The following is a 71,604-nucleotide window of genomic DNA, read 5'->3' as shown; positions in this document are numbered from 1 at the left end:
GTCCAGTTAACATGAGATGAAATGTTTCCACTCCACTGATTATCCTATTTACTCTCCCAGTGCAGAGGCATGGTCATAAAAGGCATCAGCTTTGCACAAAATCAAACAGGCTGCCATATTTACGGCAAGACAGTGAAGTTATATTCCATGGAAGAATCCTGATCATGAGTGTAATTGACATGTGTATAGTTACAGTGCCATGAACTGTATGGTATGTGCTGTATGGGCTTCCATACTCTTTACAGATGGTAAGAGTGCTGTGTTGGCACAGGGAATAGTATCCATATTACTGCCACATGCCAAAGCAAGAAAAAAAAGAATCATGCTAAAGCATGGGTCATGGATTACTGATGAAATGGAATGCAGCTAGCGTCAGGCTTTGTCAAAAATCACTATAGCGGCACTGAATTCAGGCGGTCCATTTTTGATGTTCAGACATGATTAATACACAGTCAAACAAGTAACACCAGAGATTATGACAATAATCAAGACTGACACATGAATAGGATATTTTTTTATGTTCTTTCAGACTGATACACTTTATATTGATTTAAAAGATGATCGTTTGAATGATTTACTATTTACCATAGTCTAAAATAACACACAAAAGCATTCTTGTGTACTCTCAGCATTGCCTCTGCAGCACACTCGACTTTGTATAATGGTTTTCACAAACATGACTCAGTTTCAAGAGAACTTGGTCTGTTCACAAACATGGATTGCATAAACACCATTACCCTCAATGATCTAGCACTTAAAACCAAGACAGTACTAGCAGTACATCAGCACGAGAACAAACACCACAATGACAGCTACAGCAACGGCATAAATTCTGTTTTCGACAAGTTGACAAATTGCACATCTTCAAGCTGACAAGTTGGTTTTCAACTCCTTCTGCTAAGTCTCTGGAAGTTTCCACTCAAACAAGCCAAACAATTCAGTATTGCCCGGTGTCTTCAGGTTGTACTCTGTGATTTGGGTACTTGGCAAGGGCCTGTGCAGATATTAGCCTGTGATTCTATAACTGTTGTGATGACACATAAAATGTTACAGATAAGCTTGACATGATCATGTCTCAGTTCATCAGATTCCATAAAATGTCAGACAAAGGGAAAGAGGAACATTATTAAGTCCAGTGAAGTGCCCACACTGGAGAGAATCTCTTTCCCCACTTTTCCCATGAAAATACATGAGGTGAATTTGGTTGTTAAACAAAGTGCAGCTCTAAAAATATTTTGGAGTCTTTTCCTGTCCATCTCTCTGTTTTTAATACAAACAGCTGACATTATTAGTTGTAGATCCAAAACAGACGCCTGGTTTGAGTCAAGACCTCATAAAAAGCCAAAATCATTATAATGTACTCTTCCTGCATTCCTGATCTATGGTTACCGAAGCAGGATATTGTGGTGCAATGCAGACATTGTCCAGGATTAAGGTCTAAAATGAGAGATTCAGGCTGACTCCGGATAGACTCTGACAGGCAGCAGAGAGTTATCTGTCCCCTTTTCTCAGGTTATCAAAAGCCCGGGAACCAGACAGACAACTTTGTATGAAGACTTTTGAAGAGAAAGGGGAGACAGGTACATCAAAGACATGCTGAAAACCTCAAACTCGTCATTAAAATGTTGTGCATTTAGAGGTTTTTACAATGTATAATTATCTGCTCAACTGTCCCAAAGCCAGCCCCACTCAATTACCTCTTAAAAAAATTATGACTGGGAGGGATTTTTTTTTTTTTTTGGCCTGATCCAACTCATTATGTCAGGCTGTAAACAAAGCTATTTCCCACATTTCTCTGAGATGACCCTCTTAAACAGGAGCTGTGTCATTTACCCAGAATACCTTATTTTAGACTTGCATTTTATTAATAGTTTGGAAACATTTGGAATGTCAAAAGAATATCTGTAATGGGGAGTTATCCCTCTTTTTGCACAGGTTGGTACTTTTTAGGTAGTAATAAACATCAAGAGGAAAAAATGCCTTTAATAACATTTCTTCTTTATGACAGACAGATCATAGCAATCCATTTATGACCCCTCCTCATACAACTGTAATCTAAGTGTGTTTATCTTAGCCCTAGGCCATTGAAAACTAGGACGAGGGAAGAAAGGTTAATGAGGAGCAGTCAGCTATGAGATGAGGAATTCTGAATTTTCATAAATTCTTCAGGGAGATAGACTTTAATGTCTTATTGTTCAGGGACGCACAAATTGGCCGTCAAGCTTTGTCCAAATGGTTTTTGATGACTTTTTTATTCTTAATAGAAAAGCATGCAGGCTTCGTTCTTAGTTAAATGACAGCATGCTAACATTACAAGCATCTGTAAACCTTTACAACTCTCACAGTGATGCTAATGACACGCAGGTTAGGTGAACTGGAGACACTAAATTGACCCTGGGTATGAATGTGTGTGTGAGTGTGTTTGTCTGTGTGTCTGCCCTGCAATGGACTGGCAACCTGTCCAGGGTGTTTCCCTGCCTTTCGCCCTATGAGCGCTGGGATAGGCTCCAGCACCCCCCGCAACCCTAATCAGGATAAGCACCTTAGATAATGAATGAGTGAGTGAGTGTTATAGGTAGTTGAACTGTCCCACACACTTTACCACCTCTCAGACCTTATTCCTGGATGTATCCTAATGCTGTGTTGGGATTACTTGTCTATTTAACTTGGCTGTTGACTGTTTGTCATCCTAAAAATAACAGGTGTGTTCTGTAGAATGTTTTGGTGTGCAAATACTTCCCAGAATGTTAGAGTTATTGCTTTTTTTTTTTTGTCCCTACTGCACTGTTTCCGTATTCTTGGCAGAAAAAGGGAGGCCAGAGTTCATTTGTGCAGTTAAATCAAACACAGATGAAACAGAGCTGAGAGGCAGTTTTGAACCTCTTACTCTTATTTTCATTGATAGATATTTCCGTGAAACTTGAAGAAGCTGCCAAAGCATTTTATGTGTTTGGCTGCTGGAAGCTCACTGTTTCAGCAGTAATGCATAGAGAGGGAGTGTTGCATTGGAAGATGAGCTTTTGCTTGACTTAACAGAGAATTCTGTTTCAATTCACTGGAATTTCAATTCCCAGCTTTCCGTCTGTCAAATTCATGCTTCAATTCACTTGAATATCATATTAAGCTACACATATTAAATTACACATTTCAGAAACTGTCCTCATGAAACATCTCACTTCACCAAAACCACCAAATATTGTTGAATCTACAGCAAGAACATTTTATAGTATTGGTTATAACAGTATGTATCCAGTTCAATTATTTTCAGGTTTATTAATACTCACTCAAAGCATTACAGTCTGATAAACACATTCAGATTGCATGTTCACTTTACCCATTTCCGTTTTACTTTCAAATGGGATTATTTTTAATAGTGAGTACAACATGTCGCATATTTCAACAACACTTGCTCACGTGCATGTAAAGTGAGGCTCTTGTTTACCGATATATGCACAAACACACCAACACACCGTGTTCATTCAACAAATTAACTTGACAAAGATAAGACAGTCTGAAGTCATTACGACTTGCACCAAGACAATTTACAGGAATACGTGTTGATCGGAGGTTCGCACAGGACGTACACCAACATGCACATATTATCATATCACCCAGAGCATCCTGCAAACATCCAACAAACATCCTGTTTCTCTGAATATGAACAAGGACAGGGAAATCTGTTTTCCTTCCTTTGAATCTGTCTGGGAGTCCTTCTTATATACAGTGCATCTCTGTCCACGCATACGCAAACAAACACACACGCGAACCCGCCCGCACACATGCAACATTATTCTTTTATACTCTAGTCTCATGATAAAGACACTATATTGATGGCAAATACTGATACTGACAATCATATGTTACATCACTAAGACACTGAGAAATATCACTGTCACTCTAACTCTCACGTTAACCATCATCAGCTGTTTTTTCTTTTCACCTTGCATGTACCATTTTGACGCCAAGTCACATTGATTGGATTAAATTCAAACTGAAAACGACATGTGAGAAAGGAAAGATTATGGTCTCCAGTGGACACAGTAAAGAATTGCAATCCAGTGAACACAGTTTGGAAGTGTAATGTAGTCAGATCACCTCTTTGATATCTGTATTAGAAAACAAAGCATTCTTTTGGCTCGTTTTTTCGATGTGAAAGATGTGACATGGGAATGACTAAGGATGCGCACCTTTCCTTCTGAGACCGTTACGATAAGCATTCGTAGTCAACAGTCGGATGCATGAGATATACGCTTAAAACAACCAACGACTCTATACGATGCGATGCGATGCAATGCGATTCAGTATAGTGTAAACAACTGTGTATAGTGCGATTTTAATTCTACAATATTTTGACTCTGGTTGCAACAAATCTAGGTGGCATAAATCAACAGAACCCAGTTATGAGAGAGAGAGAGAGGGAGAGAGGGAGAGAGAGAGAGAGAGAGGGAGAGGGAGAGAGGGAGAGAGAGAGAGAGGGAGAGAGGGAGAGAGAGGGAGAGGGAGCGAGAGAGAGAGAGCGCTACATTAGAACGGGCCCCTTCATGTTTTTATGACCATCCTGTTTGGAATCTCATTTGTTACAATTTTTGTTTAAGATCGTAAAAATCCGTCAGCTTAAAATAATACTTTCAAACAAGCCTTCTTTTATTAGTGAGTTACAGTAATGTTTACGGAATTTTTCCGGTGCACGGTAAATCTGTTCTCCGTCGCTCATCATTTGACCTGACTTTCTCGGTTTGACAAGTTCAACAATAGGGAAGGGAAGTATTTTCCCTTAGGAGTGGGAAGCTACGCCTTTCTCACGGTGACTGACAGGCAGAAAGAAACATAGTTGGGAAGACCAGAGGTGCGAACGAGAGAGAGAGGCGCACAATACTAAATGGAATCAATCTGATAATATTTCTTTTAAAAAATGATAATTAAAACAGAGGCCATAGTCGCATCAGACTCCGATTCAGTCGAGATTCTAAGACACGCTGTCTGAATCGAAAAAGAGGGTGCAGTTTTAACCAAGCTAAGCCTTAAGTGACAGCTTAATGCACTGTTGTGTTCACAATTCAACTTCAGATGCACTAGTGTCCTCACAAACACATAGTTTCAATCCTAATGTTTTGCATGTTTCCATGGAAATCTTAAATAAACATTATTGCATTTCCCTCTCATGTTTACCTGCATTGTTCTCTTAATTCAGGTCACATACATGTTGATGGTTCCATCATTCCATTTGCTTTGCAACCAGTGTTCAAGAGCTTTGTCCTCCTCTGGACACTAAACACTGGTTTATTTCTACTTTGCACAGGTCACTGACATGATGCATGCCCCAGTTTACTCTCAGTACACTGAAACAGATAACTGACATACAGGCATTCCATTACCTCTAATTTAGTTGCTGTACTCAAATTTCTCCGAATACAAATGTTAACTCAGGACAGATTTTCCAGAACTTCAGGTAGACGCGGTTTTAGCTGAACTATATCATCACCACTGACACAGCGATTCCAGAGATCCAGCAAGCTGTTATCTCTTTGCCTTCTTCTTGTTTTTTTTTTTTTTTTATTTCTTTCTTAAACCCTAGATTGCTGTGTTCCTTACAGCACTTATTTTAACTTAGCTACTGCCAAATCTCCTCTAAGCCATCAGAAAACTCACAAATATGTCAGATTTTACTGTGTGATGATAATGCTCTCCTTCCCTCCATCTCCTGGACTTTTTATCTTCCCTCGTACCATGTAACACACACACACACACACACACACACACACACACACACACACACACACACACACACACACATACATACAAACAAACACATAAAGCTGTCTGTGAGGAAAGTGAAAACTATGGAGTCCCTTTGAAATTCGAGCAAAAGTATTTGAGAGAGTGCTGTAGCAGTTGACTGACCACAGCAGACAGTCTACTGCTACAGTATCTCAGGAGAGTTGGGTCTGGGAAGATTGGGAGGCTATTGTCTGGTCCTGTTTGTTTGTATTTCCTGTTTTGTGTGTTTTTCCCATGAACATCTGTGTGAGAGGAGTGTGACATAGGAGACTCATGCTTAGGCCACTGATAACCTGAAAGGAACCCCTTCCTGTACAGCTGTGCACCTCAACAGGACACTAACATTCAAGAGGACACACACACACACACACACACACAAAACATTCACAGATTTTCTCATAGGTTTCCAACTCTCAGAAGCTCTCTCTCTCTCTCTCTCTCTCTCTCTCACACACACACACACACACACACACACACACACACAGAACACAAACACTTAGGGACTCCTGGACACATATACTTTGCAGAGGTCTTCAGCACTCAGAGACGAATATGCACATTTCTACCGCTGCACTTCTCATGAATCATGTCCACACACACATCATCACACAGCAACAAATAATCACAACATTCACTGGGAATGCATGTTTCACTTACATTCAAGTCCAGACCCGCAGAGACATTCAGTATTAAAACAATCACAAACACACTGCTATTCAAACTCACACACATCAGCCTTCTCGTTTTATATGTCTCTCCATTCACTCGTTTCTACGGAAGGAAGAAACAGAGTTGAAGTTACCATGAGTGATGGAAGAGAAAAAAAAAACATCCTGAGTTTATCTCTAGACCCCCCCCCCCTCCTAAATCTGATACCATAACTGGCATTACTCATCATCCACTGACATCATTATTAAATGGAGTTTCCAGCCAGGCTACATCACTTGGTCTTATCTCATTACGCAGGTCTGGGCTCCCAGCTCCAGCTGAACCAGCAAACATAAAAAGTCAACACATCCTGTCCAGCACAGCATACTGTGTGCTGTCCGGAGAGTAATCATTGTTAAATGCATAATTGCTTTGGAGTAATGAGGGAATTCCAGAGATCCCAGCTGCAGATAAAGAAGTTGTTTTTTTTTTCATGGCAATCAGCTTGAATGGTTCATTCATCAGAGTCTTTATTTATTGTTGTGGATTTTGGCAAGTGTGAGTCGTCCACATCAGCATTTCTTCAGAATGCCTTTCTGCATCACTGAAAAAGCAACTGGTGCGACACGTTGTTTCATAACCCCACATCACTTCTTCATGCAGTAATCACAAAAAGAGAGTACAAAATGACAGGTAGCAAATGTCCTCATTCCGGTAGCTTCTACTGAGGGAGCCCTGAAAAACATTTATTTAACTCACAATGTCAACAAAGATCTGTTGGGAAATTTCTAGTAGGCTCAGCGAAACATCAGACTCTTGCCTCTGTACTGTATATAAATCCCTTTGCTCTACCTGAGCATCTCTAAAATCTCGCTTTGACCAGTCTCATTCTTTACAATCTTTTTTTTTTTTTTTCCAACCAAGCATCTATGATTCTGAGGTTTAGGACCTTTATGATTCACTGACAACACATATGAGACTAAAGAGCTTTGAACAGACAAATGTGAAATATGTGTATGAAGTACACATGAAATAATTATAGCATACGGCAAATGATTGAAAGAAATCTCTTTCCTTTGCACAAGGCTGAACAGAAGTCACTCAGGCAGAACCTTTTCCCACATATATGTGTTTTCACAATGTAAATTAAGGCAAAGTAATATTTTTTTCAATGTGATGTGTTTCCCCGATAGTTTTTTTTTCCTACTGCATGTACATTGTGTTTTCGTGGTGTTATGGACAGATCTCTTTGACAGTTATGTCCTCACCTTAATGGACCGTTGTGTAAATTCATAAATCATGATGAACGTATTTGGTTTTTCAAGCCATCGACTCGCATCCATCCATTCATTAATTTCTTCAATCTGCATGGAATGTTTGTGGTTTGGTTTTCATATATAATTCAGTTATAGTTTGATGTATGTACCATTCTTTTCAGTGTAATCACATTCTTTTGAAATTATTTGAAATACATCCCTCACTTTCATTTGATTCTTTAATAATCCTGTCTGGCAATTAGGATATTGTTTTCTCTCGATTCTCCTGCAGCCTTTCTCCCTGTTTAATTATCTCATTTGACCAATATCTTTTGATGATTATGATGATTTTTCATAATTACCAGACCATTGCTTCATGCATCTGACAAATGGTGGATAAATATGGATCTTCTTCTGTACTCTTTTAAACTGAGTGGACAGATTGTGATGCAAAGACAGCTTGAGTATACACATTTTTCTCCCTGTTTTTTTTTCTGTATTTGTTTGGTTTGGACTTTTAATTGGTAACAGTGGTCTTCTTTTTCTGAAAATGAAGTAAAAGGTACTCTAACAAAAAATCTTTTTTTTTTTAAATCTTTTACAGGAGATACAACAGCATCTCACGTGCCTCACAGGCCAAAACAACATCTTCTGCAAATGCCCTTTATTCTCTTAGGTATATACAGTATTCACATAAAGGAAGAGCAAAGGGAAAGAATTTGAAGCATATCCATGTTGATTTTTCTTGCTCATGAGCCGTAGTTTCAAGTTGAAAGAGATACCACATTGATTTATCTCGTCCTGAGCCATAGTTTCATGTTGAAAGAGATGCCACATTGATTTATCTCGTCCGTGAGCCGTAGTTTCATGTTGAAAGAGATACCACATTGATTTATCTCATCCGTGAGCCATAGTTTCATGTTGAAAGAGATACCACATTGATTTATCTCATCCGTGAGCCGTAGTTTCATGTTGAAAGAGATACCTGTTTTTGGTTCTATGCTGTCTCTGTGAGAGGGACTGAGACAGTGACTGACCTACTGACATGGACAGAAATGCAGACCTCAGAGTCATGACACATCTGATTGTTTCGCTTCCCCTTTAAGGCACTTGAGTGAGAGATCAGAACTGACCAGTTCATTTGAGTGTGAAAAAAATAGAAGGCACTCTTCCAAAAGCAAGAGCGTTGATTCTGAAGAAGACTCAAGAGGACATTTCTAATTTTCAGCACACTATGCTACCCAAAATAACAGAAACATTTCCCTGCTTTATTGGGGCATGTTTCTGAAATACTCATGTTTTTTTCATGGTAAGAGTTCTGATTAAGTTTATCAGTAAAATGTGATCACAGTAATGTACCTGGGTACTGTAATGTATGGTGCATACTCTTAGATCACTACTATATTTAATAGTGACTGAGATTAGACCTAAACTGAAAAGAAAATTGTCATCCATCGCTCCCCTTAGATGAATCTCTTCTCTTTAAAATAATAGATAAAACTGTTCCAAAGCAAAGACCCATGTGAACAATCAGACTACTGTGCCCCCTACAGACTGTCACTTGCAGTACACCTTACATGCAGACAGACATATGATTTTACCTATAAAAGAGTTTAAAGAACTGCATGTGGTCTGAATGTAGACTGTCTTACGTTTAGCCTTGTAATTTACTGTATGTGCAGACTCCTCTCCATTCCAACCCTGTCGCATAATTTACTTCAGACATGTCCTTAGCTCAGTTCAGATCAGTTTGCCTGCAGGACATTTCTGTCCTCATACAAATATTCACTTCATAACACAAGTATGCACGGTTTCATTCTCTGGGCAATATGACCACCGCAGTCTTTGCATATCTGAAATGGTGCATCCATAATATATAGCATATGCATAAACTGTTATTCATTTAGTCCTATTGACACAACAACACCAAATTATATGTGTATAGTCTTGTTTTGATTAAAGAGGTACTCTTTTATAAAAATAAATCAAAATAAATCCTTCATTGAATTTCCAAGCAAGCGTGCCCTTCCTCAGTCAATTACTTCTGTGCGACGTGTGAATTTCATGTCCTTGCCAATACCACTGCACCACTAAAAATACATAACCATTCAACATTCCAACCACAAATATGGCATTGTGTCTAGCATACAGCACTGTGAAACTGTATGCAGCGGTGGAGACGAAGTGTTTTTGTGGAGGTGAGCTCAGCTCAGCTAAGACACATCTGTGTGAATCACGCACCCAGCAGGCGGAGGCTTGACAGGGCAGATAGGCCATTCTTACCTCAGGGTGGAGATGTTTTTCAGGGACAGAGTGTTTCTTGGTTAAGGGTCCATGTGAATGATCTAGAAAAGCATTTTCCTGTTTGCTTGTTTGTTTGTTTGTTTGTTTGTTGTTTTTAATCCTTGCCTCTGCAGAAATGCATAACAATGTCAGTGAAATCTCACAAAGGATTCATCAGATTAAGCTTCAAGCAGACTTGAATTTTTTGCAGCCCTTTTTGTGCTTTCCATGTTGGTCCTGTGGAGCAATTGGTTATTATGAAAAGTAAATTTTCAGTCTCCAAAACCTAAACGTTATTACAAAAATGTGTAACATTGTATCCTTATATATTCTGATTTTTTTCTAAACGTAAGACTAAGTTGGTTAAAAAAATGCAACATTTGATGAATACTGAAACATGTTTTTCAACATGTAATAAATCGGGGCCATGTCTCCGGTTTTAAATAAATGTGTGAGAAATTTTCAAGGTTTATTAAATTTGTGACATTCTCCATGTATGAAACTTATTTAGCATTCATCAAATGTTAGAACACTTAATTAGAGTATTGTGTACACTTGTTTTCCATATTAAATAGATTTTCAAAAGGTGTCTCATGTAACACAGAAAAGTGTCCACACATGTCTCAAACATTGGTGTAAATTTTATAATAAGTAATGCCCATATTAAATGTCCAAATAAATGCAGCAGTTATTAAATATTGTGTTTCCATTTAACTTATTTACTTGTTATATATAGCTTGCTTAAATTATGATGTATTAAGAAAATTTTGATCGGTATAAATGTAAGAATACAAAACCATTTTCTAATATAAATGTAGAATATGTTTGTCACAAAGCATGCACCACATTGAACTGGACTGAACATAACTGATAATTATTAATAATGATTATTAGTTCATATTTTGGCACCCTTTTCTCTTCCTAACTTTCATAACTTTATCATAACTGGCAGGCTCTCTATAGTGTGTGTTGCCACGCTGTGCTTACCAGTTTTCTTTCTTTCTTTCTTTCTTTCTTTCTTTCTTTCTTTCTTTTATTCTTTTTGTCTCTTACAAAATATCAAATTACATCCAATGTCAGTGAGCAAATTTTTCTGAATGCTTCAATGAGAAATGCATATGATGGTATTTTGATATTTCGATGATTGTGGTGTCTGTTTTGTTCAGTGATATAAATCATGAAGCTTATCTTGATGGCATTAAAATGGTATGTGTGCGTGTGGCCTCAGGCTGTAGTGCTTTGAGGCTTTCTGAATAATGTGACGGCAGAGACAATATCAGTCCAGAATCTCAGAGTCTTTAAAGTAATATGTCTATGTGACATGACAGCAGCAGTCACAGATGTAATGTGACTTAATATGCAGACACGCACACACACACAAACACACACACACACACACACGTACGCAGACACAAGCAAAACATTACCTAAGTTCCATTTTAAAATCAGATTACATGTCATCTTGTCATAAACCTGCCTTGCTTCCTCATAAAGGCCATCTTCAAGTGAAGTAAAAAATAAAAATAAAAATTAGCCCATGACAAAGTCAGTCACGCCCTCGTTGGCAACACAGGACTTTATAAAGTAATCACTCTCGCTCTGCTGTTGAGCAACAGACAAAGACAAGGGTAATGAATTATAACAGCATAACTATTGACAGCTAGTCTGCTGAGACTGATTAGTTTCAAATGGTGCATTGTAATCAAACTCTGGTGCTTGTTATCAAACATGTGTCGAGCAATCAGCCTAAAGCCTCCTGATATAAATTAATTTCATGCTGTTAGAAATATTTGATGACGTCTTTCAGGAAAACCCTCCTCAATTCAATTTATCATCGCATCTATGCCGCTCCAATGCTGTGTTCACTGCGTTGCCAGTGGAATATTTTTAGTGTGTGTTATACTTGCTAACACTAGATGGAGATGCTGGGTCGGTTTACAATGCTAACACAACCAATTGACTTGTTTATCGAAGGAGATTTGTGACTGGACTGAAAGATTTTAACTGACAGTTAGCTGAAGTGATGTTGATATTACTTATCTGAACTGGTCTCGGTCACTTAATTATATTACCTGTGGGTGCTAAACTTTTTTTCATTAAATTATACCAACAGAGACAGAGAGAGAGAGAGAGAGCATATACACACCAGCTTACACACATACCTGGAATATCTGGAATGGACAGTTCCCTCAGGTAATTGGGATACACCTGTTTGCAGATGCCCCTGTTCACACGCTATCATTTCTTCACCTCCAAATTAAATTAAACTATTAATGCCTGGCAGCTCAATTAAAAGCCTAAAACCAAGACTACCATGTCAGCACTCCATATACAAATTTTTAAAATAGTCTTCTCATTACTTGGCTGCTCTAGCTATCCATAAGAAAGTTATCTAGACTGATTTCCAACTTCAGGGCTTTTAACCATGTATGAATTTATGACCAGGTGTTCAATGGAGCTAGTTTCTCAGACTAAGAATGCTGATCTAAGATCAGGTTACGCTTCCCATAATACTAATAAATACAGCTATATAGACAAAAGAGAACTAATCTGAGATCAGTACACATATTCTCTACTGATATTGGTGAGCCTTGTTGTTTTCAGCTTTGGCTCTTTGATCCTCTCTACCTCTCTGGCATGCAGTAATCGACAGACTGCTGTTTCGAGGACTGGGGAATCGGAGAATAGGTGATCATTAGAGTGGTAATTTATGTGCTACTCTGACTTTGTTTTGTGACAGAATAAAGAGAACTGTTCTTGACAGATATAACTACACTGATGTTTATGTAGATGACTGCACATAGAACTGGCAGAAATGTGTCTATCAAACTGATTAACAGGCATTCACCAGGGCTGAGTTAAAACAAAGTAACATGTGGAAGTGCAAGACTGATCATCTCCATTATTATAGGTTTGATCTAGATTTAACTTGGCTACTTAGCATGCAGAACATGAAAACAACTATGTGAATAACATTTGAGTCGTGGTAACTTCTACGGTGGGAGGAGTCTCTGCGAGAGAGATTGATTTGACTGGTCAATTTGTTTTGACTGACAGGGAAACTGGATTATGAGGGATGTGATGAGGAGGTAAAAGTCTATAGAAGTCAAATCAGCATGTTGCAACATTCTCTCTGTGGTTTTGTGTTACAGACAACAATGTTACATTTCAACTATTTTTAGCCAAGAGTACAGTCAAGGAAACAAACTTCTCTCAACCTGCAAGACATTTCCTACCCAACACTATAATTAACAACGGCCAGGATCTTGATTAGGGACAAATATTTGGCCTGTTCACTCACATGCAAACACACGCAAACACACACACACACACACACACGTGTATGCCGCACACACACGTATTTCACCACTGTGTCAAAGCGGGTCTTCTGATGTTTGTCTGTGCTCTTTCTGTTTTTAGCGCTCTGTAGCGCTCTGTGATGATATGTCTGTGTACATGCAATCATATTATCTGCTTTGCTTTGATGTTGCAAACTCTTGTGTGATCGTGGACAGCAGTAAACCGCAGGTTAATGTAAGCTTTGCTTCACGCAGCAGGTTTTGGCTCTGGGGGAGCAAAAAAAGCCTTTAAAACAAAATAAACACTGGAAAGAGGATTAAAACATGCAAACAAACAAACAATGACCGGGGACGATGGAGGATGGAACAAAGGAGAACAGTTATTCTATCGTTTAATTGGAAGTAATGAAATGAATTTCTATAAAACTAAAGAAATAAAAACAACACAGAACAGAGAACTTATTCCAGAAGTTTCACGGTTTGTATTTTGTGACAGCGGCATCCAAAATGACCTACTTTCAGTGACTCGTGGGACAATATGAACAAACAACCTTAGAAATACCCAACCTCCACTTGTGTACACACAGCTCCCATCCTGGACCGGCCTTCATGCTATTCTGGGTGTCTATGCTGAGTTGAACACGCCTAAGAAAACACCCAAGGCTAGGAGTACATTGTTTCCTCTGAGCTGACGCATTAAAACACACACGCACGCTCACACGCGCACACACACACACACACACGTGAACACACATACACATGCACACACACACACACACACGTACACACACACGTACGCACATGCACAGAGAGAGTGGGGAAGAGACTCAGAGAGAGTGAATTTGGCAAATATGTAAGGTTAGGATCGTCTCAAGGTCACTCAGTCACAGACACAGGATGAGAGAGATCTGAAAACATGGGTGTGAGTGCATGTATGTATACACATATAAACAGACTCAGATACAGATCACATTTTTAAAACGTTAACAAATGATTGAGTGCTTTCAGTTTTTCCGGTTTGAAAGAATGAAATTTTCGAACACCAGCAAATTTTGAGGATCAGTATTTCATGTATCAGCATGTATGTTTATTTTATAAAACTAGATACATTTATTACAAGTAAATAATAACATCAATAATAATAGTACAACATTGATTTTTCTTTCTGTCATGGACTAGACTAGTTCACATATTAAACTGTACAACCAAAATGCCAATCACAGACAATGAAATGACATTACAAAAGCTAAAGAAAGCAAAAAAAAAAAAAAAAAAAATTATAATAATAAATAAAAAAGACAAAAAAAGAAAAGGAATCCAGAAAAAGATAAAAGTGAAAGTTGAAAGCTTAAAAATCCTTATTTTCATCCAGTTCAAAAAGACTGTCTCAATGAAAGACAACTGCAAGACTGCAAGGATAAAGACAGAAAAAAAAGTAAAAAAAAAGAAAAGAAAAAAGAAAGAAAGAAAACATTTGCTCACTCAATTGTCTTACATTCCAGCGGCTATTTCCTTTGATGCAGGAAGTGGGCGTGTTATTACCAAGGAAGTGGGAGTGGCCTCGCAAAGAGGCTTCTCTTTGCTCCCCAGCCTCTGTGTAAACATGATTAAATTTTCAAAATTCTTGCAAAAATTGACCTTTACAAAAACAGTCAAAAATCTTATCTGTTCCCACACAATACAATACATCTATTTCTAAAACAATGGGGAAAAATGTCATCTTAGTTTTCATCATTTTTTGAGTCAGTTAGTGGCTCATTTACAACTGTAGAATTATCTGACACGCGAAACCACAGGGCCCTAAAATTAAATGCGATATTCTGGGTGATAATATCATGCCAGGTCTGAGTAAACTGTATTTTGATAAAAGTGGTACGAGAGAGACCTTTTTTTTTTTTTGAGGGGGAATACAATGAAAAATGAGGTTACAAATTGGTACTGCCATCTTTTGCTTTGTTTCTAGAGTTGGGTCTTTGAGAAGATGAGAATAAAACAAAGGTAAGGCAGAAACAATAAAATGAATGATTGAAATTGATATAAAATGGAAGTAGCCCTTTTCTAAAAACTTCAGGAGGGAAAAAAAAATCATTTCTTTATGGTTGAGACATGTGGTGTTAAATGTTTAACACAGAGTGCAGTGTGTGAACTACAGTACAGTAACACAGTGAAAACTACAAGAAGATGGAAGTCTACGATATCTGATGCTAAACAGGAGGTGTGCTATAGCGGACCTCCATGTTATATTTGTCATCTCTTTTGGGTAGTGGTGGTCTGCTTAGAATATCTCTCTTCAGGATCATCTCCTCATTAGCATAAACAGGGGTATCCGTGTCATCTGAGTGGTAGCCTGACTGGTAGCCGCTCGTCTGATTGGACGATTCGGAGGCCAGGGATTCCTTACTTTTACAGCGCAGAATGGGGCTGGGAAAATGAATGAATTAAAATTGATTAATGACATTTATTTATTCACAATGCTGAATTATTCGACAAAGCAAAACATGGGATGGACATAATAAATAAATAAATAAATAAATGCTGTACAATAAAATGGGATATATTTCACCAACACCTTTTCTCAGACTGACCAGTACAACGATATTCAATGTGAAAACACAATATCGGTGAACGGAAATGAAATCTCAACGCCAAATCAGAAAAATCATTAAAGAGACTTTAATCCTTTCAGTTCATTAGTCAAGTGCAGTGCAGCAACACTGAGACCACAGCATAATAATAAAAAGTTTTCTCATGTACATCTGTACATCACTGAAAAGCTGGGCTGAGACACTGAGTGAGAAGTCAGTGTGGTGATCGGTATTCATGGGTGACTCTCACCTGAAGGCAGGTGTCCGCTGCCCCGGATGATCCAGGCCTTTCATGACCTGCCCTGACAAGCCCATCCCACTGTCCATATGGCCCTTCTGTGTGTGACAAATATCAGCACGCTCTTCAATGACCCACGCAATTGTAAAATTTACGGTTAAAAATATATATACTTTACACTGCAGGTGTATGGGGAACACTTCATGAAAACACCTCAGATGTATGGGGAACTGTGTTTTGAATGGAATTACTTAAACCATGGTAAATGAGAGTGTCTCTGGGAGTTGACCGAAAGAGGACTCACCATGACAGCACTGTTTTCAAGAGGAATGTCCTCAAAAGTCCTAAGACTCACTGAATGATTACACCTGTCATTCTGCTGAGAGTACCTGAAAGTACACAGACACAGCAAGCCAGGACGTGTGTGATTACACTTCCTAAATAATACAAAACAGGTATTTAAGTGTGTGTGTGTGTGTGTGTGTGTGTGTGTGTGTGTGTGTGTGTATGTGTATATGTGTGTGTATGTGTGTATGTTTGTGTCTGGTTTCTTACCCTAACGGTGGCGCATTGTCATAGTGAAGCTGAACCACAGTGTTCTCCTCCTCTGAGGGTTCAGTGACTGTGGCTCGGTGATGTGGAGCCCCTGACCCCCCCTCCACCTGCTCCACCGTCAGGGGTATATAATCCTTTCCATCCTACAGCGCGTACAAAATAAGACACCCCCCGTTTACATCCGCGTGAACATGACCGAAATACGAACAAATAGCCACATTAAAACATGTACAAGTTATTGACATACAAATTGCTCTTGTACAAATTCATACAAAGAAAGCACTATACACAAAACACAGTCACAAACAGACATGCCTTACCATTTGAACACTGGCTTGGAGCAGGTTTCCCAAATGCTCCACCAGCTCAGTGAACGTTGGTCTGTCTGTGGGTCGATCCAGCCAGCAGTCCAGCATAGTCTGATATCTGGAAAATATTTTGTCTGTTAATAAATAATACAACCGATTACAAAGAAAAAGCGAAATAGCTAACAGAATCATGCACAGTACATTGTTATAGCACAGTAATAACACAGTAACATGCTGTAACAACACATAGCTATGTATAGCAATAATATCATCTGGTTGTAAATGATAGTCGTGTCATCACAATGTGTAAAGATTTGATAAAATGCTTTGGGAACTTTGTATTTACATCTCAGGGGTGGCGTAGTCAGGAGCCCTCATCCTGGTTCCTTCCTTCAGTCTTCGACAAAACGATTCATCGATGCTCACACCGGGATAAGGAGAAGCCCCTGCATCCGAGACGGAGAGAAAAAGGCGAGGGAAAGGGATTGGTCAAAGCGTGGTCGTGAAGTGGTCAGCGCTGCAACATTGTGGTGTGATAGTGACTCACCCAAAGAGAAGATCTCCCAGAGTAACACCCCAAAAGACCACACATCACTCTGAGTGGTGTAGACACGGTCAAAGATGGTCTCAGGAGCCATCCACTTGAGAGGCAGACGTGCCTGTGGCGGTTAGAGGGGGGGTTGTCACTGTTAGGATTTACATACACTCCCATAGGCATCGATTAGTGTTAGATTCCTATAGCTGAGCAGGAGGAATGTTTTTGTTTTCTGCTGATCCTGTTTGCTACTCACATCGCCTTTGCGGACATAGTCGGGGTCTTTGTAGACGTCTCTGGCCAATCCAAAGTCACATATCTTCACTACATTATTTTCAGAGAGTAGGATGTTCCTGGCTGCCAAGTCCCGGTGAATACACTGCCATATACACACACAAGAGACATATGACACGTGACCATACAGGTAAGTTTATACATATAACCCCAACACTCACAATACAGGAAACACAAACACTGTAGGAAGCAACTGAGTTTAAGTATAGTTTGCTCTGTGTTTTGTGGTAACGCTATGATGAATTCTGTCCAGTTGGGGGTTAGGATAAGAAAGCTTGGGGGAGATATGCTGGTTGGCTTTAAGGCCAGGTGAACTGAGATAAGCTGTGTCAGAAGGTACCGCTCCTCAGTGAAATAATAAAAAAAATGCAACACAAGTGCATATATTGATCAACACTCAAACTCTTTGTATTTGTTAAAATAATTAACCATTACAAATAGATATGTCATAGCAGTTCCACTTGCTTTAAGTAACTGCAGCACATATACAGTCACACTTCAAGACACACACACACACACACACACACACACTTCTCACCTTTCTAGAGGCAAGGAATTCCATGCCTCTGGCCACTTGGAAACTGTAGCTGATCAGATCCTCCATTGTAAGAGGATTCCAGTCAGAAGACTCTGTTTGAAACATATATTCACAATCAGATCATTTGTTTACAGGTTTAAATAAGCTAATTTTAATGAAACAATTAAATTAAATTGTCCTTACACACATATTAGTCCATATTCCCACGTGCTCCGAGAGCACCTGCTCTCCTAACAACTAACACCTCTAACCCCCAAACACGCCTTACTCAAACCTAAGGTGCTCCTCTATACCTGCTCTCCTCCCTCTATCTTGAAGGAAACTCACACACTTACTACTTATTGCACGCACTTAGTGCCCACTCTCAGGTCTCTCGCTGTCCTGGAGCTTGAATAGTTTTTCCCACTTGTAAGTTGCTTTCGATAAAAGCGTCAGCCAAATAAATGTAATGTAATGTAATGTAATATTCTGAATGTTAAAATTTAAACTTTTTATCAGCCTCGAGCTGACAGACACAGGACCAAACAGTCAGTGTTGACATCAGACAGCCCCTCTTTGGTATGCTACTCAGGTACATATTGAGATGGCTACATTAAGTCAAAAGAGCTCATGTTCCTCAAAGTCACTGTACAGACGAGGTGTAGACAAGTTTCCTGTACTGTACGCACAGCCCAAGAGCTTTCCACCATCGCTATGCAAAAACACCTAATTAAGCTAATCAAGCCTCTGAATATTAGATTCCAGTGTAGCAAATTAGGGTTAATCAGTGGTGCTGTTTTAGAAGAGTAAGACTGAAAAATCCCTTATGCTCCGTGCAGTACAGCACACACTCCAGACTGACCACAGTACCTTCTTCTTCATCCAGGTGGCTGACTGACCACTCCTCTCTGACTTTGGAGCAGACAGCAGTCCCAGTACAGATGTCGAGTTGAGCGACGGTGCCCAAACCCAGATCTCCTTCAGTCAGGTCCTCTCTTATTAGAGCCTTGTCTGACAGTTTCGGGCTACGTTTCTGAACACAGGAGGTTCAAAATGAGAGTTAGCACTGGAGGACTCTGACTGACATTTTTCTACAGGCCATAGATCTATGTGTTTTTCTATGTTTAACTAACCACTGTCTATGTTTAACTGACCACTATTTCCATCGTTATAGAATTCACAGATGTACTCAAGTGACCCAGTTATTTTTAGGCAAAATAAATGAGTAAAAAACAATTGCCCTTGTGTGACATAACACTGTAATGAAGTACCAGCAGTGCATTGTAAAACTTTGCCAAAAGCACACTAAACCTGTGCCAGTACCATTATCTGATTGGTTATGACTACATCAACAAAGCCCGTAAAAATTATTACCGTATGTTTACCTAATTCTGTGTAATCTAAATTAATCAAATCCAACACAACTGGCAATGAACAACTGTGATATAACCTCATGCTGACTTATCTTACCAAAAGATTGTCGTTCAAGTATATGCACTGCTACTTGTCTGCATCAAACAGCAGTTAGGGCGACGATGCTGTTAGAAACGGACTGAAAAGTGCTGCCTTTATTCAGATCCTGACATTCATAAAAGAGTAAATACCAGGACATTCTGTTCTGTCAAAAAGTCCCTTGGCTGTTGCCTAAGCTTTGTTGTGGTAATCAGTAGGACCACATCAGAGCATCTTACTGCATAGTTCAATAATGAAACCAGTGATGGCTACATCTGAGAGTTTTACAGGCCTCTAATGGGATGTGGTTCATTTACCTTGTAGGGACAGTACTCTCCACGTTTACTCTTCAAGTAACTAGAGAGATTTCCATGCTTACAGTACTCCACAATTACCATCAGTGGTCCTAAGAAGGAAAGAAAGACAGAAAGAAAGAAAGAAAGAAAGAAAGAAAGAAAGAAAGAAAGAAAGAAAGAAAGAAAGAAAGAAAGAAAGAAAGAAAGAAAGAAAGAACATAACACTTCATTTCTCAACGTGCACAATGTGCCAAGTTAGACAGATAATTCTGATGACTGTAAAAAAAAAAGACGGGGGAAGGGGGAGGAGGGGGGCTGGGGCATCTGCACTTTTGTGCCAGTAAAATGTATGAGTCTGATGTTTACAAGGACCCAAATGCTTTTGAGGTTTATAATTCACCTCCTGGTTTGGTACAGGCTCCAAGCAGGTTGACCACATTCAGATGGTGGCCAATGTGGATGAGAATCTTCAGCTCTGACATGAGGGCTCTGTATTCACTGGAGGTTGCACCCTCTACGGATATGAAAAAGCATTCTTATTAGATTTTACTCAAAGCTTAGTCCACAGCAATTACCACAAAGGCACTTTCTGGTCCGACACATCACAAAACCTTGACCAACTAGCAAAAGATGATTACATATCAATTATGAGGAATGACTTTGTGTCAGGCTCTTCAACCAGGATTGATGGATGATGAAGCGCTATCAAAGAGAATATGTAAGGAGCAGGAGTGAATATGAAGGACACACCCTTCAGCATCTTCACAGCCACGGTGGTGCAGGTCGTGGCTTTCTCAATGCCAAACGCGGCAGCTTCGACCACCTGACCGAACGCTCCTCGTCCCAGAGGTTCCCCTGTTTAACAGAACAAAGCCGTTTCATTTTAAACAGTGTCTCACCGGATAACTATTGTTCAGTTCTGTGACCTTACACGTGTACTCATTTTAACACAAAGCAAGTGGATGGAAAGCCTTTTCCTTTTTTCCTTTTTCTTCTTTCTTTCTTCCTTCGTTTCTTTCTTTCTCCCTTTCTTTCTTTATGCTGTTGAGCTTTGTGTATGGTGTTGAGATGCCTTCTCAGTGTCTCATTTCTTTGATGGCTTTGAGAAGTGGTAATTCCGGGAAAATAAAGATTCCTTTCTCTCGGCCGAGACTCAGATTCCGTTAGAAATTTCGGCCTCACCTAGCTTGAGCCTGTCCCGTGGGAATTCCCACTTATTTGCATCGTAGGTCAGTCTTTCACAGTGCTCGTCCATTGGCATATCTTCAGAGTCTAAGATGATTGACAGGTAGCCAGTCTTCAGTTCTCCGTCACTTGGCTGAAGAGATCAGAGGAGGGGAAATGGGGTCAGGGAAAAAGAACGGATTATAATAAAGATTGAGACAGGAGCAGAGCAGAGACACAATAATGGGTACACGTTAATCAGGGAGAGAGAGGGAGAGAGTGAAGTCCCAGTTATGAGTGTGGTGGACATCATGATTCTGGGGACAGCATCCACAGATTCAAAGAAAGCCCCTGACCTCTGCCCTTTACACGCACGACTGGCTTACGACTGAGCCATCTTTGCAGATGGAGGAATTCTGGAACACACACATAACCACCCATCACCCACTCAGTCCCCCCAGATAAGGGCTGCTAAGAGCTTGCATCCACTGAAAACCAGTGGGATAACGCTGAGGCTATTAGTCCTACGTCATCAGGCTAGAAGAATGAGGTCTCCGGTTCCAGGAAAACATGAATGACTGTGTGGAAGCCAAGTGTTGCCACTCATTTCTGATGTATTAGACGTAAGCAGTGTGTGTCATCGTGTTTGTGTATGTGCACATGTGTACACGTTTTACCCGTTTTCGACTGCGGATGACAAAGACAATGAGGAGCCAGAAGAACATTGCGATGACCACAGAACCAATAGGTACGATCAGCTCCACATTCATCTTCTCCTCTGCCCCTGTGCCAGAAATCAGTGACCACAATCAGTCCTTTCATTAGTTCCACTCTGCACTTTAAATGTACACAATAACATGCTTATGTTTACAGTAACACATTTCATAAAGGCAGATTAAGGCTGCTCTGACCATGATTACATGCTCCACTACAATTTGTCGCAGTAATAACACGTCTAATCACACAAATAAAGCAAGGTCAAAAGCAATCACTGAAATATTGTTTCAGTCTGAAAATGCGGCAAATATTTCTATTAGTCTGGAATGCAGAGAATTCATCTGCTGTTTTTGGTAAATGGCAGCACGTACTACATGCAGGAAGTGAGTTTCAGGAAATGCTTGCTTCTGGTTTAGGCATTTATCATAGCTGCCTTAGAACAGTTTAGGAATACAAGCTGAGATCAGATATAAATTTTAGGTTTAATAATCAAAATAAGCATCCAAAGGTCACAACAACAGCTGGGGTTGTCCTTGAGGAACTGACTCAAAGTATGTGAAAAGTGCTTAATTTCAGTGTTGAAAGTAGACCTCACCACATGCCAAAGAAAGTTCCAGTAGGTGCAGAGGATGCAGCTGAAGCTGCTATGCTCTTGCTCTCTCTCTCTCTCTCTCTCTCTCTCTCTCTCTCTCTCTCTCTCTCGTTAAAATAATGTTGCACTTTTAATTTTTCTCCTTGTCTCTAAGTCTTATCTTTTCCATTTTCCTGTCTCTGTCTCTTTCTGTATGTCTGCAACTCTCCCACACTGTCTTTTCTGTCTTCCTCTCCTGACCCTCACCTCGTGGGAACAGCGGACTCTCGTTAGCGAGAGTGTGTCTTCTGTACGCTCGTTAGCAAATGGCTCTGGCATCCGAGGGATGTCGCAGTAGTGACGGGGACAGAGCGTTATGGCGAGAGTTGAGTCACGTAGACGCAGCCTGCCGTTAGCAACTCCACTAGCCCTGTTTGTTTTTATACTCGCTCTCTTTCTCTCTCTCTCTCTTTGTCTCTTTGTCTCTCTCTCTCTTTGTCTCTTTGTCTCTCTGTCTCTGTCTCTCTGTCCCCCCCCCCTTTCTCTCTCTCTCTCTCTCTCTCAAGGTTTCCAGAAACTTTCGCATAGTTTCCAGTTAACCTATCTTCCACAAAGAGAGAGAGAGAGAGAGAGAGAGAGAGAAGAGAGCGAGAGAGTGAGAAACAGGGTGGCCCCACTCTACGTTTGAGCTCTGTTTTCCTAACGGGGACCACTTCCTGCTTGACAAAAAGGACAGCTATTTTTACCCAGGACTTCAATTAAAACAAATGCCATTCTGAAACAGGACTTGAATAAGATATTGTTTGTATCGAAACTTATGACAGTGTCCAAGACATTTTCTCTTTGTAACTGTGATTTCAAATGCTCTCACAAAGACTTACAAACAGATAAAAAAAGAGGCACTATGTCATTTATTACTACATGTCCACCACACAGCAAATCATGATATTTGTGCTAATACCACTGTTCCGTGATGATCAGCATTCAACAGAGGACAGTTTCCGTAGATGACAGTTACCAACCTTCCACGGTAAGATAGGTCCGACTGGCATTACAGCCCACTCGGTTACAGGCTGTGCAGGTGTACAGACCGCAGTCGTCCTTTTTCACTCGCTGGATCATCAAAATATGGTTTGATTGGCTCAAAATCACACCTGAAAAAAATCACATTTAATCCAAGGTGACCACAATATCAATTTCCATAAGCATTTCACTTTGGGTTAGTTATCACACTGAAACTGTGAAGCAGCTAAGATTAAAGGATTAAGAAAAAAAAAGATTATAGCAGAGGTTGTTGTAGTATCATTGTTCTGGACATGGTCAAGGTAGGAAACAGGATGAATGTTACAGCAAGCTTTGGAACTCTAAAGCCGGACAAATGCATACTGGTAAATCCAAATAGAGAAGTGCTGGACATGTTTTTTTCTCACCAGAACCCTCTATGACTGTTTTGTTATCTTTGGTCCACGTTACAGTTGGGTTTGGAGTTCCGCTCACTTCACACGTCAGTGTAATCGTGTTACTAACATTTACTTTCAGGTCAGCCATGTTGGTCAGGATCTTTGGAGCCTCCAGAGCTAAAAACAAATGGAGGGCTCAAATAAGGCAGATACAAACACGATACCAGCACCATCAACCAGAGCTTGCAATCTGTGTCTTAGGTCAGTTCCCCATGAGCAAATGCTCTTAGGCAATTTCTAAGCACAATGTGCTGCTTTCTGTCAACAGCTGTGGTTGATATGTGTTTAGATCAGCACAAAGAAACTGAAATTTGCTTGTTCAAGTCAAAAAGCACAGCCCCGAAATGAAATATGGTGCGTTTTTAAATGAAGCCAATCGGTTCTTTCCAAATTGCAAAACTCTGACAAAAAATACAAAATGCTTTAGTTGCATTTCCAGACCTTTGAGTGTGAGGTTGTGGAGCAGGCAAGTTCTCTCTCTGGTGGCCACATTCTCCACCTGACAGACATAGAGGCCCTCGTCCTGGGGCAAGGCATTTTCCAGAAACAGTTCCAGTGTAGCATTGGCACCCTGATGGACTAATGATTGAGCTTTGAGTAGGGGAACAGAGGGCAGTTGGAGGATACGACATGGCACAGCGAGGGGAAAGGCCTCGGTTTTGGAAACGTTTAGCTTGTACCAGGTGAGGTTTCTGTACTGCAGCTGATCTGCAATACACCTCAGAACAACATTGTCCTCTTCAATGGGCTCCTTAGAGGGCAACACATTCAGGTCCAGACCACCTAAAGACACCAATGGACATTGAGATTTCAAAACATATGTTTTACATTAGTACAACACACGTATTTTATTATGTGTTTTTGTTATTTAACACTATTATCAATGCATCTTATTTCATTATTCTGTTCAACTGCGTACATGTATAAACTCACCCCTTGTATGTACGAGAAACACTGTCACATCAAAAAGTTAGATTTAACTCTCCAACCAGTTCAGCTGAGTAAAACTGAACTGGACTGGATCAAACTAAGCTGACTTGGAATTAATCGCTAATCACAAAAAAACAGATCAAATATCAAAACAAACAAATGAATATAGATCAGAGCTGAATAGAGGCGTATATGAACTGAGGTGAGAATGGTGACGTGCTGTAGATTCAGTCTCATGGTGTGGAGACACTCACGTGTCACTTGGAAAACGACGACTCGCTCATCTTGACCAATTTTGTTGGAGGCAATGCATTTAAAGAGAGCATGCTCTGCAGCCTTCTTGATCTTCAGTGTGCTAACAGTCTACAAGCAAACAGAGAAGCAATCAGGTATCTGCTTCTAAACATTATCTAATAAAGGATATTCAGGACTATACGCCTGAGACAAAAGACTTATGAAAATGTGTTTTCAAAGTAGGTATGTTTAACTCTTAGCTATGGCATCTCACAGTCCTTACAGACATCATTTTTGACTCATGTGGTTCTAAGAGCCTTGGGCTGTGATGATGAGGTAAAGACACAACTTCTGACACTGTGCAGCAAACAGCTACTTTGCCTGAGTGAGACTGACTCAAGAGAGAATGGACTATGTGATTCCAGTATGATTAAGCTAAATTATAGTGAATTATTATAAGACCAGATGGTCATGACATCCTCATGGTGAGTTCTCATGGTCATACATGTCATATTTAATCAGACTAGTTAAAGTTATGAGGGACTTAGAGTATCAATGTAAAATAAATTAATTAAGAATATATATTCCAAAAAACACAAATATATCATTAAAAGAATATAGAAAATAATAAAAACAGTTCAAAATGAGTCAAAAAGTGAATTAATAAATAAATATACATAGATTTATTAATAATTCTTGGGGGGGGGGATAAAAAAAATAAATTAATTAATTAATAGGAAAAACAGCACAGGGATGGAACTTCTCTAAAGTTGAAGGACAGAACCTGCCAATTAGGCATCGGCCATCACTGGAAATGGATCCTTTTGACCCTTTTTTAACCCTGTCATATATTTACTTTGGTGTTCTCAGTACTGTAAGAGGACTACCATTACTCAGTGGTGAGAGACAGTAGTCTGAATGAATCTGAAGGATTATATTTCGGTGACAGTTATTGTGGGTGGTCATTTTTCAGTCAAAGTGGGTGCAGTGCTTTAGGTTCAGACCTTGGGCATGCGGTCGTTAAATGAGATGGTGTATTCGCCTGTGTAATTGGAAATGTCCTGCCATTTTTTACAGTCCTTGTAAAACTGTCCTGACCTGGGCACACCATGCCTGCAACACACACACACACACAAAAACCCATATACAGAATGAATTAGCCACACACAGTATACACACACATTACAGCAGGTACGTTTCCCCAAACACACATACGCAGTGACACTTACAAGTCCAATCAGTGTTCACAGCCTAATATTTTCATTATAAACACATTTCAATGCACCACAGGTACAATTATACAAAGAGATACACACGCGCACACACACACACACACACACATGCGCGCGTGTGCAGCACTATTTGTGAAACACACTCATTTCAGAGTGCCCTCAGACACATTCACTGTGCTTCAAACTTATCTCTATTCTGTCTTAGAATTTACAAGTAAATGTGAGTAATGTACAAGAAATATGAACACACATGATGTAGGGGCCGCAGTTACGTCAAGCTGAAATATTTGTTATATTTTTGCATTGTTTACTTTAAGTTAATAAAACATAGTTTTGAAGATTTCCATGATTCTGTTTTTAGATAAATTGTTTTTGCTTGTTACAAATGTTCCTCCACCTCCGCTAATGTCTAGCGGAACAATTAGAAAGAAAAGTCACAACAAGGGTCAATTATTGGTGTCTGAATCATGGGGAAAGAAATCAAAATAATGACATGTAGTAGCATTAGGCAGAGATGAGAAGGAAGAAAGGGCTCAAGAAAAGAATCAAGAGGAAGAGACGAAACGCAAAAACAACATGAAATCAAGGTCAGTTGATGGGGGGGGGGGGAAGAGTGTTTCTATGAGAGGCAAAGAAATCCTACAGGAAGAGATGATCTGAGGGAGTCCAGTTTTAGAACAACAGGACGTACTGATCAGGAGGGAGAGGAAGTTGTCAAAGGTGCAGTCTGAAGATAAGGCTTGCGTGATGCTCAAGGCTAAGGAACTCTTATTCAATCACCACATTCCTGTAGTAGCAATACAACACTCATAGTATTTTAATCAAAACCTCCTGTCCAATCAAAGCTCAGCAACACAAGAGAAACCCCAGTCATAGTGGGCCAACCACAACAGTGATGGAGATGAGTCACATCAAGTTTTAATACAACTTTAAAACGCTTTGCAGTGAATTGTATCCTATCCTCAATGCTTCATTGTTTTAGCAGTCCTGTAAGGATAGCATTTTGCTATACTAAAAGCTGAATTCATCTGAAAAGAACAGTAATGTGAAACATAGCTGCACTGTGCTTAAGCTTGAATTCAGCTTTCTGTACTTCTTTACCCTAAAACAGCCTTTCTTCGATATTTCCTTTGTTAACAGCCCAATAAGAGGCTCAGTCAAATAAATATCATAAAAAAGTGCACTACATTGTTAAAACACAATTACATTAAACATTCGCTTTTCTTTTTCTTTCTGTCACACCCATACTCACACACGCACACACACACTCACACACACACACACACACACACACACACACACACACACAAGATGCTTGTACAAATGAGTTGTTTTCAACTTTACTGTGTTCAACTTGAATCATGTCCTCTTATCTGCTGTAGGTTAAAGATCACACTCATTGTCTTTGAGCATGTTTTTCATCAAAACATATTGTACTGTAGCTCAACGTCAACAGCCCTCAAACAATGAACGGGCCGGTTCCTCATGCGTGACTACAGCAAAAGACCTAAATGTGAGACTCAGAACACACAGAGTCACTATGACAGAGTACTGAATAGCTCATGAAATGTGACTTACCGAAACATATTTGGACAGTCTTCTTTAGACATCCACTGCCACTGGATACTGGGCCCCCCACGGGATGTGCACCTGAGGATGGGACTGCTGCCATACATATGGACATCTGTATCCAATGCCATCTCCCTCTCAAAGATCTTAGGGTGCACTGCATGCATAAACACACACAGATAAACAGTGAGAGGAGAGGAGAGGAGAGGAGAGGAGAGGAGAGGAGAGGAGAGGAGAGGAGAGGAGAGGAGAGGAGAGGAGAGGAGAGGAGAGGAGAGGAGAGGAGAGGAGAGGAGAGAATTATTACCATTAACCACGAGTTGAAACGATTGGCTACACTCCTCTTTGGTTTGTTTATTTGTCATGACCACCGTATAATTCCCAGCATCCTTTTCTGTTACTCCCAAAATGATTAGCGAGTCTTTAGCTGGCTTCAGTCTGTACTCATCTTTCCTCGATATCAGCACACCATCCTTATACCTGAGAACAGAAAAGTCCACATGCACAGTCAACTCCTTAAAAAGAAATACAAACACACATATAATTTTGGTTTCATCCACAGAGAGAAACATCCATGCACAGGCACACGCACACATGCACACACACAGACACAGACATACGTAGGCACACAAACACACACATGCACGCACGCGTGCACACATGCGCACACACTCACACAAAGAGGATGCCAAGCACACACTCACCATTTCACAGAAGGTTCCGGATAGGCATCGTATTTAACATGTATTTTAATCTCCTGCTGTCCAGCAATCACCTCCACAGTCTGAACTGGATTATCTTTCAGTTGTATAAAAGGCTTTTCTGAGGATGACACAGGACAAAAATAAAAATGTCACACCACCACAATGATCAGTTTCTATGAGTGAAATGTGTACAATAGTAACATTACCATTTAACTGAAATGAGCTGGAGAATCTAGCACATAAATCCTCTAAACTATACAATACATTACAACTACTGACCATCTTACTCGAAAGTCATGAAATAATAAATTAACATAGTGTTCACATTTGATTCCCCATAAAGACATTTATTAGGTACATAATGAGGAGAGAGTAAATAATTGGAAATTGTCCTTTCCCAAAACAAACAAACAAACAACATCCACAGAGTATCTTAATTAAAGAGAACTGAATAAGTGCTTCGGTCCGTACCATAGACTATCACATAGGCCCTGCTAGTCTTGATCATCTGACCACTGGAGGCTGTGCATGTGTACTCTCCCGTGTCATTCACAGTCACGTTTTCCACAATCAGAGCATTAGACAGTTCTAGAGAGTTCCACAGCTTCTTCTTATAAGATCTCTCAGAGTGTGATCGGGAACCATTAACCATCCGCTGAGAGAAAGAAAAAAAAAAGAAGAAGAAGAAGATGAGGGAGAACAGGGGCTGCATTTGAAACTGTGATGACAGATAGTACGATGATGTAATAACTATGACATATCTCTCAATATGAAAATTCCTTCTGTTTCTGGATGTGTCAAACCGTTCTGCTCTTTTTTTTGTTGTTAATATAAGTGATTGTAACATAATTAGACCGAAGTGAAACAAGGTCGTGTACCATCAGAGCCAGGGTCCAGACACTGACCTTGTCATGAGGAAAAGTCCACTTGAAATCAATGCCAACATTGAGCTCAGTATGGGCTGTGCAGTTGAGTACCAACCGCTCTCCCACAGAAAGCCTTTCGTCGTGAGGATTCAGAGTTAGGTCATAGATCTTGTATCCTGCGGAAGTGGGAGGGGGTGAGAGAACGGGTGGGGGTTGGGGGCAGGGAGGGGGGGGGGGTGTACTGTTCTCCTGAGACCACAACAGCTTCTCTCACAGACATCCAAACACATAAAGAGCTACACACACAGTTTATAACTCACAGAGCCAACACATAACCGTCTAATATTTCCATCAACGAAAATGGAAAGATTTGTTCCAAAATTAGGCTTTTGTTCGTTCTGTGCAACACTTTGTTCCAACACACTTTGAAACGATGCTCTCATACTTGATGCATGACCAAACATGTTATACAACGCAAAAGTATGCATCATAGATGTGTCTTAAATTTCATTTATATGGCAGACAACCACACAATTATTCTGATTTGCCACGAAAAAAGAGTCAAAACAAACACAGCAGTCTCATTTTCAAAATTACAGTAACAAGCTTGTATTCCTCCTTACCAACAACAGCAACAATGTAGAGAGAGGAGACGAAGGTTTCATTTTGTAAACGGGTTTGACAATATACCACTCCAGCATAACTGATCACATGACTGGGCAAGATGAAACCTCTCCTGCTGTCCCAAAAGATCTCCTTGTCATCAGGAACAAGTTCCTTTACAGGATATTTCTAATCACACAACACGCACACACACACACACACACACACACACACACACACACACACACATACACACACACACACACACATACACACACACACGCAGATACACACATTAATTATGGCATTATAATAAATTCATCTCTGACTTGGTCCATAACCAAACTAAATCAGAAATATTGGAATGTCGGGAATAATCAAGAGGACACTAATTTTAAGCATTTTGTGTGTGTTAGAATTTAATCCACAATACAGTTACAGATCCCTACACATTTATAGTGATGCACTATTAAAAGGACCTCTAAGAACAATACCAAGCCAAAATTAAGAAATGACAAAACTGAGGACAAAGGTAGGCAACATCATAGCCATGGAAAAAAAAGATGGTTAACAGAACCATGAAACTCAGCATGAAACTAAACAGCACTGTGGGACAGGAAAGAAAATTTTGACTCAACATTTTCCATTTCAGAGTAAAGTATTTGTGACAAAAACAAAGAGAAGAAATGCCATGCAGAAGGATGGCAAGAAATATTAACTGGAAAAAATTATGTGTCTCTCCCACAGAGAGAGAGAGAGAGAGAGAGGGAGAGAGTTACCAGTTAGCACTTTATTAAACTTGACTATAGCGGGTTAATCAAAGAGAACAAGAGAGTAAACACCTTAAAACAAAACAAAACACAACACATACTGACATGTGGGTTATATGACAGCTCTCACCGTGTGAAGTGTAACACTGAGATCTTCCATGGAGCCCAGACACGGAATAACAACCTGCTCTCCCTCCCGGATAAATACTACATCATAGTCCTGAGCAGAACGCACGAACGGCATCTTGTAGTCTGGAATAAGAAGCACCTTCATATCAGATTTTACACTTTAAACAGCCAAAAGAACAAAGGGGTTCCCCTTCTATGTCAGCTTTATGTTTCCTAAAGCAGGGACTTTTTCATTGCTATCGTCACTTTGGTCTGCCCTTTGACAGTTGTGGCATTTCCATTAAGGTGATATTTTGTGAAAATACTTACTTTAAAAAGTTTACTATACATTTTTTTAGGGACTTTTAAACATGAACACCTGTCAACTTGCTGACCAATTTAGCAATAACCCCCAGGACTGCAAATAACTGTGCAATTTTTCAAAACTGACTGACACCACAATTTTTTGTCATGTGTAACCTGTGTATGTGTAATTAAACCCCTACATTTACAAACTTGGTCAGTAAAAATTGTCTGGGCTGAGACTGGCCTCAGCTGTGTTCAGAAGAATCTGACGTGGTAAGGGCCTGAGTTTACCAAACCAGTTTTTACCGCCCAGGAAAGTCAGTTTAGGCTTCGGAGACCTGATCATTAAATTTCATCTACCTGTGAGTGATTGCATGTGTGTGCTACTATATTTTAGATGTTCAAACATACACTAGATTCTTTGGACTGGTGTATTTCTCATAAGCACATATGGAGTTGACATGATAATTATGTATGAAGAAATCACGTTGGAAAATTACACCAGAAGGGTAAAGAGGATATTTCTCTTTCTCTCTCTCTCCTTTTGCTCTTTCTGTCTCTAAACTCTACAGTTTACAAACAGTTCCTTTATTCTCTGTGATCCTTGAATCCCTGAGGTCATATACTGTACTAATGAAAACATTTGCTTCCTAGTTGTGCAAATGCCATTAAAATGTTACATGCTATTGTCTTCATGCTAGTCCAGTGCACGTTCCCCACTCAGGTGAGATGGACTCACCTTGTACAAAAACATAAACAGCCACAGACGTCTTCTCGTCCTCTTTCGGCATGTTTATGTAGGAACACCGATATTCTCCTGTTTCATTGGCAGTCGCTGCAGTTAAGATTAGAGATGTACAGAAGAACCCGTCCCCGCTACAGTCAGCAGTGGTGACCCGATTATCTGTGTTTGTGCGGTTGTGTGGAGTAGTCCACTTCAGATACTGACGACCCCTGAAATAAAAGTTACCAAAGGAGGGCTTAAGGATGGATGGATGGATGGATGGTTGGATTGTATCCATTTCGTGGAAGGAAAAGTCCTCCAGTAAAATATCAGAGAGGAGAGTAGAATCTTACCGACAGGTGAGCTCTAGTGTGTCTGAAGCATTCATTTTATAAACCTTGTCTGGGATGCTGAGTGTTGGAGGGTCAGGCATAAACCTGTGTTCAATAGCTGAGAAAAGAAAAAACAAACAAACACCAGAGGTATTAATCCTTTAAGCATGGAAAACAAGGAGGGAAAAAAAATTAAACCTTTTCTTTCACTTGATTTATTTGTGCTCTGCCCCTTCACAAGTGTGGTGCTAACTTGAACTATTACTAGATATTACCTTCACTGGCAGATATGAAACACCAACAGCACGCCTCCTCAAACACGCAAACATGCAGATATATACATATACACATGGGTCGGCCTTGATAAGTAACGGAACTGAAATTGGAAAGTGTGTGATATTATTTCAAATGGTTATGACTGATCTCCTTTCCATAATAACTTCCAAATTAAAACTTCAGCTACTTTAGATACATGCTGAGATATAAAACATATGAGCATATGAAAACATAATACATGAAGTCATGTTTTGAATACGTAATGGCTCCCTTCAGCCCAGTTCCACTTTTATGAACACCTGTCTCACAATTCCAGTCATCCTATTTTCCCTCCTGGTCATAAAGACACAAATCTCATGAATCAGTCATCAAACTAACAAAAACTTCAGTCTTCATGTCTGTCCAGCAATGTAGCTAAGTGGAAAGTGGGGAGTGCTGGGTCTCCCTGGTGTGACTGGAACTCTGGGCTATTTTTCCGCTGGATCCGCGGCAGCGAGTGGCCACACTGTGTCAAAACAGGAAGCCAGGGCAGATGGGCCGGGGCTGGGCTCAATGGCCCCGTGATTGGAGCACTGAGGTGGGGTTCCTGCTCCAGAGGAACCAGGGCAGAGGACAAAGCACTACAGCAAAGATTCCATTGAAACCCATTACACATTCACTCATATCTGAGACTGCACTAATGATCAATATCTCATTTTGGAACCAACCAATAAATTAAAACAAGTATAACAGATGTGTAAAGGGTGTGTTTTGACTCCAGCATATTTTCAGGTGAATGAAACTATGATTAACTATGACAGGCCATAAATATTAGATATTTTCAGAAGGTAATTTGGAAACTTTATGACTAAAACGTGTTTGAAGAGATTGATCAAGTTTAAAAAGAAATTTTAAAAAGTTTACTGGAGGGAAACACTGTGCTTCATGAGGGCTCATTTTGACTTGTCTTGTGTTGGCAATGGTGATCCATGTACAATGAAATATTCCTTGATTCTGTAATATTCCTGACCTTGTTCTGTGAATAATCTTAGCATGACTCAAACTTTATCAGTGCTGACTTTAATGAAAATATTATAGCTAATATGAAGATCTGAAACCTTGAACAACATTGTACAAGACTCACACTCCTACTTTATGCTATCAGAACAACAGGAAAAGAGCTGAAGGTCGACAATGTCCTACTTCACTCAAGGCGTTTTATCTTTTACGTATGTATTTAGGAGTATTCACGCATTCGTTAACGCGTGATGAAAGGGACAAGAGATGATAGTGGACAACAGTACGAGGAATATTTAAGCACTGTCAGTCATAGTGAAGACTGGTGACTGGTGATGGAAATTAAACCTGATAACAGCCTAATTGTGGTCATTTTTGATGTCTTACCTGTCACCCTGCTGACCGCAAAAATGATGCCGACGAGAGAGACGACAGAAAATGTATTTGCCATCGTCCAACAAATGAGATGGAGTGTTCACGCATGAACACGCAATTCAGAAGTTTGGGGTGAAGAAAAACCCTCAGGAGCGCATCCCTTCTCACCCGTGTCGTGACAAATATAGCAAATAGTCCTCAAACCGCTGCACAGGGGCGAGAATGTAAAAAAATAAAAAAATAAAAAAACACCTTTTAAAAAAATAAATAAATAAATAACTGACTGCGTGTATAATCCAGCGCGATGCGAAGGATGGTAAACTTTTTTGCACTCGCTCTCCAGCATCCGATAAGTTACAACTGATTGTTAGGGGACAGACTGGAAACTCACGTCTGGCGTAAGGCTCTGGGGAAGCGAAACCGAGGGAGGAGCGCCAAAGTTTTCGGACACCTCTCAAATTATCATCTGGGTCCAGTCTTTCGGTTCGGAGTTCAAACAACGAGTAGGGATTGGTAAACACTGTTTAGTGTTAGTGTTGAAGTGAAACGATAACAATTATCAGTCTCCAATCGCAGAAGCCCTTTATTTTTTACAAAAGTCAGCAAGCACCTGAGATAAACTTAACACTTTGCATAGCACTCTTACTGATTACATTTAAATACGAAGGTGCACTATTTGCACCTTCTGATCTTGTTAATTATATGCTTGAAATTCAACTTTTAAAACGTTGAAAATGCTAAAATCATCTGATCATTTTGTGACTCAGGAAGAACAGCCGGGAAAACGCAGTGATCCGTGTTAAACGGCGAATATAAGTTCTTTTTCTGTTGTGATTTCTGTGGACCCAGAAGAAGAATGAGAGTAATTTGATGAGAATGTGTCATCTCATTTCCACCGTGCCCAAAACAATGTTATGTTCTTTCCATCTCTGTAACTGACCCACTGGAAGTAAAAATCTTGCCTGGCAACGACGTTACATATTATTAAATAAATAAATAAAACCTTCAGAGCTGAAACTTCAGACGTGAGAAGTAAGACTCTCACCTTGAGTCATGACATAGGGCATAAGATATAATATTAACCCCTTATATTTATTTCTTCTTCATAAATATTCACACCAATCATTTGTGACTTCACCTGTCCTTTCATGATTTCAACCAAGATGGAAGCTGTTTGCCATGATTGTCTTGCATATTAATTATACTGTACATATTTACAACTGAAGCATCTTGGAACCAACCGAAAGATTGATCCTGCGATTGAGTCAATCTTGTGATTGAATCACTCACAAGATTTCATTTTGAAAGTGTTTAAAAAAAATTTTCAGCACAAAGAGGCAAAGTGCATACAACCCGGCTGCCAGTGAATATTTAGTGTTGCTCCATTAATTAACTGTCATGGCCTATTCACTGAACATTCAGCATTATAATGTTAAATTACTTGCTTTTCACACACAACAGTACAACAACAACAACAATAATAATTATTCATAATAACTATAATCTTCGGCATCATCATCATCCCCTCACTGACAATCCCAAGCAGCAGCCTTTGAAAGACTCTCCTGTACATCCCCTTTGCCTTCACATTATCTAACTGTCTGTGAGTAGTGGTGTGGCAGCTGACCCCTTGACCATTCCAAAGTCTGTTTACAGCCTGTCAGGGCCATGCCTCCCTAGCTGAGAGGACAACATCAATAACATGGTTTTCCTTTCATCTCTCTTCCCCTTTCAGGAAAAAAGACAGAGCAAACCGTGACAGCCTGTCTTGTTTTTCCACTGAGTCGGGACAAACTAACCCAGAGAAACTGTCATTTTGGCATGGGTGGATGGGGAGAGGAGAGGAACAAAGGCAGCAGGGGGTTATGGGAGGATGGTGGGTTTGAGGCAGTTGAGCGGACTTGAGTCTGCTGAATAGCAGAACGATTTTGGGAGGTGGTATGAAAACAAAGGCGCATAAGGGAGGAGCAGGAAGAGGTTCTGTATCTCTGTGCAAATATTGCCAGAAGCCATTTCAAGAAAGACAATGCTACTTCTATGTTCAGCCACAACACGTACACAACTGTTGCATAACTTCAGTGAGGACAGTGGCACTGAATCCCGGAGGGGCAAATCTTCACTGACCATTGCATACGAGGGCTTGGATCAGTGTAACCTCTCATATAAGCACTGTGGAGTTCCTAAAATGGCAACCAGAAACATACTGAGTGTAATTCCAACAGATGATTTGGGTTAGGGGCGGCACGGTGGTGCAGTGGGTAGTGCTGTCGCCTCACAGTAAGAAGTTCGATTCCCGGCGGGGCAGGCAGGGTCCTTTTTGTGTGGAGTTTGCATGTTCTCCCTGTGTCTGCGTGGGTTTCCTCTGGGAGCTCCGGTTTCCTCCCACAGTCCAAAGACATGCAGGTTAGGCGAATTGGAGATGCTAAATTGCCCCTAGGTATGAATGTGTGTGTGAGTGTGTCTGTGCGTCTGCCCTGTGATAGACTGGCGACCTGTCCAGGGTGTTTCCCCGCCTTTCGCCCTATGAGCGCTGGGATAGGCTCCAGCACACACCCCCCCCCCCCCCCCCCCCCCGCGACCCTGATTAGGATAAGCGGCTTAGATAATGAGTAAGTGAGTGATCTGGGTTATAGAAGTCAAAGAGTCTGGACACAAAACGTAGACAAAGCCACAGGGTGTGCAGAGAATAAAGGCAATGTGGCATATAGAAAGGCAATCAGATTTTAAAGTCACTAAATTCCAGTTACACAGGCAACCAGGCAGGTGAGTGATAAGAAGTGAACTAGTACTATGTGTCATGTATAAAGGAGGTGTGACAATTAGCCCTTTAAATATGTGAGTCTTTAAAGCAATATGAGATATTAGACCGACTTTAATGGGCCAAATAAGCCACCGGAGAAACATCCTCTGATGGTCAGCTTTCCGCCCAACATCAGGATAACCCCACTCGAGTAAAGTACTGATCTACAGGGATTGTAACACCCGGTCCTATTAACCAATCAATCACTGACAAGAATAGACTTACTTGCTAAGATACTTAAAAGCACAAAACAATGATCTTGAAAATTATCACAGCATACACACCTCAAGAAAAAATGACACACTGTGACCATCACCAGGCTGGTATTTATAGTAAACCTGTCACTGAAAAGTTGCATGTAACCATTGCTGATTAAGTAAAAAGCACGGTTTGACATAATGGATGAAAAAGTGGGTCTCCAAAGCCAGGGAAGAATGTAATATGGACTGATGATTACATTACATTGAATTACATTACATTACATTTATTTAGCTGACACTTTTATCCAAAGTGACTTACAAGTGAGAAAAACTATTCAAGCTCCAGGATAACGAGAGACCTGAGAGTGGGCACTAAGTGTGAGCAATAAGTAGTAAGTTCAAGTTTCCCTCAAGATAGAGGGAGGAGAGCAGGTATAGAAGAGCACCTTAGGCGTGATGATACATCTTCTGGTCTTTTTCTGTTGTGGAGAAAGCCGAATGATGTCTTTATCCCACACTTCCTCTTACTAATCTTTAAACATATGGATATAATAAATGTATAAGGAGCCATTTCATGGGTGTCAATGAATCTTATAATTTCTCTGCATGGTAGAAAAACAACCAAAGAATAGGAAGTCATTTAAGGTGATCAGGTGCCCTTACTGTACAAACACCATATCCACAATCCAAGACAATGCCCCATTATCACCGTTAAATGGACTGAAACTTTCTTGAACGTATGGATGAAGTTTAAATGTATGGCCTCCTCAATCATGTCATCTAAAAGTCACTGAACCTTGATGGCAAGTTTTGAAGTGTATACTGCAGAGTAGATTTCGACCTCCTTTATCTCTTGAAGAGCTAGAGGATTTCCCTCTTGAAAAGTTTTCTAGGAAAGGGTTCAAATCTAGCGCAACAGCTTTCAAAGAAGGACTGAAGGTATTCTGAATGCGAAGGGGTGGCTCAGCTACTCATCATTCACCACATATTTGCTGTCTCTGATGTTTTGTCCCTGTCTTTGGTGGAAAATGACTGAAATTTGCTAAATTTAATAAGTGAATGTTGAGTGAGCATTAATAAGTCTGGGTATTCTAGAAAACAGTTTTCATTGTCCAACTTCTTTGTGTCATCACATGCAATTCAGTCGGCATTGTACACTGTAGGGTGTGCGTGTGTATGTGCGTGTGCGCGCGTGTGTGTGCATGTGTGTGTGTGTGTGTGTGCGCATGCGTGTATGTAGGGGGTTGCCTTGGCTTTTACTGGTAGGGGTGATGGTGGGGTGAGCATACAGGAGTCAGCATTTGGGTCTCCTACCACCACATGTTTCCTGTCCTGGCCACTTCTACTGGGACCCACTTCCACCTGCATCCCCCCACTTCTAACAGCAGAAGGGGAGGGGTTCAGGGGCTTCCATTAGACACATTCCATTAGGAGGTTTTTATGAGTGTCTTTACTGATTTTACGGGACGTTAACGTGTTGCATTTCTAAGTGAATGTTCCTTAGAGTCAGTTGGACTCAAGATATAAACATGTTGTCTACAAATTTAAATGGAAGGAAGAAGGGCACGGGTTTAGAGTGTGAGTGTGAGGGGACAAAACATATACCACTGTGGAGACTTAGAGATACAAAGAGGGGACGCCACAGGAAACAGAGAATGGGCAGGTTATGTCAGCAGTATATTTATGCATAACTTAAAAAAAAAAACCTCTAATGATGGATTGATTGATTGTTTGGATGAACATTGGATGGATGAATTGAAAGTTTGATGAAATGAAAGTTTCCCATTAGATAAAAAGAATATTGGAATTGTGTGCATCCCCTTATTGTTCAAATTCACGCTGATACCTCAGTCCTGCCGTGAGTTTGGGTCTGGTATCCACTCCATACAGGCAAAGGTGTGCCTGTTCCTGTTCTGTCATCAGTACAAGGCACTGGAAAAGAAAACACAGAGGGCAATGGAAAACCAGCCTTCGCCAACCAGCACAATGGGTGAAAGACTACTGTGTGACTTACACACACACACACACACACACACACACACACACACACACACACACATGCGCACACACACACACACACACACATGCGCGCACACACACACACACACAAAGAAATAAATTGTTTAGCTCAAGGTAGCTCTTTCTTTGCTGGGACCAAGAAGCATGTAAGCGATACACAGAGACAGGTCTATGGGCAGGTCATGCCTGTACTCTTCTCTCCTCTAGGTCTACACCACAGAGTATCTTTTAACTCCTGGAATGCATCACCCGTGGCTTCAGAGGAAGTCTTACGTTACACCCATCCAATATTTAACCATTAGCATTGCATCAGTTAGCACAAAGATGCAGACAGAAACATCCATGTGCATTTACAAGTGAAATTACATTAGTAATGTCTATTCCAATTAGTCTGACTACACACAGAAAATGCATAGCTATAAACATTTATCAGCTACCTTGTTCTGTGGACACGTGAGCTGCTTTCTCTAAGATAAAACCTCTGTGTTTCCCCTATGAAGACAAAAACCTGATACAAAATGCAATTAGGATTTACTTACGCACACTGCATGAACTGTTTAAAGCAGAAAATTGAAAAGGTTGAATTTTGAACCAGTCAATGAAAACACTGGATGTTTTAACAAAGGCCTTATTGTTTCTCTGTTTATTCTTTTGTTTTCGGTGCCGAAATATGAACCGAGGATTTCAAGATCCATCATACTTTTAAAAGTCCCTTAAGCATGACTTTAGATAGCCTATCGTGGCTATTTACAAGACTGTAAACAGCCACGAAAATGTGAGTTCTGATCAATGTTGAAATTCTCCTGTGCTTTCAGTGTGTGAACAACACGTTTCTTCTCATTTGACTGAATGAGCAGGCAGGATGACATGACCGGAGAAACAGGGGAGTCAGTGTAGAGGGCTTGGACTCTTCTCTGAGAGTAGAGAGGAGACACTAGACGGTGTTGTTTCTGGATCCTGGAGGAGCTGTGGGACAACGGACGGTGATTTAGCGGCAGGATATTTAACCACAGAGCACTGGCTGGGGACCATTATAAGCACGGTAGCTGTTCAAATGATGGTGTAGCAGTTGAATAAAAGCCTTCACATCAGAGTGCTCTAGCTTTACACTGGGTATTAAGTAAAACTGCAAGATGTTTTTCAATGTGGTCAAGACTAGATGCACTTGTTTTTTTCATCAAAAGATATTAACGTGCTGTCTTTCAGCTTCTTGTGAGCATATTTAACAAGAGATGCATAAAGGACACTTGTATAGCACACAGTCGTACAATTGCTCCTATAAGATAATCTGTTATATACACATTCACGCGTACTCACATTTGAGTTGTGTCTCGGGCAGACTGACAGATACATACAGTCAAGTTTGTGTCCCAGCACGCTGTCACAAAGCCAAGAGAAACACATCAATGGATTTATCGAGTTTATGTTGGCTCAGTGTCTTATGTTAAGTTCCCTTGGAAACATTGAGCTTGTTGTTTTCAAATAATCTGGTTGAGGCTTAGGTCCCAGGTCAATTCACTTATCACATTCCAGACCTGAATCGCCCACTGCCAGCAACACGCTGATGGAAAGTCAATGCAGAGCAGTCAAGTACCACAAAATTTATTCAAATCACACACACACACATAGACACACACAGACACACACACACACACACACACACAGACACACAGATACACACAGACACACGCACACACACTCACACGCACACGCACATGCACACGCACACACACAAAACAATGTTCTTAGATCTTCTTGCAGAGGCTCCTCATCATGTTTGTAACCAATCAGAAGTTTGCTTGACTAAGTTTAATTTTTAACAAAGTGCTCTGCTCTTCCTAATCTCATTTCCTCTCTAAAATGAATTTACCTATGCAGTTTACTGCCCAGTGTAAAGTAGCACAACTTCATTCCTGGTACACCGTACATGCAAATGATAAGAGAGTGTGTGTGAGCAGTGAATGTGAGATGAGCTGTCAATCAGAGCACAGGCCAATGACAGAGCATAGAAGAAAGTGCTGGATGAGAGTGGGCTACGTTAGATCAGTGTGTGTGTGAGAAAAACCCCGACTAGAGGGTCACATGTATGAAACTTGGAAAGGAAGACGGTGAGTGAAGAGTATGTGAAATGAGTAAAAGAGAGTGTGGGGGAAGTGAAAGTTTGGGGAGAAGGAGCGGATTGATTGAGAGGGGATGAGTGGATGGAAACGGGAAAAGGGGTCGGAGCAAACAGCGAGGAGATCATAAGGGGGCAATGTATGAATCCACCACTGGGTAAAATGCGGAAGAAAGGAGGGGACAGGAAGCGGAGTACACATCCTTAGACAGGAAACCATGCTCCTCTTAGAGGCATCCTTTTACTTTATCCTACGCGTACACGCGTGCGCACACACACACACACATACACACGTACACACACACACACACACACACACACACACACACACACACACAGAGTTTTCTGGTGGTCCACATTCTTACTAATAGTGGGAAATTTCCTTGCATTGAAAGACAGAAAACACAAACACTCTCTCTCTTTCTCTGTGTTTTTTGCTCTCAGACATGCACACACACAGTTTTACTGATTTTGCCTTGATCTCTGCTTGCAGTATCCATATGGTTTGGCACTACAGAGATATAAAGGTATAAAGAGAACTGTGCAATTAAAAGTGCTGCCAAATAATGAGCCTCACTTGCAATCATGGATCTCAGGAAAAAAAGGAGAGATACAACAAACTAATGCAGAGACCATTACATCACCCCATACTCCCACTCGTCCTTACATGGGAGACAACTGGGCTAACATTTAATCTTTATAACTGAAGTTCTATGTCAAAAATGGACAAATCATTGCTACTAGATCAAACTAGTTATAGTAATGGGGGGATACATCAAATGACCTGACCTGGCTACAGAATTTCAGTCTTGTATGAATTGTGGGATATGTTGTGCAGAGTCACAGTATTTTTTCCACAAAGATCCTCCCTAAGCTGACAATGAGTTCTCTCTCAAAGGTCAAGGACATTGCTGAGATAAGGTACATGAGGGTATAAATTAGACAAAAAGCCAAATGAAATTTCATTATTTATCTTATTAATTTTCTTCATGCTCTTATCTTGGTACAATCTTTCAAATGCTTGTGTTTAATTGCACTCTTTAAATCATGCTATCAGTCTACACAGCTGAACACAGAACATAACATTTGGACATTTTCTAAGTGGTGGGAACTGTGTGCACATAGTTAATATTCAATTCAGTTAAGCTTTGTTCTATTCTATTCTATTCTATTCTATTCTAGTCTATTCTATTCTATTCTATTCTCTATCAGTTAGTGTATACTTTCATTCTTGTTCAACAATATCTGATTAAACTCATGAAACAGCTAGTTTTCATGTTTCAGTTACCCTTTGGAGAGAAATATGTAAAATATAGTCTGTCTCCTGTTGACTCTTTTACTCTCCTCTCACACCAGCAGTAGTTTCTACACCTCAGCCCGTTACAGACGTGATGTTAGGGTCCTTCTAAGAACATAAATCCATACTTCCCCTCTGAGATGGGGAAGTGACACTAACTGACAGTGACAACTGTCAGTTACTGTCAGTTAGTGTCACTTTAGAAATGCTGCCCGGCCCTGCTTTTGCTTTAATGTGTTTTTTTCCCCCTGCATGAGGACTTTTTTTGTCATTTTTGCTATGTAGACAATACATCTTCCAACGGTCTGAAAAAAGCACACAGACATCTGCCTGTTGACGACATGCACAGTTTCAAAGTTCCTGTTTCATCCCTTAGAAGAGGGGCCCAAATAAACATGCCTGCACCACTCTTTGATGTCTGGTTAGCTGTATTGCTGAACGTGTCCTTATTCACTTCTGATGCTGGTGACCTCAAGCTTAGGTCATACTCTGCAGAGGGGGAATACACAGAGGGAGACATCACTCTGTGTATACATTAACTCAAATTAGGAATCAATATTCAGGACGGATTTCATCAGGATTGTTTCCAGGCCCTGAGAACCTAAAACTACTCTCTTAGAGCCATAAGTTCAGGTCAGCTATTGCAACAGTTCTGAACTGAAATGAAATAGGTTTGCACTAACTCCGACCCTGACCTTAATCTTAAAGTTAGACAAATAGCGAAGGAAATGCCCTATGCAACTTGAAAGAACAGCTGTAGGTCTACAACAATGGCTATGGATTGTCCATGTCTATAACTGTGATATTAATGAAGAGGTCAGTTTGCAACCCCTCTGCCACCACCTGAAAAAATATAGCTGAAGCAGAAGGAGAAGCTGGCTTTTTAAAATACCACTGACTTGTTTAGCCTCAGCAGCTTGAAATAGCATACTATTATTGGCAAACCAGCTCATTAGTCAGCTCATATTTATGCACACCAGCAAAGATTAGCTAGATATATTACCAAGGAATTGAACAGTGCTGGTCTGCTCCTGTTATTCTGGGCAGTTTGATGCACTGCCATTTAAGGGTCAGTGTACTCTCCACACCTTTTGTGTGTGTGTGTATGTGTACTTATGTATGTATGTATGTATGTATGTATGCATACAATGCCCTCCTGAATTATTACCACCTTAAAAATTGTATCACTTATTACCACAGTTATTATCTTAAAACTATTTTGAAAGTAGAAAAAAAAATCTTACCTTTATGTGAGCCAAGTTTAGTCTGAGAATAAGGCTACCATTAGTGAAAAATAAGTTTTAAAACGAAATCACATTGGTCACAATTATTGGCACCCTAAGAAATTTGGATTAAGGAAATGAAATTGAAGTATGATCTCACGCATATTTAGCTAATTTTAAGTTGGCCTGAGCATTTAGGAAATTTTAAGCTGTCATCAATGATTTCCTGTTTCACTGGGACACAAAAATGAGGTGACACGGGGCCCAAATCCCTTAGTCATCTGTCACCATGGGAAAGATTCAAGAATATTTCACTGCAATAAGGCAAAAGTGTGTTGACTTGCACAAATAAGGGAATGGATACAAGAAAATAACTGCTCGACTTAAATTTCCCAGTTAAGGGCAATTATTAAGAAATTCAAAACTATCATGGACCAGCCTGGAAGAGGATGCAAGGCTATTTTGTCAGCAGCCATAGTGAGGAGGATGGTCACAGAAGCAAAAAGAAAAAAATCTCCAAAGAGCACAGTTTCAGAGCTACAGAGTTTGGTGGCATCTTGGGGTCACCGTGTCTCCAAATCCAACATAGGGTGCCACCTCCATGCCAACAAACTGTTTTGAAGGTATACCAGAAAGAAGCCTTTCCTATCTTTTTGCCACAAGCAAAAGCACTTGGAGTTTGCCAGATGCCACTGGAACTTTAACTGGGACAGGGTGCTGTGGTCAGACAAAACAAAAATTAACCTCTTTGACTCCAAACGCTCAAGGTGAGTTTAGCGTAGAAATACAGGGGGCTACAGAGAAAAACCTAATACCATGCATTAAATATGGTGGAGGATCTGTGATACTGTTTGGCTGTTTCTCCTTCAATGGCCCTGGTAGTATTGTTGGCATACATGGCATTATGGATTCCAGGAAGTACCAGGTGATTTTCAATGAAAATTTTAAATGTGGCTGCCTCTGCCAAGAAGCTAAAACTTGGTCATGGTGGGATCTTCCAGCAGGACAAAAGTCCAAAGCATCAAAATCCATTCAAAAATGGTTAAAAGAACACAAAATCAAGCTTTTGCCAAGGCCATCCCAGTCCCCTGACCAAAACCCAACTGAAAACCTGTGGGCTGAGCTCAAGAAGAGAGTGCACAAGAGAAGACTCAGGACTCTGCAAGATCTGGAGAGATTCTGCATTGAGGAATGATCGAAAATCCCTTCTTCTGTGTTCTCATGCCTTATAAAACATTAAAGGAGATAACTCAGTGCGGTTGCACAAAATACCAAATGAGGGCTGCCAACAATTGCAACACATCTTTTTTGGAATAAAATTTATTTTGTGATCACCTGTGACTTTTTTCTTGTGGCACCGGGCTCATATGGAATTTGCATATTTTCTTTATACACTGAGTAAAGACAACATTTGATAAACAGTATAGGGAATTTTCATCAGCCTTTTTCACTCATTTAAATAAGTGTGCCAATAACTCTTGAAGGCACCGTGTATGTGTACATATATATGTGTGTGTACAGAGAGAGAGAGAGAGAGAGAGAGAGAGAGAGAGAGAGAGAGAGAGAGAGAGAGATGTGCGAGTGTGAGTGTGTGTGTACATACACACACACACACATATATATGAGGGGTCTTAGTGTTTCCATGGTTATTCATCCAAGTGGATCGCAGACAAACACATTACTTCGGTTTTGCTCTCAATCTTTCTCGACATTTGCTGCCACCTGTTGTTTGTATGATCATCTGCCGACTTCCCTTACCTCAAGTAGTTCTTTTGCCTTCGCGATGTAAGAACGGCTTTATGTACATTTCTTTGACAGTGATGGTGAAAATATCTGACATTATATAATTTTTCAGAAGAAGTATTACTTACATATAATGGCGATAACGTTATAGTGTTGGAATTACCAAAACGCTGTTGCGGAACCTATGTGAATCTTTTTTGTCTGCCGACGAACAGCTGTGACCGTCGGACGGCGAGATGTTGCTATGATGCTGCCTACTGTCAAACCAGTGGATATAATCTGGTTGCTGCTGGCAGTTGCCTTTCTGTTTGCGCGTTGTTTCCAGAGTTTTAGTGCCCGAATTCCGCATAAAATTAATCAGGTGTTTCAGGATCTGATTCGATACGGGAAAACAAGGCAGTGTAAGCGCCCGCACTGGCTGTGCATATTTGACGTCCCGAAAAGGTGATGATGGTCAATCCTAACGTGGCCAAAATACTCTTTAATTATGAGCGACTCGAGGCTGTTGTCTTGACATATTGAGCTTGGTTTTTGCTTTACATTTAGTAGAGACAACTCTTATCAACTGTCTTTTGAGCATTATATTCTTGTGATTCATGACCATAGTGCGAAGTTTTGCAAAATGTTATATTGCCTGCTTGAATAGCAATACAATTGCTTCGAGCGTTCAAAACTTGAATCCATCTGAAAATGGATTTATTCCATAATGCATCTGTAATGCATCTGCATCTGTGTTTCTCTGAGAGGTATTAATGAATAATCCGTGACTTACGATAAAGATACAAATTAACCTTGTCCTTCGAGACTATCAGTACTTAACAAGCTAATAGTAATTTTCTCTCTTATAGGTGGTTCTGGCATTTTTATGCAGTGTCCTCCATTTGGAATGGTCTCCTCATCATCCTTTCCCTCCGAGTTGTGCTCATGAACAAGCCATACCCACAATACTTGTCTCACGTGCTCGAGTTTCTGACCGGCGAACCAACGGAAGCTTGGAATGGTACTCTTTATTTTATTTCATGTATTGACATTCCACAGCAATTTTACATTGTCTTAGAGCATTTATTCCGTGATCCACATTTAATGATATCGTGTCTGTAACACTGCTCCCGTCTGCCCCTCCAGATCTAAAGTTGTCTGTTCTGCTGTTGCACGTGCTGCTGTGGGTCCACACCTTAAGGCGTTTGGCAGAGTGCCTTTTTGTCAGTGTATTCTCTGATGGTGTGATCAATGTTGTTCAATACACATTTGGTCTGAGTTACTACATCTTTCTGGGACTTACCGTCCTATGTGTGAATGTCTCTCAGTCTAGAAATGGTGAGCACTTGTTCTACCTAATCATGATCTCATTCATTTTTCCAAACATTTGCTACCAAATGCTTAATTTTAATGTACTAATGGAGATTTCATTCTTACACTAAAAATGTTCATCTAAATAAGTATTTTCCGCTTTGGAAATGCAATAATCTTATATAGCACTTTTTGTTTTATACCCCAAAACCCTTTTTAGGAGTTAGTCATGTAAATAAAACTGATAATCCATACTTGTGATATTTATCTGTCAGGGATTTCTGGTGCTCCTCTCCTCTCCCAGCTGAGATGGTACCATGGAGCTGGCACCCTGCTTTACTTTTGGGCCTCACTCTTCCAGCACCGCTGTCTCTCACTGCTTGCCAACCTGCGCACAGGAAGCTCAGGTAGTGTGGTTCAGGTGTGTCATTAGAGACTCCAGTAAAGAGAGGGCACTCAAGTTCACATGAAAGGTCCAATTAGACTATGCAGTTGACCTCCAGGAAACCTTAATTAGGTCATGGAGGAGTCAGATATGTTTCTTAGAAAAGATCAAGTTATTTACCAGCACCATCGTATTACCACGGCTCGGGTTTTATTGTTGAGAAGCCTTTTTCATGGAAGCTGTTTCACTGATTCTGCAAGACCTGAGAATTTTGATAACCCTTTGTCTTCTCTATATACAGGTATGGTGGAGACTCTTGCTCACAGGATGCCATGTGGAGACTGGTTTGAGCTTGTCTCCTGTCCACACTACTTTGCTGAGCTGCTGATTTACGGGTCACTTGGCCTTTGTTCTGGAGGCAGCTCACTGACATGGTGGCTGGTGGTGCTTTACGTCCTGTTTAACCAGGCACTGGCTGCTCAGCTCTGCCATGAGTATTATAAGAGCAAATTTGATTCATATCCACAACAACGCAAAGCTTTCATTCCTTATCTGTTGTAACTTTGGTCAATCATGTAACGTTCCTATTGAAATTAGTGTTGTTTTTGGTATCAGAATAAACAATGTGAAAAAAAAAAAAAAAAAAGACACAGGCTCCTCTGTCGTTTTAAGTGTGATGATTAAAATGTTGAGACTGGTTCAATCTGTCCATCAAGGAGAGTATCAAATGACATGAGGGAGCAGTGGTTAAGGTATCAGATGTGAGTAACCAAGGAGATGCCACAAGTGTTGCCTTGGAAATGCCCTCTAGCTTTTCCCCTGGTTTGAATGTGAAACAGCAACAGTAACTACTGCAACTCACTGGTGAAGTGTACAAGCTGAGTCAGAAAACAGATTCACATTTCAGTGTTTCCAAGTGAACTAGAACATATCGACAAGAAACAAACTGCCCTCTTTTTATTGCAGTTCACCAGACTGAGCTAGAATCATTTCACAGCAAATGTCCACCGACAATAAAACCTGACTCGTGAGCGTTAGAGTACATACGTTTGACCCGCACATGAACACACTGACTACTTGCTTCTATTTACTTCCTCCTCCGTTTGCAACTCCACCTACCTTGAAATGATTTCCATTACGTAATTTACGGACATTTTCTTTGGCCAATCATATAGCGTCCTCTCAATGACGTTTTTCTATAAAGTACACGTTTGCACTCATAGTCAGCCAATCATATTTATTATACCAATATTGTTTGACTGCACAACACATTTCCTAGTCCAGTTTGGGACTCGAAGCTTAGTAGTGATGGTCATAGTCAGCTAGTTCGAAATAATAGTGATAATTGCATTAACGCAATCGTGTAAACTATTTTATGAACTGAATATCCGGAATATATTGTACTGTTTCTTGCCCCAGCTCACTTGTAAAATGCCTCTCCGATCCGGCGAGAGGCATGGTGGGGCCATGGTGATATGCGCCTTAGTGCCAATGGTCGTCATGTTGTTTTCAGTTGAAGTTGCTGGGATTCAAGAGGAGCAAAAAGTCGTTCAGGAGCAACATCCTGTAGAGGTAAACCTAAGAGACAGAAAATTGTGTCTTACCAAGTGACCTAAGCCGGCTGAGACTAGATGTTATTAAGCTGTAACAACTATTAGGTATGCTAATATTAACGGTCTTGTTGGTTAGCTTGCTGAGGTAGTCCAAACTTGAGCTGTATGGAAGATTAGGTTTCCAGCTAACCTAATCGTTTTAGCAACGTTTCTGGCTACCTTGTGAAATACCGTACCGTATAACTTTTACATATAAATACATATTATATTAATATACATCGACAGTTCTCCGTGGATCAGGGTCGTTGTAATTTTTATGTGACACACTGTAACTGTCACAATAAGCTTCGTAAAACTAATGCTGACGTTACAAGAGTATGTTAGATGTTGCTATAAAGGACACCCTGGAGCTAATGACTGATTGAAAGTATTTTAGGCTATTTCTTCTACCCAGGTATAGACCCTGAGTTACTTATATAGTCAGCCTCCCATCCCTTTTAGGGCCGTGTGTAAAAATGTTGAACATGGGTACTTGCTCATTAACGTGGCCAACACGGGTAGAGGACATCGCGGTGATATTTTGAATGAAGGATGTCTTCTCTTTGAAAGAAGCCTCGGTTACAAAGGCTGCTCAGCTCGCTGGTCTTTCACGACGTAAAATATCCTAAAGTCAGCGTCTGAGCGAGAGATATCAGTTAGAGTCAACTGTGCTTGAAAATGCGTACTTCCTTGCGGTGGTGTCTGTGAATTTGCTCAAAATGCAAGCAAAACAGACCAGCAGCTCTGTCATCAGTCACTGCGTGAATTTACATTCCTCCAAGAACTTCACGAGATGGAACGGTTGGATCGCAGTGTTGCACACAAAACGCACGTTTGAAAGTGGTGCAGGGATCGACCGCAGAGCCGTGGCAAGAAAGTCGTGATGAAATGAGTAATGGTTCATTGTTTTCTCGACAGGTGAGAACGTGTGTATGTGGTGCACAGAAAAAATAAACATACAAACCTGAGTGCTTATTTCCCATGTTGAAGGGTTCTGGTGGCTCTTGTGGTGTGGACATAGTCAGCTGAGATCCGTTTAATCCCATGAATGGCAGGATAAATGTAAACAAAGAAAGTGATTCTGGGAATGAAGCATTTCTCTCTTGTTGGGGCACTTAAACCCTGTAGCCCTTCAGTGATGTTACAGACACTTTGAGAATCTATGCCTAGGCACACTGAAGTTGTTGTTGCAACATGTGGTGGCCCAACACCCTATTGAAACACTTGGGGTTTCCTTTATTTTCCATTGCTGATCAAACCTGTCAGGGTAACAGACAAAAAGAGGATAAAGGATTATTAAATTGGTCTCTGCAGAGCCAAAAGTGTCAAAGGAAAGATGAAGACCAGTCAAATCTCTGCTCATGTCCTCATTGATCTCTTTGAATCTTTAGATATTTCAAATTGTCCGTGGCTAATGTCCTATGAAATAATAATGAGTCTTTGGTTAGAAACCAATAATACATTGAAAGTCGGTCAAGAAACTTAAAAGTCTGCTGTGTCAGTTTCCTGTCACACTGCTGTGTACCACCTCGTGCATTTCAGTCACACTGGGGGAGCAATGCAGGAAGGCAGATTAAATCAACACGCATCATTGTGAAAACTTTGGTCGCTGAAAGAATTTTTGCATGTGCATAAACAAGTCCTTATTCACTGTACACAAAATCGTTTTAATCCACACAAACGTCTTTGTGTGAGTGGCATGGTAGCACTACAGCACTCTGAACAGTGTTCTGTCCGTTTTCCATTGACAGAAAGCTCCCAGCGAGCGGCCTGCTCTGTTATCGGTCAGCGCTGCTGAGGCCAGTAAAGGCAACCTGGGTTTCATCCACGCCTTCGTGGCTTCCCTCTCCGTCATCATTGTCTCTGAGCTGGGGGACAAGACCTTCTTCATCGCTGCTATCATGGCCATGCGTTACAATCGCCTCACTGTCCTACTGGGTGCCATGTTAGCTCTGAGTTTAATGACCTGCTTGTCAGGTAAGTGCTCTCCGCTGGTGTTTGCCTGCATTTCGTTTTTAGTTACAGCAAAACGTTGAAATATTGAAAAATGTTGGTATTTTTAAGAGTAGACAAGGATGTTGCATGTAACACTAAACAAATGGCTTTTTTTTTTTAATATTATGAATGTTGTAGGCAGTCTCTCTTTGATGTTTGAAATATGATTGATTGAGAAGGACTCTGGGCCTTCTGCTTGGGTGGAGATTAGGTAAGAAAACGTCAGGACGGTGCAGTTAAACCACAAGTGTTATGACTGCACGCTGCCTGAGTATTTCAAAAGTCACAGTGCGGTTTTCACCAAAAACACAGCCACTACCCATCGTATACCAAAGACTTTTGTTCCTGTTTGTCTCTGTGAGATGGTTAGCACATATTTATGACAATTACAAGGAAATTACATTTAAACCTGCAGTTGACAGCCTGATCAAGCAGACAGGCAAGAGCAGAGGCACTGGTTGCTGTTTCATTACAGTATATCATGGTGGATGGTCTGTTTGTTTATTGATTGGGCTCAGGGGTATTATTTACAGCTGGGTTAGAAGGCTTTGCTGATTCAGACAGTCAGCGGCTAGACCAGAGCTATTCGTTATAAACTAGGCACTTCTCATTTTGGCACCTTCAATAAAAGTGGCTGTTAAAAGTTAAGAGTTAACCACTATACCCAGATTGTGCCCATTAATTGTGACAGATTCCAAGTACCAGTTTCTGGCCCTAATTGTGAAAATAATGATAGGTGAATGTGTGGTCCACCTTCCTTGGTATTATTTTGTAAGCTCGGCTGTGTATTCTCTTCAGCCCTGCTTTCAGCTTAGTGAGCGTATTCTTGGCTATGTCTGATCAAGCAGACAGTCAAGGTTCTGAGGGCAGACAGCCAGAGCTTCTGAACATTTGAAGTCTTTATAATGCAGTGTGTAGGTCTTCAGGAGTAGGTTGTGGGAAACACTGTGTCAACTGAGGCGAAAGTAACTGCAGATGGATTAAGAGTTTGGAAATCTATTCGTCTTTTGGTCCCTGTCCAAGTGATTATTCGAAGATCTTAATCTGGCTGTGTTCAGAATGACTGAGGATGGAGGAGGTGTCATAGCATGGGTCGTGACGGTGTGATGATGGTATGGGCGATACTACAGTTACTGAGATGGAAGGTGAAACGCCGCGTTGTTTGTATGCATGCTGGTAACGTGCCAGTGTCTGGATTTAGAAACGTCAGCACTTCTGCGCGTGTAGTTGAGAGTGACAGCTGAACACTCCTGAATGGTGTGATGGCTCTGTTTGTAAAGAAGAGTAGGTTGTTGTAGGCTTGACCGGAGCTCATTCTTCACACTTTATTGCGGTACTGAGACTCGTGGTATGTGCTCCAACAGTCCTGTTCGGCTACGCCACCACCATCATACCACGCATCTATACCTACTACGTATCGACGGCACTGTTCGCCATCTTCGGCGTGCGCATGCTGAGGGAGGGCCTGAGGATGAGCCCTGATGAAGGACAGGAGGAGCTGGAGGAGGTGCAGGCTGAGATTAAGAAAAAGGATGAGGAGGTGAGCGGCACAAGGCGATTTATAAATCTCCGTGCATCGATTGCGATGTCTCGGGTGTGATCAGTCAAACACAGAGTCTCTGAGTGGTTTGCGTTGCCCGCAGCTGCAGCGGACCAAAATGGCCAACGGAATGCCGGACATGGAGGCCGGGACGGCCACGATGCTGCCTCAGAGGAAATGGCACTGCATGATCTCCCCGATCTTCATCCAGGCTCTAACCCTCACCTTCCTCGCCGAGTGGGGTGACCGCTCGCAACTCACCACCATCGTGCTGGCTGCACGTGAGGTAGGCAAGGCATATCTTACACCTAATGTCACATAAGAGGATGAACCAGGGGATTCTGGCTATACTATATGGTTAAAATTAATAAATCACAGAATCACTTAACACTAGGGGTGTAATGGGTTTGTAGCGAGACTGAAAACTTTGGTTCTGTGGGCCTGGTTTGGTTCATGGTACGTTTCTAGTGAAGCATGGATTTTTTTTTTTCACCTCAGCTTTTGCCAGTGAAGTTTTTTTTTCCCTCAAATGTGATTCCAAATCACATTCCTAAGCACTGTTTGTGCTTTTGATAATTAAGAATAACATTAATCATGGTTTGAAACAGATGCGGCTTTTTGTTTGTTTGTCGTTTTTTCATTTCTCACTACAACCATATATATGCACCGTGCTTATCATGAGGTACACATATGATGACTTAAGGCTGACTTAAATAAATTCTGTAAGTTATACTGGAATACATGAATCCACATGAGCGAATAAAGTGAATCTAAGCTTTAGGCCTCTCTAAGCAGAAACGTGTTTTTTTTACACTGCAATAGAAAAAGGTCAGAGCAGTCAGTGATCATGTGCTTGTTTTCTCTGCTGAAATGGCATCCCTGAGTGACAGGCCTGAAACTGGACATCCTCCTGCCTCATTCAAATCGCCAATGTGGCAGTACTTCAGTACTTGTTCTCAGCTGAACCCACGACGCAAACCGAACCGTAGCCCAAAAATGGAGGTGCAAACCAAGCTTTGGATAGGGTGAACCGTTACACCTCTATTTATCACACAATCTTTAAATCCGCTGAGAAGATCAAGCATCTTTTTCTTTTAGTGAAAGTTAGCGAAATGAGTCTTGAGTTGCTGTTACTTCCAGCCAAGGTTGCTACCATTTATGAAAGGTCAGCAAATGCAACTTGAAAGGTAGTACAGTTATAAGCACCTGTTGATAAATACATGGACGTAACCACAGTGAAGTGAAGTGGAAGAAAAGGGGTGGAGCCTAACCCCAGAAGTGGTTGTGCACCACAGTGATTATTTTGTTTGCTTGTTTGCTTCTTTGAGATTCTGGGAAATAATTCCCTTTGGTGTATAAAATAAATGTATGGTCATGTAGTTTCAGAGATGTGCATTATCGCCTTGTTTTACAGGATCCTTTTGGTGTGGCAGTGGGCGGGACAATCGGACACTGTTTGTGCACAGGTCTGGCTGTGATTGGTGGAAGAATGGTTGCTCAGAAGATTTCAGTTAGAACTGGTAAGAATATTCTTCAGTAGTATACACAGAATTTAAAATTCATACTTGTACACAATCATACAGCCATGACTTGTTAAAAATAATTTTGGTTTAACAAATTTCCTTACAGTCACAATCATCGGTGGGATTGTCTTCCTCGCTTTTGCCTTCTCCGCCCTCTTCATTAAGCCAGACTCTGGATTCTGATTGGAGGAGGGACTGTAAAGTTATTTTTGTAAATACCTCTACAGCTTGACCCTGCTCTGAAAAAGGGACTTATTACAGAGACTCTGTGAGAGCCCACAGCTGGATGGGAGCGTATGTGTGAGAGACTGTGACGATATCGCTCCTGTGTGAATGAGCATCAAACCATTATTCTATTGTTTCTACCAGTCAAACTCTACCACCTCTACTTTTCTCTGAATTTACATGGATTCCCATAGAATAATGATCCACAGGTACTTTCATTTGTTCTTTTCTTTTCTTTTGACACCTAACTGATCATTATTTATTATTCTTATTTGAAGAAGAAGACTGCTCACTCCTTTACTTGAGAATGAAGGGTTCATACTCAGTCCAGGCCTGAGTGTCTGCCCTAGCCAGGCAGGTTAAGGTTAATGGTCACCTTCCTGACTGAATGCAGATCTCAGGGCAGCAACACAAACACACAAACACTCTAGTCACACTCTGCGCAGTGTTCATTTGAAATGAAATGAACTGAAAAATCCATGGATCATGGTTATATGAGCCAGTAAGGAACAGAGATGTGCTGTAGCGCTGTTGGAATGAGGCTTTCTTCTCTGTCTGAGCCATGTCTGTGCAGTCGTTAATAGTGCATCTGGATGAACAGTCTGACACAACAGTCCAATGTAAATGAATGGCCTTTCCACCCATGAAGTGCAAATAAATAACGTTATTGTCCAAGAAACACTTTACATTCCTCTCCTCAGACAGAATGAGCTATTTAGGTTAGAAATGGAAAAGGTTGGTCCCACCCTTCTTTTAGGTCATTTTCAGTTACCCTGGTCAGTCAAGCTCGAGGTTCTTTCCAAACCTGTTGGGCTTTTCATTGCTCATATTTGGTATTTTATTTGAAGAGAAATATTCTACACTGCCAAGAAAAAGTAGTTATGGACAATAGCAGCGAGTAATAGATCTATTTCATAAGCCACTAAACTATTACCCCCCCCCCCCCCTCCCAACCTCTCTCCCTCTCTCTCTCTCTCTCTTTTGTGAAAAATATTAAAAAATAATTTACTATTTTGGAGCATAAAGAGAGATTTTTATGTTAAGGTTTAAAAATCCCTGTTTTGTTTCTTTTTTTTTTAGCGTAAGTACTGTAGACATCAGGGAAGATTGACGTTGCTGGTTTTTGTAATGTTTTCAGGGTGACTTGACTACATTGTCAATATTTGACAGGACTGGTTCCACTTGGGACAAGCCATTATTCAAATTGTGACACAGAAGAACTTGATGGCAAAAAAAACCCCTGATTCCTGTAAATATACAATAAAAATCTGTCTGTTTGAAATGATTTTCTGTCATTTCTTGAGAAGTATATGCACTGAGCATAGTGAAAGACAACCAGGAAGTCAACAGAAGAACTCTGGCCTATCAGTGATACAGTTATCAGCTAAAGGGCCTGTCTCAGGTCTATTCTTAGACATAATATTGACTGCAGAGAAATTTAAACTTCTGTCCACTCGCAGATTACTTATTAAGAGTCAAACAGTATTTGAAAAATGAAGAGCATTTTTGCTGTGGTTAGACAAAGCATTGGTTTGCTCTAAGGGTACATGTTTATCATTCCAAATTGCTAAGTACTTAAAGATCTTGAAATTTGTTTGATGGGAATGAGACAATATCTGTCACTTTATCATCTTTTCACTGTTAGAGCTGATGTGGATTCAAAGAGTCGATCCAAGACTCAAGTCCTTTTCAGAGGCAAACGTGCGACGCTACTAATCAGAAAATTCATGTAAAGAACGTAATAGACCAGCAAAAGTTGGTTTGGAAAATAACTGATTAGGACAAATTATATGACACGATAAAACACAAAACAAGTGACCATTTTTAAATTATACGTTTATTTTTTTCAAAATTGAATAAGGGGAACAAACAGTACCGTTAGCTTAAAATGTTTCCATTATGTCTTTGTTAATGTAAGAATGGCCTGGCTCACAAAATGAAACCAATGCAGCACACTCTCTCCTCAGTGACATTACAGCACCTTTAAACAGCATAAAAAGCTCTTTCAACTAGAGTCTTAGGAAAACTGAGCCATAGCTAGCAGCTCTAGAAATCACTGTGTTTTGGGTCTTCTTGGAATCATGTCGTAGGCCTAAACAATTTGTAAAAAGTAAAACCTTCACTAATCACAGGTGCTTGTGTAAATATTTAATTCTTTCATTAACATGTACTGACCAGATCAATTTAATGAGCCAAACACAACTGTTCTGCAAAGAACATCACACATACAAAGATTAAATGATAGCAAGAGAGAACACCGGCAGACATTCAGAACTTCTAGTGTGTACATCAGAACTACAGAACATTTAACATGGTTTGCCTCCTTTTTCCATTGGGCCTTTCATAAGAATCTTTAATTTGAGGGGTGGAGAAACAAAAAGAAACAAAAAAACAAACTGAAAAAAAAACAAAACAATGAAATTTAACAGGATTTCAGCTAGAATTGCTATCTCCCTCTACCCCCCCGCCCCCCAAACTCTTTGGATACGAAACATTTGTATTTACTTCACACCATCTGACTGTTGAAATTCTGACAACAGATAAATACCTTTTAGAGGTACATAAAGTCAAGGGATACCTAGTTTTAGACATTTAAAAGAAAAGGTTTTCTAGGTGGCTGCTTCATTGTAGGTGCATGTATACGATGATAAAAGCATGTTAGTATGTGGTCAAGACAAAATAGTGATCTTTAGAGAAGTTTACTGATGAAAGCTTTTAGCACCCTGATGATAAAACCATTTTAGCTTAGTGTTTTGTTTTGTTTTTTTGTGGGGTTTTTTCAGCATGAAAATATCCAAATCCCTGCAATTTAAGCCACACCCTTGCTCCAGTAACATTTTTGAATATCAACTTGTACCACTTAGAAGTCTGACAAATTAAAATTGTTATTCAAAAGGTGACAAACCAATTCAAGGATAAATATCCCAAGATACAACTGGGCAGGCTGTAATATGCTTTTTAAGAAAGGGACTCTAAGATAGAAGTCTTTTATTTTACCCATACACCTTTCCAGGGGCTTCCACTCAACATCAATGGTCACTCTACTCCACACACACACACACACACAATCCTCAAAACAGCCGTTTACTGAACCAAACTGCATCATGGTGAGTTAAGCGAGTCCTACAGTGTGTCACAGTTTGTTCAAATCCTTCAAATGAAGATACAATACAAAATTGAGTTATTTTCTATACGCTTTTTTAAGGAATAGTTGTATAATTACAGTTAGTTAAGTATAATATATGAATAACCTATATCTGGATTAGAGGTCTGATCTGGCCATAGAAAAATAATTCCATCTGATATTTCTGTATATATGCTTCTTTAAAATACTCTGGGTGAAGTCTTACATGGTCAAGAATGCACTCATGCATATCAGTTACTATAAAGCTAAGTGACATTATATTACATTCATTTCATTATCTACTGCTTTTCCCCAGTCATAAACATTGTTCCATTTCTAAATGATGATCAGGATTTTCGGCGGAGGTAAAGAGACATTCTGTTTTAACAGAAATACGGTGCCACACTGCCTTTACCGCACTCTGTCTTTAAAAGAACAGAACTTCCACCAGCAAAATCAGCTTTGAACCTTAACTGGAGAATGTACCTCATAAATTAGTGTAAATCTCAGTCATCTTTCATTAGTAAGTCATCCCTCCAAAAACAATTTGCTAGAGTCAGTTGGAGAGCACACCATTTGCAGAAGAAGAATAGATATCCTTAGCATGAGGCATTAAGATTACATACTGCATTTTGAACAAGAACTGAACAAGGTAGATCTGTCATTTGATAGATACTGCACTGGGAGGTTTGACTGGTCCAGCACACGTGGTAACTGAACCTTTAAAAGTCCTGAGAAGACCAAACATTCTGACCTGCTCTGTGCTGTAGATCAAGAGGTTTTTGATATGAATTACACGTGAGGTAATACAACCTGTGTCTACCATTGCCAACCTGGAAAAAAAAAAAGTGTTTCATTGTTTTCAATGGGTTAAAGAAAAATATTTTGTTTGTCCATTTTGGAAAATGTGCCTTACAATCACTGAATAAATAACGATTGGCTGTCGTGATAACATCACGTAAGTGCTCTCAATAATTAAATCAAAGTGTCCAGGATGATTAAAAAAAAAAAGTTTTCTGTGAAGAGTTCCTCCTACTAACACTAAAAGCATTGATTGTCCTGCCTTTTAAAATGGCAGAAAATAACATAGTGGAAGAACAAACTACAATGTAAAAGACATTTTCCCACCTCATACACAAGACTTCATCCTGACCCAACATTCATGACTGCTAAAGTGCTGTTCTACTGAGTTCTGTTTAAAGTAAAGCAGCTAAGAGGAGACATACTGTTTCCATTAGAAATAAAGTCCTGAAAACCCATTCTGAGAACAGAAAACACAGAATGTGACTGATCAATAACCCACAGAGCAACCCAAGATTGCTTTGTGCAACTGTTGCTATGGCAACCAAGAACATGTGAAAACCTAGTGCCATATCAGAGGACCTCACAACCCAGTTGGAGAGATGCAACATGTTATAATGGAGTAGCTTTAAAAAAAAAGAAGAAGAAGAAGAAGGTGCCAAAACTATCGAAGCTTCTGGTTTTCTTTGGAAGTAAATAGGTGCTGAACCAAAACTTCCCCTACAAGGGGACAAAACCTTTAGTCAGCTTAAGCTATTCTCACAATACATCAAGACAAGAGTTTTGAGTGAGAAGGATAAACGTCTGAACTGGTAAAAAATAAAATGGTTTGAAATTGCAAAGTGTCTTGGGAAAATTCAAATGTGTTACAGGTCTATGCGAACGAGGATTAACAAAGACCAAGCCACACAGACGCTCCAAAGGCTGCACTTTAAATTAAAGGCCATCGCTAAAGAGTTACAAGAAAGCGTATGTGATCAGAGACCATTGGTTTAACCCTTTGCCTTTCTTGCTTTCTGTTCTTTAAGTGCTTTATGTTCATGTTTAATGACCTCACTAGGTCAAGATGCCACATTTAGGTCTCCTCCTATAGACAGTGCTTCCAGCAGGGTGAATTAGGAGGTGCTGCAGCGTAGGTAGAGAACTTACAATACTCTACTGTCCTACAGCTGTTGAGGCCATTAAAAGCATCTATTCTACATAAACTAATGAATCTCCACATTTCTACTACTCTCTCCAGGCACCTCTTCTGCAGCACACCAAAGGCGCAAGAGGTACTGACAATTCAATCTAGATGTAGTATTCCGAACAATGACTCCCTGCTGCTTGAAATTCATTCAATTCAATATTCGGTTTGTGAACCATAAACCGCTTGTCATTTTCCATGAATTTTTTCAGTTCAAACATTAAATCAACATTTACAAAATTAAAGAGATGAGATACATGTATAATGTATCACAAAAGTTGTGCAAATGCACGGGGATGTGCTGAATTCTAGGTATATTAGTGAGGTTTTTATTTTGGTAAGACTTAAGGTCTGAAAACCAAATGTGTTAAATAGTTCTTCTGAACGTCACATCTAACAACATTAAATCTTCTATTATATTTTCTCAAGAAAAAAAAAAATAAGAGACAGTATGGCTTGGCACTATGCAAGTTCTTACCTGCTCAAATCAACCTAAACATTATGTGTTTCCTTTTGACCTCTCCATAATGCTGCAAGTGGATGCAATAAGTGCACATAAGCAAAAAAAACAAAAACAAAAAAAAACATGTCATGAGACCCAAACACAGCCCAAACCCAAACTGATCTTTCTCAGACCGGTTCTGACCTCGTGAAGCTTATGAGTAATTGTAACACACACACTGCAGAATTATAGAAAGGTTGCAAAAGACTACATACACACACACACAGCTTTAAAAGCCTCACTTTGATATTTGCCATATACACAGTATTTTCTATTCGAATATGAAGCCAGGATGTTTAGATATTTACAAACTCTAAATGTAAAATGGCTGAATATGCATAAAGCTACCTTTTGAGATTTCTGTTCCTTTATGACACAGTATTAAAAAAAAAAAATCCTTCAATCTTTCTACCTTTCAGGATTACTCATACGTGTTTGTTAAACTTATTTTTAAACTCTTTCTTTTTTTTTTTTTTTTAGTGAAGGTGATATTTGAGCAAACTGTGACAGGAGCTGCAGTACCAGCGTTGCCTGCTTTGCAGGCGCGCATACGCACAGCACACATTCTCGTATCTGCCGCATACCCACACACACACACACACACACACACACACACACCGTACACACACATACACACAAACCCCCACGGGAAAAAGACATCCGTGAAGATATCAGCCATTAAGCGTGTTAAGCTCTCTTTTTTTCTTTGAATACTAGAAAAAAAGTATATTCAAAGCTACAAATAACAGACTACGCTTTTCATCTCATGCATCATATAAAATATTAGTTTCTCTTTCCTTTTGTCCATATATTTACAATTTATTTTACAGGTGTACTGTACAATAAAAGTTGAATCCACATGACATTCTTAAAAATATTTTCTGACCCATAATTTCTTTGACATGAAAAACATGAAGAGGAGGGAAAAAGAGAGAGAGAGAGAAAGAGAGAGAAAGAGAAAGAGAGAGCGCTAGAGAGAGAGAGAGAGAGAGAGAAACAAACAAACAAGGCGCCGTTTGTCCTGGAGGACTTCTTTGAAGTCTGGATCAACAGCTCTAGCACAAGGACTAGAACGTTCTGCATAAATTAAATGTGTGAGGGGTGACGACAGCACACACTGAGCACACAAGACAAGGGGAAAGGAGAATAAGAGGAGGAGAGAGGCAACCCATCTCTCCTGTTACCAAGGTGAGGGCCACCTCCTGGGAGTTTGCCACAATGGTAGCTCGTGGCAAGGTCTGAACATTACCTAAGGACAGGAACTGTCATTCATTTGCCCACTAGCTGGCTAACGACTCAATGATCCATGTTCTGGGCTCTTCCCAGAGTTCAGTGCAAGCAGCCAGGGAGTAGGAAAAGGAGTAGGGGTTGTTATACACAACCCTACCGCTCCCCCTCTATGTTTTGCCCGTCAACCCACCCAGCATACGCAGCAGGGGAGGTGTCCCAAGAGAAGAGATACAGTACAAATACTGCCATTTCGAATATAGCCTAACTCTTCAGACCAACCCTCCCCCCTCCGCGCATTAGTGATTTGGTTTGGTCCTTGCTGTTTGATTGGCCATCGCTGGCTTACTGGGGTGGTGCGCTGGAGCGGTCTGACAGGCTGTCTGGCCTATGGGAGGCCAGCTGCTGTTGCTGTTGGTGTTGCTGCTGTTGGAGCTGCTGCTGTTGCTGGATCTGTTGTTGTTGAAGCTGTTGCTGCTGCTGTTGGTGCTGATGCTGAAGCTGTTGTTGCTGCTGCTGGTGCTGCTGTTGGAGCTGTTGCACCTGCTGCTGCTGTTGAAGTTGTTGTTGGGTTGGCTGTTGCGTTGCAGCAAAGGTGCCCTGCTGCTGCAGTGGGAACGCTGCCTGCAGGATCAACTGGGTTGACTGGTTACCATGGAGGAGCCTAGGGGCCTGGAGGAGGGAGAATGGTAAGTGTGGGCGTACAGTCATGCAACTTCAACAACAACAACAAATCAGTTGAAACAAAGGCAAAAGACAAATGGCAAATATGGGCACACAGGCACAGGTGACAGATAAAGGACAAAGTTATTCCTTATAGGATAAGGAATAACTGATGTTCATCAAGCAATAATATGTTTGGCCAAGTACTGACAGACGGACTCGTCACAGATACCATAAAAAACATCCACTTAGCAAGGAACAATGCCTCTAAAGGCAAATCTGAATGAACTACTGTTCTTAATGACAAACATACATCAGAGACATTAAGCAAATGACAGTCTAGACCTCTACTGGTCACCTGTAGGAACTGCGTCTGCTGCTGGGCAAGTTGTGCCTGTGCCTGACCCTGCTGTTGTGCTGCTGCTGCAGCCGCCTGCGACTGCGTCTGCGCCTGCTGCTCCTGCGTCTGTGCTGGCTGCTGTTGTGTAATGCTTATGGTCTGTGCCTGACCCTGCTGAGGGGCAAATGCAGTCACCACCTGCCCCATAAACATGGTTGTGGGAACCATAACTGCCCCACACGCCATCTGACCGGTGACCAGTTTAGTCAGTAACTGAGGAGCTGCTGGAAACCTGGAAAGAGGAAGAGAGAAATGAACGATGAAGGCAGAGTTACTGAAATAGATATGGCTTAAATGAAAGCACAAAAGAATGAAAAACAAAGGAGATATATTGATAAGTAAACCAAACAAACAACTGAGGCTTCGAGGAAAATTGCGTGGGGGGAGATGACTATCTCAACGGCCTCCCATTGGTGAATGACAACAGTGTCTGGAGAGTGTGTAGCGGTGCTGCAGGTGTGTGTACCGTATCTGACGGTCTTGGGAGAAGGTGGCGACAGCGGCTCCGCTGGGGCTTGTGTTCTGACTCAGGCTGGTGGAGATCTGTACCACGTTAGCCTGGGTGGGCTGCGAGATCATCATGGTGTTATACAGAGAGGCGGGCAGGGCTCCCTGAGGGGACTGCAACGTGTGAGACGACCTCTGAGACTGCAAGAGAAGAAGAGGAGAAAGAAGGAATGACGTTATATTAAAGAAAAACAGGTGAGTTAAGGTCCCACCAAAACGTCATCCATTGGGTATGGTAGTTGTGGAACATCAACAATGTTTGCGGTAGGTTTAAAATCGGTGTTTGTTTGTGAGCCCTCAGTTAAGTTTGTCTAGGTGGCGTCTAACCTGCGTAAGGGCGGTGCTCTGCTCTCGTAGGAGGCTTTGTTGTTGGGGTGGAGCTTGCTGGGGTTGCTGCTGGACTGAATGCTGTGTGGCCGTGTGTGTGGATGCCAAGCCGCTAGGCAGGTTGCCTGCAGGAACCACCTGGCCTGGCATGGTGAGAGTGTTTCCTGGTTGAACGGTAGTCCCTGGCGTTAACTGCACCGAGCCCAGGTTCAAAGCACCTCCGCCAGGCTGTAGGAACATCTGCACGTAAGAGAGGAACCCAGTGAACCAGAAAGCAAACCCTCAGGGACAAGCATAGACAAACAGAATGAAGCCATGACGTGTATCATTTAACAGTCAAATAAAGAACACACAACAAACAGTGAGTAACGCTGACAACCCTTCTGTTACACCCACAGTGACAAAGCTACACGGGTTGGCAACAAGTTCTTCAAGATACTAACCACAACTGGGTTTCAGCTAAATTTAGCAACAGTAGGAGTAACTTAGATAAAACCCTGTGTGTACAATAATGGATGGTTTGACAGGTGAGTTTCACTAATTCTCTGACTCATTGCTTCTCTGTCCTTAAGGCACTGGGCCAGTACCCATACCTGTAAGCTTTGTCCTTGCACCCTTTGCAACTCCTCTTGAATTTGTCGCAGCTCCTCCTGCTGCCTTTGGATGTTGGCCTCAATCATACGCGTACGTTGCTCCAGCTGCTCCTTCAGGTGTTGCATGGCGTCCAGTTGTGTGGAGAACTGCAGCATAGGCTACAAACAGTTAATGCTACGCTCACAAAACCAACAGGTCCCATAAGGGTTCAAAACGGTTAAAGTCACACCATAGTCACAAGACAAGCTCTCCATGGTCTCAGTTAGCATAGCCTCAAGGAGTTGACACAGCATTGCCTACAGCATGGTGGTGTTTGGCTAAACTGACAACATTATGAGCTGTGAGTAATTTAGAAGTTACCAGCACACAGAACAGAAGTTCTTAGTTAAATGACATAATGAAATGTAAGCTCAGACTTCTGCCATGTATACTAACACATTAAGATAGCATTAAAGCACATTTAGTTCATTTTTGAGTTCATTTAAAAGCTGATCAGGTAAAATGGTAGAAGTGTGACATGGTATCTGAGGATATGAAATGAAATTAGGGATAGAGGAGTGTTGAGTGTATTACCTGAACACTGGGTTGAAGTTGCTGTTGCTGTGGTGCCTGGGAGATCATGGAGCTGGTTTGTCCTGTATTTTGAGAACTCATTGACTGCAAAAAGACACAGAAAAGTCAAATGAACTTCTCACACCACCAACCCACACAAAACACAATGACTGTCTTATATCTACACATCCACAATGACCAGACAGTTATTTCTGCAAATAGTACAGTTTGCTTTTTGTCACTACTTGTATAGTGAATTGTGCCTTGAACAAAAGTCTTCTTTGACACTTATGATATCATTATGAGTTGACTGCACCCAGTTAATTAAGTGTGTACAAGTCACAACAGTTCCATGTCTGATCCCAGTCATTGATATGATGTCGGGCACTTACCTGGCTACTGATGGAGGACCTGCGCTGTGATGTAATCTCCATGGCGGACACAGACTGGCGTGGGGGCGTGCTGCGGTCTGTCTGCAGCTTTGTCTGAGTGGCTGAGGAGACAAACATTCGCTCACTAAGGACATTTTGTTTCAACACAATGATCTTTTTTTCTTCCTTCATCAATGCCGACAGCAAAACTAGATTATACTGAGCAAATTTGTTTTTTCAAGCCCAAAAGGGTGAGAGTGCCAATTTACACAGCAATGTCCCAGAAATGAGAGAGCCAGGCATTATTACAGGCTTTGGGAAGAGGACTCCAGACCTGAATAGCTTTATCTGTACATGGTGATATAACGGAGGCGTTACGTACAGGTGGGGTCAGAGACGGCAGTGTGGGAGGAGGACTTGCGGGAGCTCCGTGACGAGGCGGAGGGCGTTCGGCTGTGGTTGAAACGCTCCAGCGCCTCCTTCAGGCTGGAGGTGTTCAACTGAGATTCAGAACCTGAGTCTTGAGACTGCTGAAAAACGGAGAGCAGTAGTGATAGAAAGAATGAAAAAAGATGGAGAGGGGAGAAATAGGCAGAAAGCAATTATTTTGGTAGAACAGCACCTCGGTCTATTTGTTATATGTATACTTTCACATTTACTATATAAATACGACATTCTGTTAATATAATTACATGCAACAAATGTGCAGTCTTCCTAGTCACTCAGCTATGTCTCACAGACATCACAGTATTGTCTCACCTTGTCAGCTGAGATCTCAGGAGGAGATTCCTCAATGCCGAGCTCTCTGCGCTGCTCCGCCCTCACCTCAGCATAGCTACAGAAGAGAAGGATGGGGAAAAAAAAGAGATAAGATGTAGCTATTAATAGGAGGACAATCATGCAGAAAACAATCTGTATAAGTATAGATCTGGGAGAGCATGAAGAGCATGTATGTGTGTGTGTGTGTGTGTGTGTGTGGGGGGGGGGTGTGGGGTGTGTGTGTGGTGTGTGCACATGTGTGTGTAGGGAGGTGGAATGCTTACCTGACCACAGTGTGAGTACAGACGATGAACTCAGGTCTGGAGTTCCACTGGTGGTACGTGATATAGTAGTGAGTCTGGAGCCAGATCCACTGCTGACCTTTGGTGAGGAAACGATAGTAGCACGATTTCCCCTTCCCGTACTGCATCACTAGAGACACGGAGAGAGCGTGTTATGTGACTTGGCTCATAAAACAAAGGACAGATATTCACAAGATTCACAACAACAAGCCAATTCTAATATCAAAGATCTTGTGGTGGGGCTCATATTCTATTAGAAAACATTCTTGAATTTTACTCAACTCAGAGCTGAAAAAAAAAAAGGTATTATTATTCATACAGTATTAATAGCACGTGTTTGGCCATCATAGTGATTCATTCTTTGGAAAATGCACATGGACATGCACAGAAGCGCACATATGCACACCCACACAGAGTAGAGCAGCAGTGACTCACAGTGTTCGTGGCACTTGGCCAGAGTCTCCAGGTCATCCACATGGTAGTAATCATACCCAGACGTGCCCAGAACCTCAAACGGTAGGTAACCTATAATCGGAGGAGCCCTGGAGAACACAACACAAATTTGCAAACAGCTTAACAATGATCAGTTCTCAGAAACACTGATGGTATTTGGATGCCCAGCCTCCACCATTTGAATGTGATTAGCATTAGTTAGAATGACTTTTGCAGAACAAGGGTGTTCCCAACAGATACTTGGTCCTCTTTTCATTGTCCTACATGTGCTGTTTCAGTTGGATGGCATCAACAACAATGACAACAACAACAATAATACTTTTGGGCAGCTCCTCTTTTAAGAGAAATGTGTTCCCAAGCTTAATAATCATAGAGTTGATTTTGGCTTGAATTACTTAGCTTCCTTCATCACAAATCAAATTGTACTTTGTAATGATATGTTTATGCTACAATTACATTTCTACTAAAATGAAGAAATGTTTATCTATCTTAGATTATGGGGCTGAACATATTTGCACTGAATTAAAGGATGCAGTTATGACAAAAACCTAATGGTCTCAGTTCTGTCCCTCTCAGGACAGCCATGAGGTCAGCGTTCAGTGGTCCACTGACAAACCGTACCTGTGGTCCAGGAAGAGAAACTTCCATTCTAAACTATGTCTTGAGGTGAACTCCTCATTGGGCTCCTCCACAGTACACATCTCCTGTAACGGTAAAAAACAACAATTACTATTTAGAGACACACACACACACATACACAAAAACGCACACACAAAGAGCAGTTCTTCACAGTCCAGACAGTGATGGATGACATAATGCAAAACAGTCTTTTCTCACACCCTGGCCTTTGTATGAGCATGCACATTGGTTAAAAACAACTACGCTCTTTCAAGGAATGCTTAGACTGATAGAAACTGACAGTCTCTTGCTGGACACACCCAACACCTGTTAAAAGGCAAGGATGAAAAATGCGTAGAAGAGCAGCGTAATAACTAAGCAATATATTTAACTCAACCTACCTTGATAAACTGCGGTTTGGCTAACCTCACAGTCGCTATGAAACACACTCTGTCCTCAAAAGCAGGCCTCAGCGATCGCTGGATCACCCCTTCAAAGCCGTTTCGCGTTGAGTTAGGCACTGTGGGGAGAGAGAGAGAGAGAGTGTCTACAGTATGTATGGAGGAAGACAGACAGTCTTTGCTCCTAACTAACCACTAGGTGGCAACACTGGGCAGCACAGGGCAAGTAAAGTTACTGAAACGACACAGGAGACATGTACTCATTACTGCTGTCATTAAACAAATTTGTTCTAAAGACCAAATGGATTCTTTGTGTGTTAGCTACATCAAGCCCATACTTAAACCAAAATATTTCATGCAAATCAAATGAATCCTTATCATGCGCAGCAAGTAACTGAGGATTTGTGAAAAGAAAAAAAGAAAAAAGACTTTAATGAATCATAGATGACAACGGCTTAGGCACACTGTGAAAAACATCAGTGAAACTCACCATTATTGAGGGACTTGAAGTTACCGATGAACTTGACGTATTCGTAGACGGGTGGTTCTTTAGGGTCGATTGTACCCCGGAGCATGTGGCAACAGAACTCTAGCTGGTTTTTTGCTAAAAATAAAACACATGAACACAATAAACCACTAAAGCATTTAAGAGCTTTTCCACTTTGCTATTTTCAAGAAATGGGGTGAGACAAGGTGAAACTAGTGAGACAAAAGCAGAACACAGAAAAAAGAGGAAGAAGAGCGTGTGATAAACAGAGACAGAAAAGACATATTTAACGAGGGATGTAAATGGAACGTACAGTCGGACCTCAACATTTGCGGGTTTGGCTTTCGTGGATTCGATCATTCGAAAGTTTGCCATCAACAATTAAATGGGAATTTTTTGGGGGGTTTTGCGGCGTAAAGCGGAAAATTGCAGACGACGCGCGTAGACTAGAAAATGTGGTACACCCCCCATAACTGTACTTTTTGTGTGTGTCCCCTAGGGATGCTGTAGACTTTTTTTTTCATTATTATTCATTCTGTTGATTGGGACATAATTTGCTGTCATACCTTTAAGAGAAGAGGAGTTAGTGACTAATGTAATGAGGTTCTTGTCGGTATAGTAGAGAGTTTGGGTAGAAGAAATAGGGAGGGATGTGTATTTTTATGGTGTTACGGAACAAACAAAGAAAACATATCAACATAGCACTTGTTTCAGACATGTTTTTATTCAAGTGTGCAACATAAAGAAAACTAAAAAAAGTGTAGTAAGTCCTAAATGTGTAAAATATATGTTATTAACCTATTTTATCGTTTACTACCATAAATTTAGGCTACAGTATTAATGGTTAAGGTTGGGGGGGGGGGGGGTGTCTACAGATATTTGCGTTTTTTCCACCTTCACAGGGGTCCTGTGCCCCTAACCCCCGCGAATGTGGGGGGCTGACTGTATTTCACAAACAGAAGAGAGGAGGAGGCGGTCTTACTCTTTAGGTACTCTGGAGTGAGGGTCTCTCCCTCCAATATGTGCGTGGAAAGAGCTTTATACACCTCAGAGTGTTCCCCCAGAGGCAGGAAGTTCAACAGATTCTGGTCCACCAGATCCGACTGAAACACACAGACAGGGAGCTTACTCAACATGTATAGAAAGGACATGCAACAGCTGTACACAACAGTGTACATGCAGGAACATGCAATGCTCCACTACTAGAAAAAAGGTGCTAATCAATTCCAGTGACAACTTCTTAGCCTTTCTTTCTCTTTCTTTCTCCATATCTGACAGGCTAATTCATGCAGTGCTCATACTCACAGGTAGATGCTCCAGTAAGGATGTAACACTCTCTGAGACATAGATGATATTGCCATCTGTCATAATGGCCAGAAAAAAGCCATCTAATGCCTGGAAGAAAAATACAGGAGACCATTAACAGGCATTCAAAAAAAAAAGAGGCATTATAGCACACACACATGCATGCGCGGACACACACACACAGACAACAAAGGGGAAGGCAGCTCTTTCCTATTCAGTAACTGTGAGCATATGTTACACTGAACATTCCAAGTGTATAGTTGTGTATGAACCATGGTCTCACCTCCAACATAAGCTGCGTAAACTCCTCGTTACTGAGGAATGGAGGCTTCCAGTCCTGACGAATCTCACTTGACTCCGACTGTGCAGCAATTTCTGAGAGAGAGAGAGAGAGAGAGAGAGAGAAAGAGAGAGAGAGAGAGCGAGAGAGAGAGAGAGAAAACAAAGAGGATAGACTTAATAAGAAAGAGAGCAGGACTCACTCTTCTCAGTCACAAAATGAGTATGTTTCCAATCCAAGATTACCATTGTCCTCAAATGACACCGACAGATGCACACGCTAGTCACAAACAGAACACTATACTTCCCATCTATCACTTACTCGGTTTTGCTGGGAGAGACACTGATTGGTCCACTGTGAGGAACATAGGGGCTGGTGACTGGTAATTTTAAGGAGGGACTCTTAATTACCTTTGTGCTTGCGCAGAAAGTCAATGCTTTTCTGTAGGATGGTGGACTTGTCCATCTTGCGGGTGTTGCCTGGCAACATGGTTCCCAGTTCCTTGATGAGCACATTGAACTGGTCTCTCCTCTTCTTCTCTGACTTGTTCCTTGAAACTCTGTGCATCGAAAAGATACAGATACAAATACACATCAGACAAAACACAAAAAATACTACAAACATTAAATTACTGCTTATAAAATTACATAATTACTGCTTAAATAAAGAATTTCAACAAAGCCTACACTGTAGGTATCAGAGGTCTGAGAAGTATAGTACAGGCTTTTGGAATTTGCTGAATCTGTTTAAAAAAGCTTAGAGGTATCATTGGCAGTTTTTCAACTTTAACAGAGCTGCAGTTAAGAGCAACAAGCAGGGCATGTGTCGAAATCTGTCACAACCAACTTTTCATAAATAAGTAACTCATGTTGCTAACCATCACTGGATCAGGCTTAAAGGACAAGTTCTCTCTGATTTCACCCTCAATCATCCTTGAGTTGTAAAGTTTTACAGTGGAGAAGCTTGCTATTGGCCTACTTTCAGGTCTAAAAACTATATTGTATGATGACCTCACCTTTTTGCTTTGTCCTTCTCATCTTCTTCCATTAACCCATCAAAAATACTACTGTCATTCCTGAAAAATAAACCAATAACAAAACCTGTTAAACCAGTAAGGCCAATCCCAGCCCGCCGCTCTGTGGCCAAAGGCCAATTAAAATCTGTTTTACAATCCAACTGCGGTTGGAGAGAATACGTGTTTGTGGGGCATTTATTATTTAAAGCTTTAGTTCATTGTCCTCACATGTCAGACCAACCACAGCAAGTGGAACTGTGTTCTTAAGACACACAAAAGACGACTCAACCCTGACAGACATAAACATTTCCCAGGCCAACCCTCTGGCAAAGGATCTTAATCTACAGTCATGCAACAAAACCATTTTTGACTTTCAAGGGAGATTTTAGGTCAGTGGCAAATGCACTTGGGGGGGGGGGGGGGGGGGGGGGGGGTTGAGCGGGGGGAGGGGCGATGCGCTGCACTGTCATAGCCCTACTTCTGGGGGCGCAATGATTTTTCACCTATATTTAGACGCAGCCATGTGTTCTCTGACTCAGCTGCTACCAGGGAACAGAGAGTAGTCAGAATTATTCAGGCGATGCAGGGAGGGTCAACGCATGCTTAGCACCCCCCTCCTTCTGATGTCAGCGCTCTGGCCGTGGTCAGCTTTGGGAAGAGTGTCTCATCCTTTTGTTGTCCAATGCGCAGAGAGTGGCTTTAAGTCATACGGTTACAAACAGTGAGAGATGCCAGACACTGGAGACCAGCCAGCCTTTAGAAACCTTGGCATCTCGCTAAATCACTATTTGTGTGTCTGTGTGTGTGTGTGTGCGAGAGAGAGAGAGAGAGAGAGAGAGAGAGAGAGAGAGAGAGAGAGAGAGTGAGTATGCATGATATGTCTACAAGGGCCTCCTACAAAGCACTTTTATGAAAAAAGTGAGTCTTTTTCAAAGTCAGTATCAAAGGAGGAATGTGTGTTTTAGTACACACAAACACAGAGAGGCTACAGTGATGAAGTCATTGCATTCAGTGAATGAAAAGAAGCAGTAGTAATATATTTAATGGGCCCACCGCATAAATATCTATTAGCGTTTATGAATGCAGAGAAGGGTCTACTGACGTCACTGGATTTGGCCGGAACCAAAGCACGATATTTATATTTCCGCACTGAAATCAGTCCATCTGCTCTTACAAGAGACGTCTAAGTGTTTGTGTGTGTGTGTGTGTGTGTATGTGTATGTGTAAGTGTGTGCGTGTGCGTGTGCGTGTGCGTGTGCGTGTGCGCGTGCGCGTGCGTGTATGTATGTGCGAAAGCACAGAAGCTCTCACAAGACTGTATGGTCGGAACAGAAATAAGTGACTGTAAATTTAAGAAATAAAACATGAAGAAAAAAAAATACAGAAGCTACCAGCCAAACAATATTTGGTTATTAAACTGGGGTTCAACCAACGAAAAAAAAGCAGCCGCAAAGCATGATTAAATCTGAACCCATCCAACATCCTGTGCGCACTGAAGTATGACAAGTATGTGACTAAGTTTATGTATACTCATCATCAGAGAAATAGGTGTTATTGTGTTGACAAAATACAAGAAGCACACCCAGAGTGTAAAATATCTATCAACTCATACGTTAGTGATAAGACTGCCATGTAGAGGCAATAAATATGACTAAGGATGATATGATATATATAATGCAAAGCATTTAGAGCGTGACTGTGTTTAAGGAAGAGCTTAATAGAAAGACAGGTACTCCACAGCTCACTTCCTCTGCCCCTCATCAATTAATCACTCCCAGATATCTCAGAAAAGGAAAGAGAG

At 40.9% G+C, this 71,604-nt stretch overlaps 4 protein-coding genes across 5 annotated transcripts in view; 2 read left to right on the top strand and 2 right to left on the bottom strand.

Moving 5' to 3' along the window:
* Positions 1–14,604: 14,604 nt before the first annotated feature.
* Positions 14,605–34,170, bottom strand: kdr (kinase insert domain receptor (a type III receptor tyrosine kinase)). Its single transcript, XM_030771294.1, has 30 exons — positions 33,994–34,170; positions 32,356–32,452; positions 32,018–32,232; positions 30,995–31,116; positions 30,115–30,283; positions 29,531–29,667; positions 29,097–29,280; positions 28,626–28,743; positions 28,229–28,401; positions 27,931–28,078; positions 26,125–26,233; positions 25,141–25,249; positions 24,398–24,739; positions 23,927–24,073; positions 23,519–23,650; positions 21,886–21,992; positions 21,227–21,362; positions 20,795–20,899; positions 20,445–20,558; positions 20,066–20,154; positions 19,167–19,329; positions 18,318–18,409; positions 17,742–17,864; positions 17,498–17,609; positions 17,297–17,396; positions 16,963–17,068; positions 16,643–16,785; positions 16,392–16,476; positions 16,100–16,185; positions 14,605–15,685 (listed from the first exon to the last, which is right to left on the bottom strand). Exons 1-30 carry the CDS (start codon positions 34,055–34,057, stop codon positions 15,469–15,471), a joined length of 4,044 nt encoding a protein of 1,347 aa, XP_030627154.1. The 5' UTR covers positions 34,058–34,170; the 3' UTR covers positions 14,605–15,468.
* An 11,453-nt stretch (positions 34,171–45,623) lies between these two features.
* On the top strand, positions 45,624–47,615 carry srd5a3 (steroid 5 alpha-reductase 3). The gene is made up of 5 exons (XM_030772897.1): positions 45,624–45,823; positions 46,228–46,379; positions 46,505–46,696; positions 46,945–47,076; positions 47,356–47,615. The coding sequence occupies exons 1-5, from the start codon at positions 45,624–45,626 to the stop codon at positions 47,613–47,615; spliced, it is 936 nt and encodes a 311-aa protein (XP_030628757.1).
* Positions 47,616–48,363: 748 nt separating this feature from the next.
* On the top strand, positions 48,364–54,861 carry tmem165 (transmembrane protein 165). 2 transcript variants are annotated; one of them, XM_030771302.1, is made up of 6 exons: positions 48,364–48,626; positions 50,398–50,623; positions 52,006–52,181; positions 52,285–52,467; positions 53,596–53,701; positions 53,811–54,861. In XM_030771302.1, the coding sequence occupies exons 1-6, from the start codon at positions 48,486–48,488 to the stop codon at positions 53,885–53,887; spliced, it is 909 nt and encodes a 302-aa protein (XP_030627162.1). In that variant the 5' UTR covers positions 48,364–48,485; the 3' UTR covers positions 53,888–54,861. The 2 variants fall into 2 exon arrangements, with proteins under 2 accessions (XP_030627162.1, XP_030627163.1); XM_030771303.1 differs by lacking the exon at positions 48,364–48,626 and adding an exon at positions 49,432–49,564.
* Positions 54,862–61,114: 6,253 nt separating this feature from the next.
* clocka (clock circadian regulator a) overlaps positions 61,115–71,604 on the bottom strand; it is a 14,067-nt gene continuing 3,577 nt past the window's right edge. The window contains exons 2-20 of the mRNA XM_030770840.1: positions 69,804–69,863; positions 69,199–69,347; positions 68,792–68,883; positions 68,509–68,598; positions 68,186–68,306; positions 67,207–67,320; positions 66,717–66,835; positions 66,319–66,401; positions 65,680–65,786; positions 65,227–65,374; positions 64,943–65,018; positions 64,566–64,710; positions 64,205–64,305; positions 63,834–63,917; positions 63,260–63,418; positions 62,667–62,906; positions 62,299–62,480; positions 61,791–62,064; positions 61,115–61,441 (exon numbers count right to left, since the gene is read on the bottom strand). Coding sequence (XP_030626700.1) covers positions 61,115–61,441; positions 61,791–62,064; positions 62,299–62,480; positions 62,667–62,906; positions 63,260–63,418; positions 63,834–63,917; positions 64,205–64,305; positions 64,566–64,710; positions 64,943–65,018; positions 65,227–65,374; positions 65,680–65,786; positions 66,319–66,401; positions 66,717–66,835; positions 67,207–67,320; positions 68,186–68,306; positions 68,509–68,598; positions 68,792–68,883; positions 69,199–69,347; positions 69,804–69,863 — 2,671 coding nt within the window. The remainder of the gene's footprint in view (positions 61,442–61,790; positions 62,065–62,298; positions 62,481–62,666; positions 62,907–63,259; positions 63,419–63,833; positions 63,918–64,204; positions 64,306–64,565; positions 64,711–64,942; positions 65,019–65,226; positions 65,375–65,679; positions 65,787–66,318; positions 66,402–66,716; positions 66,836–67,206; positions 67,321–68,185; positions 68,307–68,508; positions 68,599–68,791; positions 68,884–69,198; positions 69,348–69,803; positions 69,864–71,604) is intronic.

The sequence above is a fragment of the Chanos chanos genome, chromosome 4, assembly GCF_902362185.1.
Source record: "Chanos chanos chromosome 4, fChaCha1.1, whole genome shotgun sequence".
Classification (NCBI taxonomy): domain Eukaryota; kingdom Metazoa; phylum Chordata; class Actinopteri; order Gonorynchiformes; family Chanidae; genus Chanos; species Chanos chanos.
Note: the sequence above shows the minus strand (reverse complement) of the source record. Positions and strands in the feature narration are given on the sequence as shown.

What these genes read in the sequence shown, in the direction of transcription:
- tmem165 (XM_030771302.1), top strand. Translation starts at nt 48,486, where the DNA reads ATGCCTCTCCGATCCGGCGAGAGGCATGGTGGGGCCATGGTGATATGC. An exon ending in AGGAGCAACATCCTGTAGAG is followed by an intron (nt 48,627 to 50,397) that starts GTAAACCTAAGA and finishes TTCCATTGACAG; the next exon opens with AAAGCTCCCAGCGAGCGGCC. An exon ending in GAAGATTTCAGTTAGAACTG is followed by an intron (nt 53,702 to 53,810) that starts GTAAGAATATTC and finishes ATTTCCTTACAG; the next exon opens with TCACAATCATCGGTGGGATT.
- kdr (XM_030771294.1), bottom strand. Translation starts at nt 34,057, where the DNA reads ATGGCAAATACATTTTCTGTCGTCTCTCTCGTCGGCATCATTTTTGCG. An exon ending in TCCAAGCCAGTGTTCAAATG is followed by an intron (nt 16,786 to 16,962) that starts GTAAGGCATGTC and finishes TACGCGCTGTAG; the next exon opens with GATGGAAAGGATTATATACC. An exon ending in CAGCGGACACCTGCCTTCAG is followed by an intron (nt 15,686 to 16,099) that starts GTGAGAGTCACC and finishes TCATTTTCCCAG; the next exon opens with CCCCATTCTGCGCTGTAAAA.
- srd5a3 (XM_030772897.1), top strand. Translation starts at nt 45,624, where the DNA reads ATGATGCTGCCTACTGTCAAACCAGTGGATATAATCTGGTTGCTGCTG. An exon ending in ATATTTGACGTCCCGAAAAG is followed by an intron (nt 45,824 to 46,227) that starts GTGATGATGGTC and finishes TCTCTCTTATAG; the next exon opens with GTGGTTCTGGCATTTTTATG. An exon ending in CCTGCGCACAGGAAGCTCAG is followed by an intron (nt 47,077 to 47,355) that starts GTAGTGTGGTTC and finishes CTCTATATACAG; the next exon opens with GTATGGTGGAGACTCTTGCT.